Below are 72089 nucleotides of genomic sequence, written 5' to 3'. Positions count from 1 at the left end.
ATGCGCTCCCAACTAAGCAGTATGAGTGATGGTTGCTTCAGATCATTTACAGAATTGTAATGTATAATGCCTTATGGAATCTGTAATGATGTATTTATCCCAAATGGTGAGATCCCTGTTCAAATTAATTCATATATTGGATTTTTAATAATAATTAATATTAATTTTTCACAGATTTAAGCATATTTTATTTGCTTGGATTGTGTGTGAGTGCAATAGATGCAAACTTTACATAGCATAAAGGTTTTGTACACAGAAATAATGCCTAAAGAAAGAGCATTTAATTTGGGAGATTGCCATTGAAATAAACACAATCTCCAATTTCTTTATAAATTATAATTTATAGATACTATCAATCTTTTGTAATTGAATTCACCAGGTTCATATCACTTAGTAAAACCATATAGTTTTCAAGAGTACAACTCAATTAAACATCATCTGCATACTATATCACATGTTCACCACCCAAAGTCAAGTCTCTTTCTCTTCTCATTTATCCCCCTTTGCCCACTTCCACCTCCCCTTCTCCCCTTTCCCTCTGGCTATCACCATATTGTTGTCTAATATATATATTACTTTTGCTTAATCCCTTCACCCAGCCCTCAACCTCTCCCCTCTGACAGCTATCAGTTTGTTCTGTGTATCTATGCTTCTGTTTCTATTTTTTTTTGTTAAATTATTTTATTGATTAGATTCCACATATAAGTGAGACCATATGTAATTTGTCGTTCAATCTTAATTCCAAACACCATGCACTAGATAGCAATATGCATATATAGAACAAGTTGTTTTGCAAGAATTATTTTTTCTTGGCTAATTTAGTGTACAGTCAAACCTCGGTTCATGAGTGTCTCCCATCTCTAACAATTCACTTTTCAACCCAACAGCCCTTTCATGCTGATACTTGTGTGATGAGTCACATGTCTCTCGGGTGACAAAGGAGAGAATGAGCGAGTATGAATCAGATTATCACTAAACCTCACATTGTTAACATTTCAGGAATTGTGTTGAGAATATTTTCATGGTTGTTGTTTTTTTTTTTTTTTTACTTTTGTTGCTGCTTATTATTATTAAATTTTCATCTAATTGTACATCTCATTTCCTTTTTGTTAAATTTTTATTTACATTTTATGTCCTTTTTGTTTTTAAAGTGTTTACTTATAGATTAAACAGTACACTAGACATGTACTGTAAATAAGAAAGGTTAAAACAGGGAAGCATCTGGGGTCTAGAATGGATTGATTTAATTCACATGATTTCTATGGGAAAAAATGCTTTGTTTTTTGAGCCTTCCAGAATGAATTAAATTTGAGAACTGAGGTTCCACTGTATAGATTTGATAGGTCTGCAATTTTATTTGGGGCTCTATTTCATGTTCTCAGATACAATTACAACCCTATGCCTTTTTTTATTTATGACTTCACATAGGTTTCCTAATTTATTTAAACATTGAAACACAACTTATGCATATTGATCTCCCTCTATATACTCGATAAAGTGGTCATTAAAAATGCATAAGGATGAGGAACATGCCATGAAGGAATTTAAATGGTCGGAAGAAGTAATACTACACTATTATAAAAGTGTGTGCTTTATGAAGGAGTAAATATGAAAAGGGCAGAGAGGTGTCTGAACTCCATTTGTGAGAAAATGGAAGGTCTGAAATTGGCGAGTACCCTCTCTTGGCTTTGGACAATGGTCAATGAGGAAATAAAATTCAAACCTTTGGCAGTTATAAAAATGAATATATGGGAAAGCTAAAGCAAAAGTTCCAAGCAAGTAAATACAGCCTAAATAGTCTCTGAAGCAAAGAAACAGAGAATAGGGTAAAAAGTTCAATTATTTTGTAATATACATTCAGAAGGAATGAGATGCAAAGATAATCATGATAATAGTATTGAGACCGTACACAGTGGGTCTGAGGCAGCCTGTCACTCCTTGAGCCAAATTAAGCAGAGACAGGGTTGAATCATTTATGAGTGTTTATTCCAACAATGCCAGAAATATTTCAATAATTTCAGGGAGAGCAGTCGGTCACCCGGAATTCTGTCTCTCTCTTCTCACCAGGTGGCTGATTATATATGGGTGAAGGAGATGACCCCGTGCAGCTGGGAGCTACAGTGTAACAGGGGCAGGGGTGGGGAGGGTCTGCAGTCCAGCCTTTGGTAGCACAAAGTCCGATAAAAGGTGGCTAATCTATATATAGAAAAGGCCAAGTGACCAATCATGTGTCCATCTGACCAGTACATATGATGCGCACTGGTAATTTATAAAGAAACATTGACTCTTGCATGCGTGACACATATAAAGCTCTCGCTAGTGCCAATCACATGTGTCTGTCATTGTCGATTGTGAATTTGGTTGTTCTTGTTGACATTTCTATCATAGAGAAAGGGCGAATAGCATTATTAAAATATTTCTTCTAATTAATTTCCTTTCAATGTGCACTAATCCATGCACCGGACCACTTGTCTTCTATGATGTTACAAACAACTCAGCACATTCCTGGGACCAGAGACTGGTCAGTGTTAACTGAGGCAAAGATCTGGAGGGGGTCAGGGTCTGGGCACAGCAACCAAATCAAAGTATGTCCTGTCCTTGGTCTGTCCTCAAAATGTATTTCTTTTCTGAGTAATGGACCCATCGAGGCATCTTATCTTTTCCCAGCCTTGTTTCATCTTCCAGTTACCCAGGGTCTGTAAGAAAACCTCTTATCCTAGTTAGTAAGTTGAGTAATTATTAAACAACTACGGCCCCATTCTTATTCTGTGCCCTTCCCCCTATCAGTATGAAACAAAATAGACCTTTTGTTTTCAGTGGAAATGGGATCCTTCTTGAAGTTGCAAGATAAACATGTCGAGGACCCACCTATGGGAGGGTGAGATGTAGTGGTGAGATTTATTGGATTAGAAACAAAAGACTGCCCCAGGTCCCCAGTGTCTCCTCTCTGTCTGTCCTTCTGTGGGAGAAGACAAGTCCACTCTTGTTTTTATCAAGCCCAGAAGAAAGCCAAGGTGCAGAAATTCTGGACCGCAGTTCAGTCTCTGCCCCCATTCAGGTGGGTTAGCCGTTGCTCCTGACTGGGCCCTGCTGCCCTGCATTGCCCCATCCAGGGTCCAGTGTCCAGGCTCACACTTAGAGCCCGTCTGGAGTCTGCGCAGCTGCCCGGCCACACGTGGGGGCCCTGCTTGGGGCCTGCAGGGCTGCTAGGCTGACATGGCTGTAAAGAGAGAGAGAACATGTGAAGGAACGAATGAATGAACGTGAGTTACTGAGCCAGAGGCCTTTGCTAGACTCTGATTGCATTATCTTGGGCTTGGAAAGGGCCAGGCGTTCTTTCAAACTAACCAGTTTCCCAATCCTTTGCTTGCTTGTGTCTCTGGAGTTCTATGTCCCTTATCCAGTCTGATCCTTTTCCCACACTAGGCACATATCCTTTATGCTCATCTTGGCTCCTACTGTGCTGGCCTCATAGTGGAGGGACCTCCACCTGTGCTACCTGGGCTTCCCCTGGGCATGTGCCCAGCAGAGGAATGCCCCTCCTTCTCCCCCTGATCTGACCCTCCATAATCCCGGGACCAGAGGATGGGCTGTTCCCTGGGAAAATCCTAGCTCCCTACACAAAGGAACAAGCATGGGTGAGCAATGATGCTTTCCCCTGGAGTGTGCCTGAAGCTGTAGCTTCTGACCTAATTAAGCTTAGCCAGTGTTGCTCCCTTCTCTTTTATTAGGCCCAATGTCTCATTCCCTTTGCTCCCTTCCTTTATTAATAATTAACTAACTACCAATGCTAGCATTTTGGCTGGAATTCTGATATTTTATATTAAAACTAGAGGCCCAGTGCACGAAATCTGTGCACTGGTAGGGTCCCTAGCAGCTGCCGGCTGCCGGCCGGGTACTCCCTCCCTTCCCCTGGCCACCTGTCACCGCCAGGGCCTCCCTCCCTTCCCCCAGCCAGCCTGGCCCCCTTGTCAAACTCCTGGACAACTCCTGGTGGAGGGGAAAATTTGCATACTATGCTTTTATTATATAGGATTATTTCTAAACATTTCTCAGTAGTTTGCTTAATGAGACCTGTTAAGAACAGTAACAGGTTTAATAATTGAAAAAGTTATTTATATCTGAAAATGCAGTTCTTAATAGATTTCATAAATATAATAGAATGTAAGAGTCATTAATAACATAAAAGTAATTAAGAAATATAAATGTGTTTTAAATCAACATAACTTGTGCATGCAATTTTTCTTAACTCACCATTTTATTCAAAATAGCATCATGTATGGTATGTCAATTTTAGTTTTAAAAAATATTTTTCATTGCACTGTCTATGAAAGCTAATTCTTGTTAACCTTAAAGATACATCTCAAAAATGATATCTATTAAATGGAATTATGGATTCTTCTATTCACTTTCTTTTCAATTTAGTTTAATGATATTTATATATATTCATACAAATATCTTAATAACCAAGATTTTTAAAGCCAAGATTTTCAGATCATTGTTTTGGTATTCTCCAAGAGTTTAATCACATGCCTTAGATATGGTAAATCTATGCCACAGTGTATCATTGAGGGCATCAATAATCTGGATATTTGCCCTAACCAGTTTGGCTCAGTGGATAGAGCATTGGCCTGCGGACTGAAGGGTCCCAGGTTCGATTCTGGTCAAGGGCATATACCTTGGTTGCAGGCACATCCCCAGTAGGGAGTGTGCAGGAGGCAGGTGATCGATGTTTCTCTCTCATCGATGTTTCTAATTCTCTCCCCCTCTCCCCTCCTCTCTGTAAAAAATCAATAAAATATATTAAAAAAATAATAATAATCTGGATATTTAAACACAAAGACAATATCCTATGAAGTTGGTCTAAATCAATGACAGTGATGAGGGCAGTATGTTTTTTGAAGAATAAGAGTCAAATTCAACATTATCTTGCTGTTGGATGACAAGTATTACTGGATAATTTCATTTTACTTCAGAGCAAAGAGTATGCTTGAATATCAAAAATGCACTGAACACTGGAAATAGGCCCAGAGAGACTTGAATGTGTAAATCCCTGTCCATCCTTCTTTCTGGAGATGTTTGATTACTTTCTAGACGAATAAACCAAGAGATCCTTTCTCTCCCTTGGAAGATACAATGAAAAATCAACCTCTCTTTTTTTCCTCTCTCTCCTCCTATATCTCTCTCCCCTCCATCCCTCCCTCCCTCCCTCCCTTTCTCTCTTTCATAGGAAGAGCAGATGTTAAAAAATTTGTCTCCTACATTTTATGGTTTCTTTCTTATGATATAACACCACTGTCTGTGCAGCAAATGTCCAGTCTATATTATGTTATTCTGTGGGGATTTGGATACTAAGATGCTATTCTAGCAGTTGTTTTTCCTCTGCGTCTGTCAGTATATGCAAATAAAATGATATCAGGCTAACCTATTACCTTGTATGCAAGGTAATCTCAGATTCTTCAGAGTTCCTGTCTTTTTAGTCTGGTAGCAAGGATCAGGAACTGTCAGAGAGATATTCATCTTTTATAGGTACACAGTAGGTCTGTGTATCCAGTGAGTTAGGGAAGTCCATGGGAATCAGTGATATGCTGACTAATCTGCATGATGCATTGGACAATATGTAGTTTTTTTTAAATGTGTATTTTTATTGATTTCAGAGAGGAAGGAAGAGAGAGTTAGAAACATCAATGATGAGATAGAATAATCAATCATGCCTGCTACTGGGGACTAAGCCCGCAACCCAGGCATGTGCCTTTGACCAGAATCGAACCCAGGACCCTTCAGTCTACAGGCCAATGCTTTATCCACTGAACCATACCAGCTAGGGTCAATATGTAGTCTTTTACATTGCCTGCAAAGGAGAATGATTTGGACACTACTTACAAACTGGAAACTGGGACGTAGTATTGAAACAAGTATCTAATGAAATTGGACTGCAGAGAGTTAACAGGCAAGGAAAGACGTTATTGGACTTCTGCAAATGGGAGATCAAAATTGGACTTAAGTCTACAGAAACAAAATACAGGAGGGTATTTAAGCTCTAAGGTGAGTCAGTGGAAAAATACTGGAGGCTGTTAGGAAGGAGGTTGTTCCATATGATTAGGTCTTTTGTATTTGCTAATTGGTGTCTACTGAAGTTAGGCTCCTATCCCTGACCCCAATAAAGACTGAGAGATAGGAGCAATATCTTCCTTAATAATTATATCTCAGAGTTGGTTCCTAGGTCTTTGGGTTATAAAACTGGTAAGAGGGTAGGAGAAGGTTTAACTACCTTGAAAAGATAGAGTTTGCAATTTTAAGTTTTCTAAATAAAATCTATATATATAAAAGCCAAGTGACCAGAATGACCAGAACGACTGGAACAACTGGTCACTATGATGTGCACTGAGGCAGCCAACTGGCCTGATCATGGCCCCGAACTGCCCCCTCAGCCTCCCTCGGCCACTCCCCCTGGCTGGTCTGGCCCCTGATAGGCCCCCCACCCAGATCAGGGGCGGGGCCCCCTCCACCCTAAATTGGGGGTGGGGCTGGCTGGCCAACTGCTCGTGGCCCCTCCCCCTGGCCGGCCCAGCCCAATCAGCCCCATCAGCCCCTATCAGGGCGGGCCGGCTAGACCCCATGAATTCATGCACTGGGCCTCTAGTGCTCTAATAAAAGGCAGATCTGGTGCCTAGAGTTAGGAAGCAACCTGTCTAAAGTTTAGTCAGGCTGAGGGAAATAATAAGGCTGCCTTAATCACAAGCAGTCCAAAGGATGTGCTTGTTGTTGTTGTTTGTGCTGTTGTTGCTTGTTTTATCTCTCTTTCCTCAAGGCAAGAGGAGAAAATATCCAGAGGTTCCTAAAGTTAGTATGAGGCTTTGGACTCCTGAAGGTTTGTAAAGGTTCTTAAAATTAGTATGAAGCTTTGAATTATATTAAAGATTTTGGGGGATTCCTAAAGGTAGAGGCCTCAGCGGATGATTTCGTTCTTGAAATTACTAAGTGTAGCATTTTGAGATGCTTCTGCTTATTGATACCATGAAAATGAAGAGTGCAACCTCATTGATATTGTAGACAAACAAGACCAATTAGACTGGGCTTCCTCAGGCAGTTCCTCACAAACCAAGGATTGGACTCCATTTCTTAGACTGAACTCGGAACCCGAAGGATTACTAACAAGCTAGCATACCTCATGGGAGACCCTGTAAGATGCCACTTTGGAGGCACCACTGAACTATATCTCTTATTGATATACACCCCAAACAGGGGCCCCAAAATTAGGAACAATAACGGTTTCCAGAGACAACATGTTTGCCCACTGGTGTATAGCTCTTGTTTAGAGGCCTGATATTATCTTGCCTTTTCTCCAAAACATCATGATTTGCACCTTAGGGTGGTTAAAGAGTGTCTAAAGAATCGCCATTGGTAATTCATATGCCACTCGGATGACTGCAGAACTGCCTCCCAAATAAGGTTTCTTTCGGTTACTCACATGACCTTCCCAGAGAGATAATCAACTCATTATTTAGGCATACTCTTTGGACAGTTTTAACTACCATGTTAGTAATTCAATTAGATAAGGTGGTATAACCTGTCTGTAACTTTACCTCAAGTGATTAATGACACTATCTCAACAGTGAAAGACATTCAGGTCAGCCTCAGCTCCCTGGCTGTAGTTCCCACTGGTGGCAGAATTTCCAGACCTCCACCTTGCAGGCTAAGGCAGAAACTGTGTGCAGACATGACGTTATATCTGGAATAATGCATTAAGACAGGTGAAAGCGTCGACACAGAAAATTAAGGAAAAGACATCTGAATTTTTAAAGGATTGTGAGATTTCATCAGCTGACTACATCCAGGACCCTGGAGGTCATGACTGAGGTCATCACTGGAAGTTGCCCTCATTCAGATGCCCAGATTCCTGCTGACAGTTGCTTTAAAAGCTACCCAAACCCTGAATGGATTTTGTTCTAGTGTTAGATGGATCAGATACTGATGGAGTGGGATATGCATGAGAAAATTCACCAAGGAAACTGAACCATGTGGAAACCAGGAGTGAATCTGTTGAGAGACAATTCACCTTGAATATTTTCACTTTTCTGCTACTTCCAGGTCTTTGAAGCAAAAGCACCTGTTTGAACAACAAGCACAAAAGATAGCATTTCTGCAAAGTTAGAAATATTTGAAAAGATTTGGACACAAAAAAATCTCTCTTTCCGTTTCCTGGAGGCTTGAGGGTACATGTCCAGGTAGTAACCCGAGAGATGCATTTCTCCTCTCCCCAGAGGAAATCTGCTAGTAAGTAATTCCTCTTACTCTCTAGTAGGGAGAATGAGCACATGTGTCAGCTGTCTACAGAACTCAGAGTTTCCTAAAGTGTCTTTATTTGAGTTGTCCTGTGGAGAATCTGTACTAAGTTACTACCCTGGCTGCTTTTTGTGCTGTAAGAAATTACCTGTGTTGCTGACTGAGGGATAGGGTACGGTGTCTTCTGTCAGTATCCTATATAAATAAAAGCCTAATATGCTAAGTGTCTGGTCATCTGGTTGGCCGTTCAACCAATCAAAGCATAATATTCTAATGATATGCTAAGGTTGCTCAACTGCTCACTATGATGTGCACTCACCACTAGGGGGCAGACAGTCGACTGGTCGACCAGTTGCTATGACGTGCACTTGACCACCAGGGGGCAGATGCTCCGACCAGTAGGTTAGCTTACTGTTGGGGTTTGGCTGATTTGGGACTGAGCGAGATGGGCCGGACAAGCCCTGAAGTCCTCCCGCTGTCCCTCCCCAGCTGGCCAACCTCCCACATCTCTCCCTGGCCCTGATTGAGCACCAGTGAGGTACCTCAGCCTGGCCTGCATCCTCTCACAATCCAGGACCCCTTGGGGGATGTGAAAGAGCCAATTTTGGCCCGATCCCCACAGGCCAGGCTGAGGGACCCTACTGGTGCATGAATTTCGTGCACTGGGCCTCTAGTTATAATATAAAAAAGTTTCAGACTAACTCATTAGCCCACAAATAGAGTAAACTCAATTATTTCACAGTTTTTGATATACTTTTTAAAAATTTAGATTCAGGACCATTTTGAGACTTTATCTAGGTTCAGCAATTTTGTGGAAAGGAATACTAAATGAAGAGCTTCACAGTGCTATTATCCAAGGATATAAACACATTTTATGGAAATAATTGTATATGTTCTCCTAAATCATCAGTGAAAGTGGCATAGAAACAGAATAAACAATTAATAGAGGTTAATACAGATACTCATGTGTATATTTTCATTCATATGTCATATCTGCTTATAGATAAAATTCTGTTTCAAGCTATGTCCATTCACTAGTGTTTGTTGTAGGTTAATTCAAGGGCAGGTAGTCCATTAATTTTATTATATACAGGGTATCCCCCAAAATTTATCCACACTTTAACAGCTGATTGCTCAATTTTGAAAATAAAATGTATTTCTAATGAACATTGCCTTTATAATTATTCAAAGTGTGTGTATACCTTTTTGGGGATACTATATATTTTTTCTTTCTCTTTATGTATATATACATATATCCTCTCTCTATATATATATATTTTTTCAATATGTTTTCAATAACTCTGGTTGTATTTCTGTGAAGCTAATTTTCATCATATTTAAAAATTTCCAAAAACGTGTTCACAAGTATGCCACCATTCTCATTCTCACTCTCACTTTTTGTCAGGTCTGGCAGGGAGTAATGAAAGAAGTATATAAGAGAGGTTTTTTATTTTTGTTTTTGTTTTTTTACTAAAGCTGCTTAGAAAGGCTACCAACTGACTAATCTTTTTTAATTCTGACATATTTCACAAAATAAATTAGAAAATTACAATTCATATATTAATTGGAAGTATATGTTATTTTAAAAACAAATCAATTCATACAATTGTCAAAATGCACTTAATTAGTGGCTTGATTCAAAATGACCACTTGTATTAAAAGCAACTATTGGTTTTACAAAATCCATTCTATTATAAAAACTTCTCTAATCGTATACCACTATCCCTTCCCAAATAAATTATCACACATTTGGGTATGTGTAAAACCTAGCTTCAACTCTTTTTCTCCATGTTCTTAAGTTCCCTTTTGCTCTCCCTTTTACATGATCATGAATTACATGTTCCTCTCATTACCTAGAGCTATTCTATTTAACTTCCTCCATTGACATTATCTTTATTTTGTTCAAAGTATCACAATGTACATTTTCCTGGCCAAGTTCTAGAGACCTGTATTCTAGTCTAGACATTAGCCACTAACTGTAAGTTTAATTGACTAGACAGGCTGATTTCAAATTTAAACAATAATTCAGAATGTCTTTACTTGACTGACACTAGAAATATTATTAGTGTGATTTAAATTTTTGTGGCTTGAAATAAGGCATATTATAATATAATGTGTATAGTAAGGATCAAAGTTCATTATTTCATCATCAATGCTCACATACTATTTATTGGAAGCACACTTTATTAACTCTAGTGGAAATCAAACTTAGAGAAATTTGTTAGAAATTTCAAACTTGTTGGAAATTTCTCTTAGAGACTATGTTTGTGTAAATAAAATATAGTAGAGACATAAATCCTCCATAGAGTGGAGTAATGACAAGATTGACAACACCAGTTTCATTTCTTATGCTCTTTATACTTGGCAAAAGCAAATTCTCTGATTACCCAGATGGCTCTCTACATTTCACATGAGATGAATATTGAATGAAAAGGCAGAAATCATGCCTGACAGACTGTAATCCTGGATTTTTGGACTCACGAGACTATTCTGAAGCATGTCAACTGAGTAAGCAAAATTAACATTGCTTGATATCTAGAGTGAGATTTCTCATTACGCTTTTGCTTTATCCTTCATGTCAATAATTGTGCTTTTCATTTTATCCCAGACTGTCATTACTAACATAATGTTAGATGATTACAGGAGATAAGTAGGGGAAGAAACACATACATGTTATTTACATTTAAACTACCCAAGGCTATAAAAAACTATGTTACTGCAAACTGAGAATCTTATATACCAACTTTTAATTATTTATACAGATATAGGCACAGTAGTAAAGAAGAGTTGACAAATTGTATTCCATTCTATCAAGCAGAAGCAACTCCACATTCTAAACAAAGCTGCTCTATTAAAATGTTAGTTAACATAATGCTTTTCAATTCCTAATTTAAATATTATCTAATTATAATTAAACTATAATTCTCTTTCTTGGAAAAAGAATATGTGTATTTGTATATTCAAATTTCTATTGTTTCATTTTCCAAGCTGATATGAAATCTTTAAAATATTCCTGAAACTTAGGCTCAGCTAAGACTGAATAGAAATGATAGCTTGTTGTGTTCATTAGAGTATTTAATGCTCTTGTAGTATTTCCTGAGGCATATACTCTCATTGCATATGCATAAGAACAGCATAGGGGGAGACATATTGACAGTATGGTTAGTTTAAGTTTTAGGATTTTTTGTCATGTTTACTGTGCCCCTACATGCATTGGATTTTGGAAATGATTTATGAATCATGTGCACAATTGCTTAGTGTTGAAATTGCCTCTGCAAGGATTCAGTCTGGATTGTTTGCTGTTACTGACAGAAATGGTGGGTTCAGGTTTGTTATACAAAGGAAATTGAATATCAGTCACTAATGTTTTTGTAATGCTTTCAATATTTAAAATATATTATATTTTTGTTTTATTTATCTTTAGAGTAATTCTTTGTAGATACTAAAAATATCCCTATATTAAAACAATGTGTTATAGTTGGAGGTTGATGATCTTTTTAACATATTATTAAATTATGAAATATTTTTGAGGTTTCTGGTTAACTGAAGAATCATAAGGAGAGTCCCAATATTTCTTGGTAGGAGGAATATTTTCTGAGTTTATATCTGGGAAAGAAAGACATCATGCATTGACTTCCATTTATATTCTTAATGGTTTATTTTTACTACTAGGGGCCCAGTGCACGAACTCGTGCACCTTGAAAGGAACTGTGGGCCATGAGGCTGCAGTGGGCACAGGGGCAGGTCTCCACCATCCTCTGCTCCCCTTCCAAGCCTCTCCCTGGTCCCCTGTTTGCCTGCAGCCCCGCTCCCACTGCCACCTTCCCACATGCTGACAGCGCAGAGCAATGGGGCCAGTGCCAGCAGTGGTTGCAAGCAGTGGCTGCTGCCCCAATCACCCTTCAGTAGCTGGGGGTGGTGGAGAAGCGATTGGGGTTGGTGCCGGGCACCAGCAGCAGGTGCAAGTAGGGCCTGCACCAGCAGCAGGTGCTCGCACCAGAGGGACCATGGCGCATGGGAGCAAAGAATTTTCAGTAAGCACCAGAGGCTCGCCCCAATGACAGCGACCTTCACCCCACCTTGGTCTGGCGCCCCCGCTTACCTGCTCCACCTTCCCGCCGCAGCCAACACCTGCCATGTTTCACACACGCCCCCTGGTGGTCAGCGCGCATCGTAGTGACCAGTTGTTTGGTTGTTCCAGTTGTTCTACCGTTCGGTCTATTTGCATATTAGGGTTTTATATATATAGATATGTATGCTATTCAACTACATAGATGTTATAATTTTATACTGTATTTAATTTTACTATGGCATCTGTAAGAAGTAAGCAAACATAGAAATATAAAATATTAATATTTTTACTTGCATTTCACCTGAGGAGTAGTAGTGTTCTTGAGACCAGAAACTATATCTGGTAGGGAAGGTCTAGATGTGATGCTCACAAAATCATTCTCCTTTGTTCTTGACCAAAAGGGTCAAACTGTTTAGAAACTATATAATATAGAATAGATGTTAGAATGGCAATTTACATGGGGAGAAAGGTCAAAATACACAAGAAATATATTTGTATGGTTGTGATAGCACACTTGGAAACTGGATAACATATGGGAAAGACAGACATTATAATCCCAGGACATAATTACATATGGAAAAATAATATATCTGTATTTTAAGACTATTTTAAGGTTCCATTTTATATTTTTTATTCAATTATTGAACAAATGTTTATTCAGTTCTCGTGCATGCAAGATTCTTCTAGAAACTATTAATGCATTGATAAATAAAATGGACAAAACTTCTTGCTTTTATGGTTTTTTATTGATTCTGACTATATTCTAAACTTTTGCAAACTGTTTCAGTTGTGTTAGTTGAGTTAGAGAGTTTTTGTTTTCTTCTTCTCCACATGTGGAAAGGAGAGTGGAGCAATAATTACACATAGTAACAAAATAATAAAAGGAATATATGGGGAGGAATTGGTCAGCTACATTTTTCTTGCTTAGCTGGAAGATTTTCCCATTAAGAACATTAGAATTTCTTGATATTGCTTAATAATACAGATTTATTTTGTCACCCTGGTGATTATGTTTGGTTTCTAATTCATGCATTGTCCCTATAGGAATCATCTGCTTTTCCTCAAACCATTAACTGATTAGGCTTTTCAGACATATCAACATACACAAAAAAAACGTGTAAATAAAATAGCTTGTGATTTTCAAGAATATATATAGATTTTTTGTTATTGAGTTTAAATCATCTCCAGATTGGTCTGATTTGATGATATAATGGTTGTGTGTTTTTTTGTGTGGAAATTTTATTATTTGTTTGTCTGGCATAGCTTTTATTCCACATAGAGTCCATCATAGAGCTCCAAGTTATCCCTAAATATTTATATGGTCTTATTACTCCTGATTCACCACTTATGCTTTCAATGATTATTCCATGATTATTCTACATGACATGACTCATTTGACTTCTATTTCTGTGTAACTAATTACCACAAACTTAGTTGTTTAAACAACATCAGGTATTAGCTTGCAGTTCTGCCAGTCAGAAGTCCAGTCACAGCATCACTGGATTCTCGCTTCTCAGGTCTCACAAGGCTCAAATGAAGGTGAGAGCCAGGCTGCACACCTGTTTAAAGCCGAGGGTTTTCCAAGATTATTAATTTTCACCAAACTTATTTTCTCATGGCTGTTGGACTTGGGCGGACTTTATTTTCTTGCGTGTTGTCAATGGGAAGCTGCTCTTGGCAATGAAAAGCCACACACAATTCCTTGCCACATGATTTAAAAAAAAATTACCTTTATTGTTGAAAGTATTACAAATTTCCCCTCCCCCCTCCCCCATTGACTCTCTACTCCCTATTCCTGCCCTCTCCCCAGGCCTTCACCTCACTATTGTCTGTGTCCATGGGTTATGCATATATGCATATAAGTTCTTTGGTTAATCTCTTCCCACCACCACCACCACCACCCCTTTCCTCTGAGAATCTTCAGTTGTATATTTCAGTGTCTGTGGATCTGTTTTGTTATTCAGTTCCTTTCCAGTGGTTCTCAATCTTCTGGCCCTTTAAATACAGTTCCTCATGTTGTGACCCAACCATAAAATTATTTTAGTTGCTACTTCATAACTGTAATGTTGCTACTGTTATGAACCGTAATGTAAATATCTGATATGCAGGATGGTCTTCGGCGACCCCTGTGGAAGGGTCGTTCGACCCCCAAATGGGTCGCGACCCACAGGTTGAGAACCGCTGCTTTATACTAAGTAAAATAAGCCAGTCAGAGAAAGACAAATATCACGTGATCTCACTTACTTGTGGAATCTAATGAACAAAAGAAACTGCCCCATGCTTTTAATCCTTGAAGGAAATTGGGGATAATCTTTATGACAAATTCCTTTATAATGTGGAATGTCTTTCATCAAGAATATCTATAAAATTTTTAAGGGTTCACTTGGTCAGGTCCACCCCACCTAGGACAGGGGTGGGGAACCTTTTTTCTGCCAAGGGCCATTTGGATATTTATAACATCATTCGTGGGCCACACAAAACTATCAACTTAAAAATTAGCCTGATTTGGTTAAACATTTAATTAACTCACCCCTAATGCCTTGGTAGGACCAGATCAAATGATTTCACGGTCTTATACAGCCTTCAGGCCCGGCGTTCCCCACCCCTGACCTAGGATAATCTCAGTTTTTAAAAAATCAACTATGCCCTATTATATAACCTATAATGTAGCTATCCAATCATATTCACTATTATTAAGACCTATACACAGTATGTATGTCAAGGTCAGAAATCCTGTGACCATCTTAGAATTCTGCCCACTGTCAACATTTGTATTTATGCATTAATGCAAAATTTATCTGTGTTCTCATAGATATGTAATGCATTTATTTTTTTTGTTTTTTAAATTGATGTTTCAGAGATAGGAAGAGAGAGAGAGAGAGAGAGAGAGAGAGAGAGAGAGAGAGAGAAGAAATATTAATGTGAGAGACAAACATTGATTGGTTGCCTCCTGCATGCACCCTGACCAGGGATCAAACCAGCACCCTGGGTATGTGCCCTGACCAGGAATCAAACCCACCAACTTTTTTTTTTTTGGTGTACAGATGACACTCCAACCAACTCAGCCACACCAGCCAGGGCTATTTTTCTGTGTTTTAAACATAATCTTTTAATGACCCTATATACACAAGAAGGGATATATTCTTATTTTTGAGAAGCTATCATTTTAATGTAACTTTATTTCTCTTGCATCCAATTTGTAAAGTTTAAGCCACAATCAGATATCATCATGTGTTTCATTCATGGAAAATTCCAAGGAAACACCTAATAAATGGAGATAAAGAGTTATTAAAAAAAATAACTTTCCTGATGTCACCAATTTGATTAGTGAACATAAAAGGAATTGCACCAAAGGGTTCTGGATCACAGTTTTATGCTTTCTTTCTCTATTAACAAATTCTAAAACACCAATAATTTGAAATGTTTGCTTGGCCAATGTGACTCAGTGGTTGAGTGTCAACCCATGCACCAAGAGATCATCAGTTTGGTTCCTGGTCAGGGCACATGCCTGGGTTGCAAGCACGATCCCCAGTGAGGGGTGTGCAGGAGGCAGCAGATCGATGTTTCTCTCTCATCAATGTTTCTATCTCTCTCTCCCTTCCTCTCGAAAATCAACAAAAACATTAAAAAAAGAAATGCTTGGTGTTACATCTAATCTTATTAAAAATCAATATAATAATGTTCAAGTTCTACTTAAAGATGAAAAATATAAGCAGGTTCATAAATCTAAGTGCAATTTAGAATTGTATGCTTTCTAAGATATGGATATCATTTTAAAAGTAATTTATGAGTACAAACTTGGATAATCTGATCAATAACCCACTATAAAACTCGTATGTAAAAAATTATAAATCTTGCATATGTATATCTGATTCAAAACCCATATTATTGAGGTTTATATTTAATTTGGAGGTTTGGGTTTAATTTAGAATCCTAAATTCAGTCATTTTTTTCAATAAATATATCTTTAGAGCTTGGTGTCTCATATATATATATACAGTTCTAGGTTATGTGGAGGCATATGGAAGGAGGGAATAAAGATAGAAAAGTAAAGAATATTGGTTAGGCTCCAGCTGGTTTGGCTTAGTGGATAGAGCGTTGGCTGGCAGACCAAACGGTCCCAGGTTCAATTCCGGTCAAGGGCACATACCTCAGTTGAAGGCTTCTCCCTGGCCTGGGCCCTGGTAGGGGCTCCTGCAGGAGGCAACCAATCGATGTGTTTCTCTCACATCAATGTTACTCTCTTCACTCTCTACCTAAAAATCAATGCAAAAATATTCTCTGGTGAAGATTAACAAAAAAAAAAAAGAATACTGGTTAGGCTCTGGTCCTTGCGGCTCGGTTGGTTGAGTATCCTCCCTTAGGACACATACCCAGGTTGTGGATTCGATCTCAGCTGGGAGCATGCAGGAGGCAATGATCAATGTTTTTCCCGTCAAGGGCACATCCCATGCTTGCGGCTCCTCCCTGACCCAGGCCCTGGTCCCGGCTTGTGCAGGAGGCAACCAATCAATGTGTTTCTCTCACATCGATGTTTCTCTCTGTCTTTCCTTCTCTCTTCCATTCTTCCTAAAAATCAATGGAAAAATATCCTTGGGTGAGGATTAACAACAACAAAAACAAACACAACAGAAACAAACAAACAAACTAAACAAGATCCAATGCTGAGATTCAGAGGAGAGCTTGAAGATTGAAGTTGAGGACATTGAAGACTTGTTAATGAGGAGTGAAGAAGGTTTATCCAACTGTTACAAGGAACTACATACATGTGGTGATCATGAAACTTTAATGACACTAACAGAAATTGGTAAGTGTTTTTCTAATGTTTAGCAACCTAGGTGTTGACAAAGAAAGGCATCCATTTGGACTAACTAGGGTTGGTATGATGGAGATAAAGTTATTAAGGAAATAATTATTAAATGATGTACCATGAAAAGTAAGCAGGGTAACAAAGGGGGAGAAACACCCGAAAAGACTATAAGAAGAGAAGAACTATAAACCAGAGCCAAAATCATCAATAAACAAAAGAGAATAGATAGAAGTGACCTAAATATTAAAAGTCATTAGCATATAGATTAGGAATTCTCTTTAGACATTGATGTCAATGAAAAATGAAAGAATTACAAGCTTCTATTTGAGATAGAAAGCAATATTCTACCTAAGATTAACTTGGTGAATTTATTGGGAAATATGAAAATGTCTTTTAGTCTCAGAATAGTCTTCTAAGGAAGACATTTTTAAAAAGGGACAGAGGAAGATATAAACAAGTGGAAGAATATGCTATGTTCATGGATTGGTAGAATCAACACCATTAACATTTCCATACTACCCAAAGCAATCTATAAATTCAATACAATCTCTATTAAAATACCAATGGCCTAGAACAGGGGTCCTCAAAATTTTTAAACAGGGGGTCAGTTCACTATCCCTCAGACCGTTGGAGGGCCGGACTATAGTTTAAAAAAAAATTATGAAAAAATTCCTATGCACACTACACATACCTTATTTTGAAGTAAAAAGACAAAACGGGAACAAATACAATATTTGTATTTGCATGTGGCCCACGGGCTGTAGTTTGAGGACCCCTGGGCCTAGAACAAACACTCCAAATATTTATATGGAACCAAAGAAAACCCTGAATAACTGCAGCAATCTTGAGAAAGAAGAACAAAGTAGGAGAGATCACAATATCAGATATCAAGTTGTACTACAAAGCCACTGTAGTTAAACCAGCATGACACTGGCACAAGAACAGGCATATAGATCAATGGAACAGACAGAGAACCCAAAAATTGGCCCAAGCTATTATGCTCAATTAATATTTGACAAAGGAGGCAAGAGCATACAATGGAGTCAAAACAGTCTCTTCAATAAATAGTGTTGAGAAAATAGGAAAGGTACATGCAAAAAAATGAAAGTAGACCACCAACTTAAACCATACACAATAATAAACTCAAAATGAATAAAAGACTTAAATGTAAGATGTGAAACCATAAAAATCTTAGAAGAAAGCATGGGCAGCAAAGTCTCAGACATCTCTTGTAGCAATATGTTTACCAATACATCTCCTAGGACAATAGAAACTAAGGAGAAGGTAAACAAATGGGACTATATCAAAATAAAAAGCTTCTACACAGCAAAAGAAACCATCAATAAATTAACAAGAGAGCCCATTGCATGGGAGAACATATTTGCCAGTGATACATCCGAGAAGGTGTTAATCTCCAAAATATATAAGAAACTCATACAATTTAACAAAAGAAAGACGAACAATCCAAATAAAAAAATCAGCATGAGACCTAAACAGACACTTTTCCAAAGTGGACATACAGAAGGCTTAGACTCTAGGCCCTAGAGACGTATGAAAAAGTGCTCAAAGTCACTAATCATCTGAGAGATGCAAATAAAAACAACAATAAAGTATTACTTCACATCTGTCAGAATGGTTAGCATCAACAAATCAACAAATGACAAATGTTGGCAAGGAAATGGAGAAAAGGGAATCCTCGTACATTGCTTTTGGGAATGCAGACTGGTGCAGCCTCAGTGGGAAAAAGTATGGCATTTCCTCAAAAAACTAAAAATGGAACTCCCGTTTGACCCAATGATCCCACTTCTAGGAATATATCCTAAGAAATCAGAAACACCAATCAGAAAGGATATATGCACCCCTATGTTCATAGCAGCACAATTTACAATAGTTAATATTTGGAAACAGCCTAAGTTTCCATCAGCAGATGAGTGGATTAAAAAACTGCGGTACATCTACACAATGGAATACTATGCAGCTGTAAAAAAGAAAGAACTCATCATTTGCAACAGCATGGATAGACCTGGAAAGTATTATGCTAAGCGAAATAAGGTTGTCAGAGAAAGATAAGTATCACATGATCTCACTCATATGTGGAATCTAATGAACAAAATAAACTGATGAACAAAAATAGATCCAGAGACATAGAAGCATGGAACAGACTGTGGAACCTCAGAGGGAAGGCAGGGGAGAGTGGGTGGGTGGGAAAAGATTAACCAATGAATTTTTATGCGTATATGCATAACCCATGGACACAGACAATAGGGTGGCAAAGGCCTAAGGTGGGGGGTGCGGGCCAGAAAAGGTCAATGGGGGGAAAAGGGGGACATATGTGATACTTTCAACAATAAAGATTAACCCTAGCCAGCTTGGCTCAGTGGATAGAGTGTTGGCCTGCAGACTGAAGGGTCCCAGGTTCAATTCCGGTCAAGGGCACATGTCTGACTTGCAGGCTGGATCCCCAGTAGGGGGCGTGCAGGAGGCAGCCAATCAATGATTCTCTCTCATCATTGATGTTTCCTATCTTTCTCTCCCTTTCCCTTCCTTTCTAAAATCAATAAAAATATATTAAGAATTTTTTTAAATGAATAAAAAAGGAGTCGGATCATATTCTAAAAGAAGATGTTTATAATAATGTTCATAGCAACTTTATTCACAACATTCTAGAGCAGAAGATCAAATGCCCATTATTGGGATAATAGATAAATAAATTGTGATATACTCATATGATAGAATGTGGCAGCAATAAAATAGAATAAACTTTTGATACATGACATGAATAAATCTCACATATATTTTCCCATAAAACACACACATGCACACACACACAAAACACAACATAATACATACTTTTGATTCATATCATGTGAAGTTTTGGAATAGTAGAAGTGATGCAACATTAAAAAGAAATGCAGAAGAGCGGATTTTTAGTATATGTTGGGTTAAGTCAGAAATGATGTATGCCCGGCTGGTGTGACAATGGTCGAGTGTCAACCTATGAAACAGGAGCTCCCGGATAAATTCCCAGTCAGGGCACATACCTGGATTGCAGGCTCAATCCCCAGTAGGGAATGTGCAGTAGGCAACTGATTGATGTTTCTATTGCTCTCTCTTCCTCTCCTTTCGTCTCTATGAAATAAATAAAAGCATATTTTTTAAAAAAGAAATAATAGGTGAGAAATTTGGAGGAGATATAAATATTTGATATCATGATAGGGGTATGTTCACTATAATTATATGTATTTGTCAAATATGTGTAGATAAGAGTCATATATTTCAGGTAAGTATATTAATAAAGTAATCATATTAATAATAGTAATAATTTAGTAGAGATGTACAGGCATAAATTGCAAAAAAAATGGAAGACCGTTGTATTTATAATTATGGGTAAAGAGATAATTATATTACCCTCTTAACTGTGAATGTTTAAATTTTTCATAAAACAGTAAAACAATATACATTGACATTAGTAAGTAGATTTGTATTGCATTTCATGTTTTTAGAAAAAGAGAGCCAAAAATATAGAACTGTACATTGAATTTGATTGCATTAAAAATTTTTTAAAGTTATGTATGATTTGGGGGACATCCTTATCCTAATTAGGGGTGCCAATGGATCAGTAACTATAAATATTCAGGGTTTTATTTTAAGTGACAGCTTGGATTTGAGAAACTAAGTCAGTGTCATAGGTTTGAAATATAAAGGTTCAAATAAGTAATAAGACTTCCAGAGATGAGATGACACAAATTGCATAGGGATAGAAGGCTAGAGAGCTGCACATGTAATTTTGAAGAAAGTTTTATTTTGAGATCTGGAATAACTGAAATCAGAGAGAATTCTCAGATAAACAAATAAATTGAGAAGAAGAGCATAGGAACTAAAGTTAGGGAAGAAAAAATCTTCAAATGAGAAATGAACAATGGGTTAAAAATCTGCAGAGATTAAAAAAAAAAAAAAAAAAACCTCATAAGAGACAATTGTATTTTCCTACTGTGAGGTGGTTATCATTTTGAATCCAACTTCAACACAAGTTAGTGGCAGAATCAAGATTCCGGAAGGTTTAATGAAATAGAATGTTTAACCCTCAAAGAGTTTTGGTGGCAACATAAGAATGAAATACAGTGTATGCAATATGATATATAAAATATTGTGAATTTTAATTTGTGAAAATGAGTAGTAATAAGTTAAAATGTTATTTACTGATTTTGTTTTCACTCCTGACAAAACAACATTGAAACAATTGCTAGCGTTTTAAGTCACCATCAATCATTTCAAAGACTCAGTTTAACAAATACGATTTGATTTGTTGGTTTGTTTAGTTAGTTAGTTAGTTAGTTAGTTAGTTATCAGCTTTGAAAGAATTCTCAGTATCTCAAAAAAGCAGCAGGATTGATATTTCCAGTGACTGGCTTTTCAGTAAGTGATACCAGCTCTCTCAGGAGAGAATTTAAGAACAATAAACAGCCTTTAAAAAGCAGTTCTAAAAATGTGTCTTTACTGCACTTTAGTATGGAAAATTGGCCATTATTAAAAAAAACATGAAAAATATTATATTAAAAATTGGCCATTATTTAAAAACAAACAACAAACATCCATCACACAAACTAACAGATGATGTATTTACCTGGGCCATTTTTTAAAAAGTATTTAAATTATATTCATTTGTTTTTAAATACATGTGAAAATGATCCTCATTATTCATATACTAGTAAGGACAACACACTTATATGATCAATGGATTTTTACTGAGACACTGACACATTTTAGTTAGGAAAGGATAATATATTCTATAAATTGTTCTGGAAGTGCTGAGTACAATATGATAAAAAAGAATGTCGATACACCATCACACTTTACACAAAACTAACTTAAATTGGATCATAGACCTAAGTATAAAATGTATCTGTAATAATTCTAGAAGAAGATATAGGAGAAAATTGTCCCAGTGTAGCATAGGCAAAATTTTCTTAGGCTAAAAAAACAATAACCATAAAACATACAAAAATGTTTAATAAAATTAGAAACATTTGTTCAGTACAAGACATGCTAGGAAAATGAACATGCAAGCCACATGCTTGAGGAAATTACTTACAACATATATATGCAAAGAAAGGGTATACAAATTATGTAAAAACAAAACTAAATTAGAAAGATAAAAACTATTCAAATATGCACAATAATTAAACAGACAGTTAAAAGTGGACATACGAATGGTCAATGGCCCATGAAAATATGTCCAACATGGAATTCCAGGCTCAGTTTTGAAACATAAAGTTTGAAGACTGTCACTCCCATCCTTATAACATATCTGCAGAGGCAGGAGTCTATGGAAAGGCACAGCTGAGATCTGCTTATGCAGAGCAGGAGCCAATAAAGTACACGGAACCTTTGATGAATTATGGGAGGCAGGGTGTTGGCAGCTTCGGAGTTAGAAACTCTTAGCGGTCCTATTTGTAGGGAAGCACAACTTCATGAACCACAACAGGATCTCATGTTGAAAAACAAAAGTACATGCGTACATACATACATACATAAATGCATATATACATAGATAAACCAAAACCAAAGCACCTCTTGTCTTTGGCATGGGGTGGAAATTTAACCATGTTTAAATATTTCCAAAGTATACCCCAGAGTAGACTTCCTCTGCAGTGGAAAAGACTTTGCCAGACATTTACCCAACACAGTAGAATGAAAATTACTCAAGTCCAGCCCCTCAAGCCTCCCTGTCTTACCTAAAGATAGTGGGGTCAGTTGAGAAACACATTCTATGCTACAGGCCAGGAACATAGGCTCACTCAAAGATTGAGACTCAGTTATAGAATTGTAGAACACTTTCCCTCCACATACGTGTTACCACATAAATAGAGCTCCAGTAAAGTAACATGGATCACTATGGAAATAAGCAAGGGGTTATATTTGTTTAAGGGGTTATTCATATTCTTAAGAAGAGGTTTTTCTAATATCATTAATGCAAAGCTTGAGATTAAAAGCTTATATACCTCAGTTCCTATTTATTGATCTGTAATGTTTGACTTAAAGAATTGTATGCTAAAAGGCAATAATAAACACCATCTGAAATGGGAAAAGAAAGGCATACCATACTAATATATTAATCAAAAGAAAGCTGGAGTAAATATAGTAATTTCAGAAAAAGCAGCCTTCAGAACAAGGATTATCAGTGATAAAGGATATTACATTTTGATAAAGGGGTCATTTCTCAAAGAAGACATAAATCCACAACGTGTTTACAACAAATGGCAATACATCAAAATGTGAGTCAAAAAGTTAAAAAGTTGCAAAGAGAAATAGGTAAATCCATTAATATAGTCCATCAGCAGATGAATGGATAAAAAGATGTAATATATACATACAATGAGATATTTAGCCTCAAAAAAGGAAAATCATTTAATTGGAAATCAAAATAATGAGATATTCCTACATATTTCTATTAGAATAGCTAAAATAAAATTAAATTAAATTCATGAGAATTCAAATGCTTGCAAGGATGCTGAGCAGGAGGACTCTCATCCATTGCTGATGAAAATGTAAATGGTTATAGCAGCCAAACTTGAATGATTTTGCAGTTGCTTATAAAGCTAATCACAATCATACTCCTAGGTATTTTCCAATTTATTTGAAAACTTATATTTACCCAAAAACCTGCACATACTTATGGAAGATTTATTCAAAATTGCCAAAAAGTAGAAATAATGAATGTGGTTATCATCAGGTGAATTGTAAACCAATAGTGATATACCCCATGCAAAGAAATATCACTCAGTGAGAAAAAGATAGAAGCTCTCAAGCCATGAAAAGACATGTAGAAACATGAAATGCATATTCCTACATGAAAGAAGCCAATTTAAAAATGTATGATTTTAATCTGATACAATTCTGGACAAATAAAAACTTACAGACAGTAAAATAGTGATTTCCATGATTTAGGAATAGGGGTAAGCAGATGAAGCACAGAATTTTTTAGAGTAGCAAATTATTCTCTATCCTATCTAATAATAGACAAACATGGTAATTAACCATACCTCCAACATGCTTCCCATTGGCTAATCAGGGCAATATGCAAATTAACTTGCCAACCAAGATGGCGGCCAGCAGCCAGGCAGCTGAAGCTAACAGGAGGCTTGCTTGATCCAGGGATTGAGGAAGCCAACATTCCCTGCATGCTGCTGCTGGGCTCTGAGCTTGCACTCTAAGCAACTATGTTGCAAATAAAGAAGCAAAACAATCCCTATGCTTTCAGCCAGCCTGCAGAGCTGGAGTTGCAACAGTGTTTCAATTATAGAACCCAAACAAACCAGATACCTGTTTTCAGCAGCCAAGGTCTCAGAGCTGGAGCCGAGCCTCAGAGCTAAAGCCGGCTCTCAGTTCCAGTGACAGCCATAGAAGGTAAATAAATCCCAGAATTAAAAAAAAGAGAACAAAAGGAGAGGTTGGGAGCTTCAGTCACCCGCCAGCCTGAAAATGGACCTCAGCCCCTCACCCAGACTGGCTAGACACCCCAGTGGGGACCCCCACCCTGAAGGGGGTGTGATCAGCTGCAAACAGCCATCATCCCCTCATCCAGGCTGGCCAGGCACCGAAGTAGGACCCCCACCCTGATCCAGGACACCCTTCAGGGCAAACCAGCCAGCCCCCACCCATGCACCAGGTCTCTATCCTATATAGTAAAAGGGTAATATGCCTCCCGGCACCGGGATTAACGGAGCCGTGAGGCCTCCCAAACCCGGGATCAGTGGAGCTGTGAGGCCTCCCAGCACCGGGATCAGCGGAGCAGTGAGGCCACCCAGCACTGGGATCAGTGGAGCAGCGAGGCCTCACTGCCCCTGTGTCAAGCGGAACCGCAAGGCATCCCAGCACTGGGATCAGCGGAGCTGCGAGGCCTCCTGGCCCCTGGAGCAACATGATGGGGGGCAGCGCCCAAACCCCCTGATCCCTGCGGCTCTGTGTGTGACAGGGGGTGGGGCCACAACCTCCCTATCCACCCTGCTCTGTTCTTGACAGGGTGCAGTGCCCCAACCCCACTCTGGGCCCAGCTCTGTGTGTGACGGGGTGGAGCCACAACCTCCCCATTGGCCCTGCTCTGTGCGTGACAGGGGGGAGCTCCCCAACCCCCTGATCGGCCCTGCTCTGTGTGTGACAGGGGGTGGCACTGCAACCTCCCCAATCGGCCCTACCCTGAGTGTGACTGGGGTGGCATTGCAACCTCCCAATCCACCCTGCTCTGTGCATGACAGGGGCCAGTGCCTCAACTCCCCAATCAGCCCTGCTCTGAGCCTGACCAGGGGCTGCACCTAGGGATTGGGCCTGCCCTCTGCCACCCGGGAGTGGGCCTAAGCCAGCAGGTCGTTATCTCCCAAGGGGTCCCAGACTGTGAGAGGGCACAAGTGGGGCTGAGGAGCACTCCCCCCCCCCCCCCCAGTGCACAAATTTTTGTGCACCGGGCCTCTAGTCTGTAATAATAAAAGCATAATATGCTAATTATACTGGATGACCTTCTGGACGAAGCTGAGGCTGCAAGGAAAGCCTGGGTCCCAGGTGCCAGAGGGAAGTCAGTGCTGGCAGCCTGGGGAAGAATGGCCTACTTTTGCACAAATTTCGTGCACTGGCCTCTAGTGTTACTATAAAGGTGGGCACATAGTGTTACACATAAGTGCAAACCCATAAAACTTTACAACACAGAAAATGAACTTTAATGTATGAAAAATTAAGGATAGAGTGATTTAGGAGTTTGGGAGATTCCAAGACTGAATTCAGACTATGATAAGAGAATTGGACTATGACAAGAAGGTTTGGATCCTGGAACAGTAAAAGGATACTAGGTAAACACTTAGAAATTATGTATAATGCATGAGGTTTAACAATGATTTACCAATATTCATTTGTTAATTGTAGAACAATACCACATCAATGTAAGATACCAGGGGAAACTGGGTACAGAGTATAGGAAAACTCCATATGTCTTCACAATTTTCTATAAATATAAAATAGTTCTAAAATAAAATGTTTATTAAAAATACCTTCAACATCATTAGTCACCTAGAAAATTAAAACTAAAACCAATAGAAGGCTAAAATTTAAAAGGCTTGCAATATGAAGTGATAGCAAGTATGCAGAGCAATCTGAGCTCACACATATGGTTGGTTGCAGTGTCAAACTTGGAACTACTTTGAAAACCAGTTTGATAATCTTGTAAAGTTAAAAAATTCACTTGGATGTGACCTAGCAAATTTATCCCAAAGAGATGGTATTGTCATGAAAACACAAGTATTTTAAACGTCTTATGAGCAAGTACAAATCCTCTCTCTGTTAAAAAAAAAAAAATGAATACTTTTTAAAAGACAGAGGCTATGTAAAATATTTACATATTTTCTACTTCTTATCACAAACAAGTAAAGTTTAAAAACTAAAAAAAATTCATCAGTACCCTAAACTTGGAACCATGATTGATATGTCTATTAAGCAGAAGAATAAACAAATCTAATTGTGTAATACTCATAAAAAGAAACACTACTCAGGAATAAAAAGGTACAAACTATTGGTAACAACACAAATAAATGTTACAAACTTTTGCAGAGAGAAACAACAAAATAGAGCTATCATAATATTTTCTGCATGCTTTTACATACTTGAAATTCTACAAAAGGCAAAATTGTTCTATGAGGATAGAAATAAGATTATTTATTGCTTGGGGGAGATTGTGGGCAGATAGAGGTATCAACATACTAAGGACCCAAGGGAAATTTCTGAAGAGACAAATATTCTTATATTGATTGGGGTGGCAATTATATGGGTGTGTGCATTTGTCAAAACCATGGCCTTACCAACTTAAAATTTGTGCATTAAAACAGACATTTTACAATAAAGATTACTTTAAATAACAGAAGTAGGTATAAAAAGTACTGTCACCTGTGTGTTTTGTATTTTGACATCTTTATTACTTTCATCCTACAACTTTTATGGAATATTTTTCTTTCAGACTGCATTTGTATATAGATATTTCAAATTTATTCAAGTGATCATTTGCATACCAAATATTTTATAGCTAATATATATATTCAGGTACTTGAAAAATCATGCAGAAGAATGGGAAAAGATACTAAATCTCTGCTTAATGTATTAGTCACATGATGGTACACATAGGATGAGAGATTGTACAATCATTAAACAACATTTTTGAAAAGGCAATGTATTTGGTTCTATAAACAGCTGCAGAATGAACTGAGGTTAAACCTTCTCTAATCTTCCCTCTGCAAACATGACTTGAGTTCATATGTTTGCCATCTCTGGCTACTGTAGGAAATGTGTTTAGAGACAAAGTTAATGCCCATCTCTTAAAAAAAAATAACAGTATACCTGTTGAAAGTCTAATTGACCACTCTGCCCTGTTTTCCCTGGAATCCAAACCCTAAGTGTTTTCAGAGTCTAAAAAGTTAGAGTTTTGAGTTGAGATCAACTTGAAGGTTTATTTTATTTGTTTGTTTGGTTTTTTTTAAAAAAAGGTGATTTAAAATGGCATCAAACTGACATAGTTTAATACCAAATCTCCTTGTATACACTAGAGGCCCGTTGCATGAAGAGATTTGTGCAATAGGCCTTCCCTTTCCCTGGCTGCCAGCACTGGTTTTCCTCCGGCACCCGGGACCCAGGCCTTCACTCTGGCCGGAGCCTTCAGTCTTCATGGCTCCAGCTGGAGCCTTCAGTCTTTGCTCTGCTGCTTCGCGCCTACAAATGCAAATTAACTGCCATCTTTGTTGGGTTAATGTGCATACTCTCCTGATTGGCTGGTGAGCGTAGCAGAGGGACAGTCAATTTACACGTTTGTCTATTATTAGGTAAGATTATATTTATCATATAACAAAAATATGTGATACAAAAATGTGGGAGAAGGAAGGACTAAAGATGACATCTAATTTTCCCCCCCTTAAATTGCTTAGAAATGATACAATTCAATAAGAATAGTTTTACAGGTGATGGGAAGGTTTTGGGAGAAGGTTGAAGAAATTTATGTATTTCAAATTGCTATCCTTATTTTATAGTTTTTTGGAATTGTGATTTTTTTAAGAGATTAAGAATATTCCTGAGGCTATGCAATTCTTCACTGAAAATTTTAAGATTTCATTTTGTTTTTCTTTTTCTCTTTCAGTTCTATCCTCAATGGACACATGCAACCACAATCATTACTGCATACAATCCCCAGAGATTCTGATTCAGTACTTTGGGGTGGAAGTTCAAATATATGTTTTTCAATAGACTAAGAAATGAATATTGGCAGTTTGGTTTGCTCACGAGGTATAGAATGACTACATTGTACTATGTAAAATTATCCAACATATGGGTCTCTAAGTATCTCTTTTTTAAAATATACTTCAGGAAGAAGGGAGAGGAGAGAGATAGAAACATCAATGATGAGAGATAATCATTGATCAGTTGCCTCCTGCATGCCCCCTACTAGGGATCAATCCCACAACCCAGGCATGTGCCCTGACCTGGAATCGAACATTGACCACCTGGTTCATAGGTAGATGCTCAACCACTGAGCCATGCCAGCTGGGGTCTAAGTATCTCTTAAGATTAATGTATTCAAGATTAAACTGTCTTTTGATTCTGTATGAAAACTTAGATCTTTCACCATATTTGACTCACTTTTTCATTTAAATAACATCCTCAAGTAATTTAAAGATTACTGTAAAGTCAGAAACATAACTCTGCTATGTTATCAAAACATATCCAATTTTCTAAATTCTACTACTTTCATTTAAACATAGGAAAATGTGCCTTTGTTAGAGGAGAATGAAATACAAAACCTGATCTATGATACTCCCTTTGTAGTTCCCTGAAAATGAATGTGAAAGAATATTATCAAAAAGCAGAATTCATCCTGCAGCATAAAGGAGGATTTGAAAATATACCATCTGACTTTAAAATGAAAACTTCTAATGTAAACCAAATCCATTCGAGATTCTGAGGCTTTTGTTTTGGTTTTAAGTCAGAGATCTTTTGGTTGCAGAAAAGAACTTCAACTAGGCTGGCTCATATAAAAAGAGGAAGCTGGGGTAAATAGGTTTCAGTAAAACACACACACGTACACAAATAAAGGTTATAAAGTGAGTGCAGCTGAGTTCTATGTTATGCAAACAACACCTGTCTCAGTAGGCAAATGTAATCAATCTCAATCTCGCTCCTGCTTCTTTCTATACCAATTTGCCATCCACTCCTTTCTTGCCTGTCAGCACCAGTTTATTCTTTTCCTCATCTTGTGAATGGTGTCACTGTGAACTCCCAGCCCCAATTCAACACTACAAACGCTGGTCCACAGGTGTTACCTGAAGCCTACCTAGGCTTTTTGGATGATACACAATTACTGCGGCACTGTGTGTAAAAGAAGGGAAGAGTTGTGGTTAATATTTCCTCACAAGGTAGGATGTGCCCTCCTGTATTAGTCAGCTTGGGCTGCCGTTACAAAAATGCCTCAGAACTGATGAGCTTAGAGAATGAAATGAATCTTCTCACAATTTTGGATACGAGATGACTGCTAAAATCAAGATCCCACCAAATTCGTTTCTGGTGGCGGCTTTCTTCTAGGCTTGCAGACAGCTGTCCTCTCACTATGTCCTCACGTGTCCTTTTCTCCATGCATGTGTGTGGGAGTGAAAGAGAGAGCAAGTGAGCTCTGGAGTCTTTCTTATAAGGACACGAATCCTCAGGACTCCATTTACTCTCTTTTTTCTTTTTTAAATATATATTTTTTATTGATTAAGATATTGCATATGTGTCCTTATCCCCACGTTACCCCTTACCCCACCCCCACCCCCGCTCATGCCCTCACCCCCCTGCTGTCCGTGTCCATTGGTTAGGCCTATATGCTTGCATATAAGTCCTTTGGTTTATCTCTCCTCCTTACCCCCACCCTCCCCTACCTTCCCTCCAAGGCCCGACAGTCCAATCAATGCCTCTCCGTCTCTGGATCTACTTCTTTAGATGCCCTATCTCTAACTATAGCTACTTGGTTTTAATTTGCATTTCTCTCATAATTAGTCATGTTAAGCACCACTGGCCATCTGTATGTTTTCTTTTGAGAAGTGTCTACTCAGCTCTTTTACCCATTTCTTAATAGGATTGTTTGAGTTTTACAAATTCTTTATAAATTTTGGATGTTAACCCATTAACAGATGTATCATTGATGAATATGTTCTCCCATTAAGTGGGTTGTCTTTTCATTTTGTTGATGGTTTTCTTTGCCATCCCAAAATTTTTAGTTTGATGTAGTCCTATTTGTTTATTTTTTAATTTGTTTCCTTTGTCAAAGGCAATATATCAGATAAAATATTTCTACAAAAAATGTCAGAGATTTTGCTGCCTATGTTTTCTTCTAGGATTTTTATGGTTTTGTGGCTTACACTTAAGTCTTTAATCCATTCTGAGTTTATTTTTGTGTGCAGTGTAAGAAGATGATCTAGCTTTATTTGTACTTACCTGTCTAATTTTTCCAACACCTTTTATTGAATAGACCAAATCTAGTCCATTGAAAGTTTTTACCTCCTTTGTCAAATACTAATTGAGCGTAGTGCCTTGGGTTAATTTCTTGTCTCTCTATTCTGTGCCATTGATCTATATACCCGTTTTTATGCCAGTACAATGCTGTTTTGATTACTATGGCCTTGTAGTAGTTTGATAATAGGTAGCCTGATTCCTCCAATTTAGTTCCTTCTCAAGATTCCTGTGGTTATCTGGGGTCTTTTGTGGTTCCATACAAATGTTTGAAATATTTGTTCTAATTCTGTGAAATACATCATTGGTGTCTTGATAGGAATTGTGTTGAATCTATAGATTGCTTTGGGAACTATGGAAATTTTAATGATGCTAAATCTTCCTATTCTTGAACATGGTATATGTTTCCACTTATTTATATGTTCTTAAATTTTTTTTCTTCAATGTTTTATAATTTTCTGAGTACAGGACTTTCACATCTTTGGTTAATTTTTTTGCTAGGTATTTTATTCTTTTTAAACAATTGTAAGTAGGGCTGTTTTCTTAGTTTCCATCTCCAACAGTTCATTATTTGTATATAAAATAAAACTGATTTGTTGATATTTATTTTGTATCTGTTACTTTACTAAATTCATTTATCAATTTTAATAATTTTTGGTGGAAACTTTAGGGTTCTGTAGATTCAGTATCATGACATCTGCAAATAATGATAATTTTAATTCTCCCTTTCCAATTTGAATGCCTCTTATTTTTTCATATTGTCTGATTGCTGTGGCTAGGTCTTCCAGTACTAAGTTGAATAAGTGGTGAAAGCAGACCCCCCCTGCATTGTCCCTCACCTTAGGAGAAATGCTTTTAGTTTTTGTCTGTTGGCTATGAGACTGGCTGTGGGTTTGTCATAATGGCCATTATTATGTTGAGGCATGTTCCCTGTATTCCCACTTTGCTTAGAATTTTTATCAGAAATGGGTGCTGGATTTTGTCAATTATTTTTTCATCTATTGATATGATCATGTGTGTTTTATCCTATATTAGTGATGGCGAACCTATGACACGCGTGTCAGAGGTGACACGTGAACTCATTTCTTTGATTTTTCTTTGTTAAATGGCATTTAAATAAAATAAAAATCGAAAATATGTCTTTGTTTTACTATGGTTACAAATATCAAAAAATTTCTACATGTGACACGGCACCAGAGTTAAGTTAGGGTTTTTCAAAATGCTGACACGCCGAGCTCAAAAGGTTCGCCATCACTGTCCTGTATTTTGTTTATATGGTGTATCACATTTATTAATTTCCAGATAGGAACCAACATTGCTTTCCTGAAATAAATCCCACTTGATTATGGTGTATGACCTTTTTAAAATTATATTTTATTGAATTTTTTTATAGAGAAGAAGGGAGAGGGATAGAGAGTTAGAAACATCGATCAGCTGCCTCCTACTGGGGATGTGCCCACAACCAAGGTACATGCCCTTGACTGGAATCGAACCTGGGACCTTTCAGTCTGAAGGCCGACGCTCTATCCACTGAGCCAAACCGGTTAGGGTGGTGTATGACCTTTTAATGTATTGCCGGCTCCAGTTTGCTAATACTTTGTTGAATATTTTAGCCTCTATATTCATCAGAGATACTGTCCTAAAGCTTTCTTTCTTTGTAAGGACTTTATCTGGCTTTGGAATTAGAATAATGCTGTTGAGTTAAGAGAATAAAATGTTAATAAATACATATCTATCAATAATCACTTTATATGTAAATGGCTTAAATGTTCCAATCAAAACACATAGGTAAAGGGAACCCTAATGTACTGATGGTGAGAATGCAGACTGGTGTACCCACTATGGAAAACAGTATGGAGTTTCCTCAAAAAATTAAAAATGGAACTGCCTTGTGATTCACAAATCCCACTTAGAAATGTATCCTAAGAATCCTGAACAAATTGCTACAAGAGATGTCTGAGATGCCTATGTGTTTCATGTCTTACACTTAAGTCTTTTATTCATTTTGAGTTTATTCTTGTGTATGGTATATGTTGGTAATCTAGTTTCTTTCTTTCTTTCTTTCTTTCTTTCTTTCTTTCTTTCTTTCTTTCTTTTTCTTTCTTCCTTTCTTCCTTCCTTTCTTTCTTTTTTGCATGTACCTGTCCAATTTTCCCAACACTATTTATTGAAGAGTTTGTCTCTTTTCCAATGTATGCTCTTGCCTCCTTTGCCAAATATTAATTGAGCATAGTGCCTTGGGCCAATTTCTGGGTTCTCTGATCTGTTCCATTGATCTATATGCCTGTTCTTGTACCACTACCAGGCTGTTTTGTAGTGGCTTTGTAGTATAACTTGATATCTGGTATTGTGATCCCTCCAACTTAGTTCTTCTTTCTCAAGATTGCTGCAGCTATTCAGGGTCTTATTTGGTTCCATTTAATATTTGGAGTGTTTGTTCTAGGTCTGTGAAATATGCCATTGGTATTTTAGTAGGGACTGCATTGAATCTATAGATTGTTTTGGGTAGTAAGGACATTTTAATGGTATTGATTCTACCAATCCATGAACATGGTGTATTCTTCCACTTGTTTAGGGCTTCTTCTATTCCTTTTTACAGCATCCTGTAGTTTTCAGAGTACAGGTCTTTTACCTCCTTAATGAAGTTTATCCCTAAGTATCTTAATTTTTTTGTTACAATGGTAAATAGGATTTTTTTTTTTTAGTTTCTCTTTCTGAGAATCCACTATTGTTGTATAAAAGTGCTATGGATTTTTGGGTGTTAATTTTGTATCCTGCTACATTTCTGAATTCATTTATTAAATCTAGTAGCTTTTTTGATGGAGTCTTTAGGTTTTCTATGCACGGTAATATGAATTTATTTAATATGAAATTGTGAAGAATTATAAACAGACATTTGAGTACTTCACACCATTAAAAGTGTGCAAAAATATTTGTTGTTTGGAATGTTTTGAGCGCATTTAATCCACAGTCTCTGTATATATGGTCAAATGTAAAGTTTTAGGAAAACTCACACTAGAGTTTAATGTTTGACATGAAATCCTATCCCACTCAATTTGATGTCAGGTGCTGCTTCCTTGGCCATTATATGCAATACCCCCAACAGTCAATGAGGAATTAACAAAGTTGGAGGTGTAGAAGTGTGTTTTAGGCAGAAAAGACAATATTCAAAGGCTGTACTATACTCAAAGTGATGCTAGCGGCTGTATTTTGTGAACGCAGGCAGAGCAAGCAGAGAAATAATCACGTTAAGAAGCTGACATGTTGAAGGAGAAGTCAGATCTCAAAGGGTCTTTTAAACCATGCTACATGAAAATAATGAAGTATTGCTGAAAGGATTTAAGAAAGAGGCAGATATGGGAAGACATGAGATTTAGTAGCCTTTCACTAATTTCAAATATTCTTCTTGGGAAGAATATTTAATGTTTTTCTAATGGTGTTACAAACTTAATACAAATGCAACTTCATACCATGTTTTCTTGTTATCAAACATCTTGAAAATATACGCCAATCTTATATAGCCATTCTCTTAGAGACACCACTGCTCCTTAGAATAACTTACTGCTGTTTTGGAAATGCAATAGACAGGGACAAAATTGAAGACTGAGAGCTTAACAAAGAAGTTTTCACAGCAGGAGGAACTGGCCCCAGGTGATAGCAGTAGGGAAGTAGAGAAGAGGCTGCTTTAGAAATATAATCAGGAAATATAAAATAGTTTTAGCTGATTTGAAGTGAGATCTGAGAAAGAGGGGGGAATCAAGGATGAGAATCATATTTCTGGCTTCAACTACAGCATTGCAAATAGTATCACTCATTGAAATAAAAATACATTAGGAAGAGTAAATGTTGTGGGGGAGCTGTGATAGACTACACTTCAAACATGCTGAGATGAGTTAGACATAACACATATAGATCAAAATGTTCAGCAACTTTGTGCTTTTGTAGTTGCTGTTATTCTTGCTTTTCATGTCTAGTTAGATCTCTAATTTTAGAATTAAATTTTTTATCAATAGACTTTCTGTATCAAATTCCATTTCTTTTTTCATTTAAATTTTTTATTGTTTAAAGTATTATGTATGTCTCCTTTTTCCCTAATTGACCTCTCCCCAGCCACTCCCACCCCCCAGATTCCATTTCTAGATTCTGTCTTACAATAAACAAAAAAAAAATACTGCAATGACAGAGTTCAAAATTGAAGAACATGCATCTATCTTTACTATCTTATTAAATAGAAGCTCATGTGTCCTTAAAAATGTTTTAATAACTATATAATGTAAAAATAATCAGATGTACTTCTATACTAAGTACAAGGTAACATATGAATGACTCAAGTAATGCCATTCTCAACATAGTAACAATGTGATTGTGGACTTGTTCATTAAACTGTCCAGATATCATACAAATCAAGTTTTAGCCACAGTAGTTTTACAATAATATTGCTTTATATTTGCATATAAATTTCTGAATTTTTAGTTTTTCTAAATAGTTGGTATAATTTTTTCTATAGTCAAAATAGAAAAACAAAAAATAATCCTGCCCAAATATAAAAAGTAATGGGAGAATTATAAAGTTAGGTTTACTTGCAGTCAATCCAAGATGGTGGCAGAGGCGGTGGAAGCTACATTCACCTCCTCCCAAAACCAAACTGGAATTATAAATAAATACAGAACAATCAACCTGAATAACCAACTGAAGACTAGCTGACAGAAGCCTAGTAACCAAGGACTTATAGAAGAAGCAACATTGAGACTGGGAGGAAGGAAGAACCAGGTAAAGGTTGGCCATGCTCCCACAGGCAGTGGCTGAGACTCTGAAGAAATATCTGAACTGCAAAGGCTCCCCCCGAGAAGTGTGAGGCCTCAACCCCAAGCCTGACTTGCCAGCCCGGAGCATGAGTGCTGGGAAGAGGTGCTGCCATAACATCTAGCTGCAGAGATTCTGTCTGCCAGGGAGAGATGGTAGAGACTCAATCTTGGCTCCAGCAAAGGGAGGATAGAGTGAACTAGAGTCATGTGAGGAGAGACTGACGTTTGTGGCTCTGGGGAGAGAGCTGATGGGACAGCTGCAAGGGAGGTAAAGGCAAAAATATATGAATGGCACTATATCAAAATGAAGAGCTTCTGCACATCAAAAGAAATGGACAACAGAACAAACAGGCAGCCAACCAGATGGGAGATGATATTTGCAAACAGAAGCTCCCACAAAGGTTTAATTTCCAAAATATATAAAGAATTCATAAAACTCAACACCAAACAAATAAACAATCTAATCAAAAAGTGGACAGAGGACCTGAAAATACACCTCTCTCAAGAAGACATACAAACAGCCAAAAGATATGTGAAAAGATGTTCAACTTCACTGGCAATTAGAGAAATGCAAATTAAAACTACAAATTAGGAAGGAAAATTGTCATTATTAGCAGATGACATTATATTCTATATAGAGAACCATAAGGAATCCAATACTAGACCTGATAAGTTAGTACAGTAAAAGCAGGATACAAATTGAATATTCAGAAATCAGTTGCTTTTTTAAACTATCATAATTAACTGGCAATAAAAAAGTGAAGAAGATGCAAATAAGTAGAAATATATGTTTATGGATGGGAAGAATTAACATCATTGAAATTTTTATCCTACCCAAAGCAATCTATAGAGTCAACACAATTCCTATTAAGATGCCAATCATGTACTTCACAGAACTAGAACAAATATTCCAAAAATTATATTGAACTGTAAAAGACCACGAATAGTTATAGCTATCTTGAGAACAGAGAACACAGTTGTAGGAATCATACTACCTGATATCAAACTATAATACAAGGCTATACTAATAAAAGCAGCATGGTACTTGCATAAAAGCAGATATTTATTTATTTATTTATTTATTTATTTATTTATTTATTTATTATTGGAGCAGAATGGAGAGCCCAAAGATACATCCTTATGCTCACTTAATGTTTGAAAGAAGAGGAAAAGCCATACAATGGAGTAAAGCTAATCTATTCAATAAATGGTGCTGGGGCCCTGACCCATTTGGCTCAGTGGATAGAGCATTGACCTGTGGACTGAAGGGTCCCAGGTTCGATTCCAGTCAAGGGCATGTACCTTGGTTGCGGGCACATCCCCAGTGGGGGGTGTGCAGGAGGCAGCTCATCGATGTTTCTCTCTCATCGATATTTTTAACTCTATATCCCTCTCCCTTCCTCTCTGTAAAATATCAATAAAATGTATTTAAAAAAATAAATGGTGCTGGGAAAATTACAAAGACATGTAAAAAAATAAAATAAAACTAGACCACCTTTCTTCACCATAAAAGGATAAAGTTAAACTGGATTAAAGACTTAAATGTTAGATCTGAAACCATAAATTCCTGTAACAAAACATAGGCAGTAGGTCTTAGACATTTATTGTAGCAATATTTTCTTGAATATCTCTCCTCGGGCAAGAAAGAAATAAACAAATGGGACTACATCAAACTACAAAATGTTTGCGCAGCAAAGAAAATCATCAACAAAATGAAAGGATGACCCACTGAGTTAGAGAACTTGTTCACCAATTATGAATCTGATGAGAAGTAAATATCCAAAATTTATTAAGAATTTATAATACTGAACACTAGAAATCACAAACAATCCAATTAAAGGATCAGCAGAGGACCTGAAAAGTCAATTTTCAAGGAAAGACCCATATGAAAAAATGCTCAATATTACTAATCATCAGATAGAGGCAAATGCTCGCAGGTGTGACCTCACACCTGCTAGAAGGCTACCATCAATTAATCAACAAACAAGTGCTGGTGAGAACGAGGAGAAAAGGGAACACTCATGCTCTGTTGGTGGGAATGCAGACTGGTGCAGCCATTGTGGGAAGGAATATGGAGTTACCTCAAAAAATTAAAAATGGAACTTCCTATGACCAAGCGATTCCAGTTCTTGGAATATATCTAAAGAAATCCAAAAGACTAATTCAAAAGAATATATGCAACCCTATGTTCACTGCAACATTATTTAAAAGCCAAAATTTAGAAGCAGCCCATCAGTAGATGAGTGAACAAAAAAGCTGTAGTACATTTACACAGTGGAATATCACTCGTCTGTAAAAAGGAAATCTTTACCCTTTGTGATAGCATGGGTGGACCTGGAGAGCATTATGCTAAATGAAATAAGCCAGTCATAAGTGCCATACGATTTCACTTATATGTTGAAATAGAAATAGACTCATAGGTACAGAAAACAGACTGACAGCTGTCAGAGGGGAGGAGGATTTGGGGACTGAGTGAAAAAAGGTGAAGGAATTAAGCAAAACACAAACAAACAAACAAAACTCATAGAAACAGACAACAGTATGATGTTTATCACAGGGAAAAGGGTGGGGGGGGGGGGGCAGGTAGAAGGGGATAAAGGGGGAATAAATGGTGATGCAAGGAGATGATTTGGGGTGGTGACCACACAATGCAATATACAGATGATGTCTATAGAATTTGTACACCTAAAACCTACATAATTTTATTAACCAATATCATCCCAATAAATTCAATTAAAATTTACTTGAAGAATATGGATATGAAATGAGACTCAAAATCTAAACTTTTATATTGTAGAATAATCAGGGAACAGTCCTAGATAGCTGGTTATTTGGGATATTGTCAAGTTATATGAAATTGAAACAAAGAAGAACGCACATTTTATTTAAAGACAGTGAGGATAAAAGGAAAGCGAGGAAGCATTTAGAAACTCGAAAAGAACAAAGCTCTGCATAACAAAACTTGCTGGAGAATCTATTTCACTGCAGTGGTATCTGAATCATTAAAGAAAGCAATTCGGGTGAAGCATTTTCTACAAGAGATTGTAACACCGATGACTTTGTTTTATTTGGAAACATGTGCCTCTTAGAATGAAATGTAGGTATGTGTGCATATGTGTATGTTGTGTATATGCGTGTGTTTGAGCATGGTATGCATGGAATGACAGTATGGATTTCCACAGAGTTCTTTTCCCTTCCCCATGCTTACTAGCACCTTGTACCTTTGTTCTATGTGAAGCAAAAAGACAAAGTATCAAGAACATATTCGAGTTGTTAAGATTTGCATGAAGATTTAGGCTGTGTGTGTGTGTGTGTGTGTGTGTGTGTGTGTTTAGGCAATGTTACAGAGAGTGAGTATTCCAGGTACCTAGATTTCACTGAATAATGGAGACCACACAAGAAGGCGAGGTAGAAGAGAAGGACTGAAGACCAGGGGGTGGGGTGAATGCCAAATCTCATCAATTAGAGAAAGACTGTGCCTGGAATAAAAGTGCAAACTTTCCCCCAGGTTCCACAGGCTTCAGAATAGAAAATACAAAGATGCTTTAAACAGAATTTCTACCTGCAGACTGATGTGCTTTCATATTGAAGAAGGAGTGCAAACATTAGATTTTTATTTGTTCTCTAACATTGTAAAAGCTACGTGATGCAGGTCTAAAACGTAGAAGGTTCTGACTTCATAAACGGTATACCTTTCTATTTTCTAATTTCCCAACTCAAAGCTTCCTGTGTGCCCTTGGTCTTGACAGCTTTAACAACACTTCATCTTAAAAAAAAAAATACTTAAAGAGATCTTTGTGGCTAGAGTCCTTGGTATTTGAGCCTCAAAATTGGATTTGCTCCATAAAGCAAGTATAGGTCAGATGAGATTGTGCACGTTCAGGGTTGGTATGGCTATAGATGAAGTACTGCCATTTGCAACATGGATGGACCTGGAGACTATCATGCTAAGTGAAACAAGGCAGTCAGAAAAAATTAAGAACCATATTATTTCACTCATATATGGGATATCGAATTAAAAGTAACAAATGAGAAAACAAGAAAAACAAAAAAAATCTCATAGACATAGAGAACAGTATGGAGGTTAACAGAGGAAAGGGGGTAGGGGGAAGTAAAGGTTAAAGGGTCCAAATATATGGTGATGAGAGATCTTTTGACTTTGGGTAGTAGATGCATAATGTACTGCAGAGATCTTGTATCATAGAAATGTGCACTTGAAATCTATAAATCTTATTAGCCAATGTCACCCAATAAATTTGATGAAAAAAAAAATAAACAAGTTTCTCCAAATAATAAAACTTGAGTAAACTAATGTTATTTTCTGACTAGAGGCCCCGTGCATGAAATTTGTGCATGGGTATGGTCCCTAGGCCTGGCCTGCAATCAGGGTCATCTTCCCTGGCTGCCGGCAGCCAGGTTCCCCATTTGCCATCGGGTGATCGGAGCCTGCCAGCTGGGGGGAGGGACCAAGAGGTTGGCCGTTCCTGCCTGCTTGCCAGCACCGTCCCCTGCTGCCAGTCACCCTCTGTGTGTGGGGCTACCAGGAGGGCAGGGGCCTTGGCCTTGTGCCAACCAAGTCTGGCGCCACCCACCCCCAGTTCCCCGCTCCCCATCAGATGATCGGAGCCTGCCTGCCGGGGGAAGGGACTGAAAGGTTGGACGAAGGCCCCAATCGAGCAATCTGGACCTGTGGGCTGGGGGCAACTCTTGCATTGAGCATCTGGCCCCTGGTGGTCAGTGCGAATCATAGAGACTGGTTTATCTGCCATTTGGTCGATTTGCATATTACCCTTTTAGTATATACAACTAGAGGTCTGTTGCACGAAGAGATTTGTGCAATAGGCCTTCCTTTCCCCTGGCTGCTGGCACCAGTTTGCCTCTGGCACCCAGGGCCCAGGCCTTCGCTCTGGCTGAGTTCTGGCCAGAGCTGGCCCCGGAAATGTCAGGCCTCGCTGCTCCACTGGCCCCGGAACTGTGAGGCCTCACTGCTCCGCTGGCCCCGAGCCGTCAGGCTTCGCTCCATTGCTTGGAGCCTACATATGCAAATTAACCGCCATCTTTGTTGGCGGTTAATTTGCATATCACACTGATTAGCCAATGGGAGGCGTAGCAAAGGTACGGTCAATTACCATGTTTGTCTATTATTAGATAGGATAGGACTAGAGGCCCATTGCATGAATTTGTGCATAGTGGGGTCCAGCTGACCCAGCCCCAATCAAAGTGGATTGGGGCAGGGTCTGTCAGGAGGAGGAGATGGAGAGAGATTGGCTGGCTGGCCACCCCAATTGGGGCCTGATCAGGGCCGGGCCAGTGAGGGGAGGGGCTTCGGGAAATTGGCCGGTGGGCCTTGCCCCTGATTGGGGGCGGGGCTATGCACCAGCCATGGGAAGGGGCTGTGGGCAGTGGGCTGGTCAGCCCCACCCCCAAATGGGCTGGTATGCTGGCCACAGTTGGCAGCATAGCGACTGGTCATTCCAGTTGTTACAGCATTCTGGTCGCTGGCTTTAATACATATATATATATATATATATATATATATATATACTTTTTTATTCACCTGGATATAAGAGATTATAATGCTTGGTTTGTAGGATTATGGTTAGATAAAATAAAGTTTATTTATAAATTAAAGCATTGAAGAAAAGCATTTTGTATATTATGAATATAATCAATATATTTTCAGAGAATTTTAAAATATTTTATTATTTTTGATTTTGTGTTTTAAAAATCCACTAAGTACTATTAGAATTAATTTTTAAATTTTTAAATTAATACAGTTTTTTTTAATTAAAAAATATAAACTAAAATTGATTTGCAAGAATTCAGCTTCTATTAGTAACAAAAATTAATCACATCTAAGTAATCATTCTCCTAATATTAGTAATAAACTGTGTAAATAATGGAGAGATATATTATATATACATTAGTAGCCCAGTGCATGAAATTTGTGCACATTAAAAGGAAATTAATTGCCCTAACCGGTTTGGCTCTGTGGATAGAGCATTGGCCTGCGGACTCAAGGGTCCCAGGTTCGATTCTGGTCAAGGGCATGTATGTTGGTTGCAGGCACATCCCCAGTGGGGACTGTGCAGGAGGCAGCTGATCGATGTTTCTCTCTCATCGATGTTTCTAACTCTCTATCCCTCTCCCTTTCTCTCTGTAAAAAATCAATAAAATATATTTTTTTAAAAAGGGAATTAATTAGCAGAGATATTTTAACATTGCTATTTTCCCTTTCTCTATAATAGAAATGTGAGAGATGAAAGGAAATTAGTAAAATGTATATGAAAATAATATATAAATTTATTAATAAATAAACAGTGACAAAAAGATATAACAACAACAGAAGCATGATATAAAAATGACAAAAACATGATATGAAAACAACAAAAACATGATATAAAAACAACAGTGATACAAACAATGACTGATAAAGTGATTAAACTTATTCTAATATCTCCCTGTACACCACATTAAGAGTGAAAACACTTTCAGAGTGCTTGACTAATTTCCCTTGTGATGAAGTACTTAGAACTTTAACTGTAACATCACATGCTCTTCAAACTCGAGAGAAAGCAACATGTAACTGACCATGTGCAAAAACGGGTTCAGGTAGGAACATGCCAACTCTGTCTAGAGTTTGTCCTTGTGATTTATTAATAGTCATCACAAATGCTGGCATCATGGGAAACCGTCGTTGAATCAATTTAAATGGGAGGGCAGTGTCAGATGGGGACAAATTTATTCTTGGGATCAGAACAGCCTCTCCCTCTGCAGATCCTGTTAATACTTCAGCTTCAATAATGTCGTAATCTTAGGTAATTAGATTAGGTCATAAGATTAGGTCATAATCTTTTGATAGTAAATCTGGTACCATTACAAAGACCCCATTTACTATTGAGATTTCTCAATAGCATGATGATTGCACCCACTTTCAATTTTAATTTATGACACGGCATTCCCGAAGGAGTAATACTATTTAGAAATTCGATGGGGAAATTTTCCTTTGTTTCTTTGTTATGGGGCGGGGCCACAACATTAGTAACAAAGACACAGAATTAAAACTTTATTGTGGGGAGCCGCCACAGTGTTTTGGACAGGTTCAAGCCTTGGACTGATGAGAGGGCACAGTCCTCTCATTGCCACGTGCAAGTCCCAGCTGGGAGGGCAGGGCCTTCCCAGCACAATTATAGCCAACAGCTGTAGTTGTAAGCTTGAACCTATGGTACGAACATGTGGCCCTATGTGCCTGAGTGATGTGGGCTTGATAGAGTTCAGGTGCATGCAGTTGAGTAGGATTGAAACCCAGGAGAATGTTTGTAAACATCTTGGTCATGCCCTTACTTTGCCTCCTAGCATCTGCTATAAACTAAAGGCATGGCTGTGGGCATGGTTGCTGTCTCTCAGAGAAGCAGCATCCGACCAAGACCCGGCTTTCATTCTCTTGTCTGTCTTTTCTAAGCCTTTCAGCCGCCCCACTCAGGTTCAAACTTTAGAAAGATCTGCCTCCATGCTCCCAGGGTGGGTTCCTGCCTCAAACTCTGCCCTTACAGGAAACAGCTCCGGGAAACAGCTTGGGGGTGGGTGCAGCCGTTGCCAAGACAACCCCTGTAGGACTGACTTCCTCTGCTGCTCGCTGTTTGTCTGTATGTGAGGAACACCACCCATCGTTTTTATATACGTAGATAATTGTTTGAAGACATGGACAAGAAATTGAAAGCAAGATGGTAAACAGAAGGAAACAATGCTTAAAAGAAAAATTCATTTATCAGACAACATAACAGATTAAACTTTCCAATTTACACAAGCCATTTTACTGGATACTGAAATTGGAATTGGAATTTGTGTTCGCAGAGTTCCTGCACACTGAGGAGAAGCAGCTTAAGTAAGGAGAGAGAAGCAGAAGGGGAACCACCACTTGTAACAATTCATCTCTCACCTATGACTGATCCTGAGGTGCCAAAGCAGGCTGAGACGACATACTGCAGGCACAAGCAGAAGCCTCCTTAGGAAGCTAAAATGCTGACTCGACAGGATTAGGAGTATAAAACCTGTGGAGATAAAGGATTTGGGCAAAAACCTCATATTGTCAGCAAAAATTCAGAAACCACACCTTAAGGATAACGAATATATATCAAGATTAAGGGGTACACTTTAAGACTAAAAACAAACTAAGATAAACTTGCCAGAATAAACCTAAACCAACCCTACTCCAAATCCAGGAAGTTCACCTTTAATTGCCTGCCTGAAGAACCTCCAGTGGGTGGAAGTGGACGTTAGTGCTATTAATGATTTGGATCCTGTATAGGCCTACTCTAGAGTAATGTCTGTGTTGTTGTTTTTTACAAAAAAGTTTAAAAAGTAAAAAATATTTAAATAGAAAAAAATGAAATCTATATCTATAAAACCCTAGTATGCAAATAGACCAAATGGCGGAACAACCGAACAACTGAACAACCGGTCGCTATGATGTGTGCTGACCACCAGGGGGCACGCGTGGAAAAAGGCGGGTGTCGGCAGCAGGCGGCAGAGCGCAGAACATGACAGGCATCGACCTTGGCGGGATGGTGGAGCAGGTGAGCAGGGGCGGCAGACCAAGGTGGGGTGCCAGTCGCTGTCATCAGGGTGAGCCTCTAGTAGTTACTGAAAATTCTTTGCTCCTGCACACCACAGCCCCACCCGGTGCTCCCACCTACTGCTGGCATCTGCCCCGCTCGCACCTGCTATTGGTGCTGGAGCCACTTCCCGCACCCATTGCTGGTGCCCAGCTCCAGTCCTGATCACTCGGCACCATCAGCAGGTGTGAGCAGCAGCTGCCAACCCCAATCGCCCCTGAGGGCTTCTCCACTTCTCCCCCTGCTCCTGAGGGGCAATCGGAGTAGCAGCCACTGCTCTTACATGCTGCTGGTGCCGGCCCTAATCACTCCATGCCGTCAGCGGGTGCTAGCGGGGGCCGGCGCCATCAGCGCGTGGAAGTGGCGGTGGTGGGAGCAGGGCTGCCAGCCCACAAGGGACTGGGGGCCGCAGCAGGAAGTGCTGGGCAGGGGCACAGAGGATGGGCCAAGACCCACCCCTATGCTCACCACATCCACGCAGCCCACAGTTCCTTTCAAGGTGCACAGATTTGTGCACTGGGCCCCTAGTAAGGATATAAAGAGAGGAAATATGTCTGTACAACTGTACATGTTTTGTGTTTTAAGCTCAATGTGATTACAGAAGATTCAAAAATTTTAAAATATAAAAAACCTTACAGTAAGCTAAGGTTAATTTATTACTTAAGAAAGAAAAATATTTTTATAAATTTAATGCAGACTAAGTATACAGTGTTTATAAAATCTACAGTAGTGTACAGTAAGGCTCTAGGCCTTCACATTCACTCACCACTCACTCGCAGACTCACCAAGAGCAACTTCTAGTCCTGCCAGCTATAGTCATCATAAGTGTCCTATACAGGTGTACTATTTTTAACCTTTCATTCCATATGATTTTACTGTGTCTTTTTAATGTTTAGATATGTTTAGGTACACAAGTACTTACTATTGTGTTAGACGTGCCTGCAGTATTCAGTAGAGTAACATGCTATACAGCAGTGGTTCCCAAACTTATTTGGCCCACCGCCCCCTTTCCAGAAAAAATATTACTCAGTGCCCCCTGGAAATTAATTTTTTTTTAAATTTTAATAGCAATTAAACAGAAAGATATATGTATTAATGTTTCTACCTTTTTCGTAAAATATAGTAAAGAAAGGTGTAAATTAGAAACATTGAAGTTTGAAATTATGAAACTATTTATTGAACTCAGAATAGAAAGGTAATACAAAAAAAGTTAAAACAAATACACCTGTGGCCATCACCGCCCCCCTGGATCGCTGCAGCGCCCACCAGGGGGCGGTAGCGCCCACTTTGGGAATCACTGCTATACAGGTTTGTAGCCTAGGACAGTAGGCTATACTACATGGCCTCGGTGTGTAGTAGGCTATTTCACCCATGTTTTTGTAGTGTACTCTGATGTTTGTTACATAATGGAATCGCCTAATGATGCACTTCTCAGAACATGTCTCCATCATCAAGTGACACATGACTGTATAGTTTGAATTCAAGGATCATGATATTCAGCTCATTTCTTGAGCTCAGCAAAACTCAATTATCACACATAATAAAATGTCACAAGAAAAAAATCACAAACTAATATTCCTCACAAGTATAAAAATACCTTTGAAAATAACTGGAAGTCAAATTCATCAATATGAAAAGGAAGGAAGATACATTATGACCAAGATTATTTTAGACATTCAAAAATGAATCAAGGTCATTTACCACATTAAGAAACTGAAGGAAGAGAAAAACATGCTCATCTTTACATATGTAGAAATAACATTTGACCCAATTTAGGTAATTATAAACAAGAATTCTTAACCAACCAGAAGTAAAAGAGAACTCCCCCAGAATTTCAAAGGTAAATTACTAAAATCCTAGAATTAGTGTAAGGCTGAATGGTAACATTTTGAATACCCTCACATGAAGTTCAGAAAAAAGATCAAAGAAAAAAGTAAGTTTTCCTTCAGCCCTTTTACTCAACATTGAACCCAAGGTACTATCTGGGAGATTTTTTAGAAATAAGAAGAAAAAGGCAGAACAATTGGTAAGGAAAAATATTAATATCATATTTGCATACACCATGTTCAAACAGACAAATTTAAGGAATTTACCCAAAAAAGTGTTATTAAATGATTCTACTTAACCAAAGTTAAGACTATTGCCATGCCACTTTGGGGTTCCCATAATTCGGAATTAACAGGTGAAAAAGGCAATTACTGTACTGGCTGGGTGATGGGTGCTCATTACTAAGGGAAATTTGTGCTACAACTGCACAGCAAACATGTCTAGTATACAGAAGATTGCCTGGGATGTTTCTTAGTACACCGTGTTGTGATCAAAGTCAATGGAAAAGTATAACCATCCAAAGTAGGCAAGACTGCAAATGGTCCAGTGGTCGGCAAACTAATTAGTCAACAGAGCCAAATATCAACAGTACAACGATTGAAATTTTTGAGAGCCAAATTTTTTAAACTTAAACTACATAGGTAGGTACATTGCTATTAACTTAATTAGGGTACTCCTAAGGCTTAGAAAGAGCCACACTCAAGGGGCCAAAGAGCCGCATGTGGCTCGAGAGCCGAAGTTTGCCGACCACGGGACTCTAGACTCTTGAGAAATGAGTGTTTGGGTCACCCCACCAGGCAAAGAACCACAAACAGCTAAGGTACTTATGAGGTCAAAGGGAACACAAAATACGTAGTAAATTTTTACCCCAGTTAAAATTTGATTTTCAAGTTTTATTAATCAAGAACAATCATATGTATGTGTTTTCAAGACATTTTGACCTGGTATTTTATATAAAACTAGAATTTAATATTTAATAAAATCCCTGTCCCTGACCTTAACTTTCTGACCTCCTCTCTGAATACTCCCTAACTATCCATTCACTTCACTCTTGGAACTTGCTGTTGCTAGAACATGCCAGTACACTTCAGTTAGGCTCATTAATCCTGCTATTTCATTTGTCTGAAAAGATCTACCTTAACTCCCTCAGCTTTATCAAGCTTTGCTACAATTGTAATCAGATTATATGTTGTAATTGGCCCTCATCCTCATGTTCCAGCCAATTCGCCTTATCCTACACTATATTTGGTTTCTTTTATAGCTCTAAGCAGCCTCTAACATTATCTATCTACTTATCTATTTACCATCCATCATATACTCTTATCTTCATCACTGTTTAATAAGTTTGTATCTTTACTTTATTAATTGATATACGCCAACTATGGAAAATAGTTTCTTATATATACTAGAGGTTCAATAAATAGTTGACCAAATAAATGCATTGATTACCATTACAACCTTTCTGAATAATTTGTGTTGCATATCACCAATATTTGTAAAGTATTTAATTTTATATTTTCTACATTTCAAATGTTTTGCCCATAAAAAGGTTAAAGCACTAACATGTGACATTTCTGTATAACTTTATTATTAAACAATCAAAAAGACTGTTTCTTTTCGTAACAATTCTGTAACTGAAGTCCTTTTTAATCTATTTAAAGTATAATGATGTTTGAGATAAAGTCAAATACACAATATGGTAATTGTATACAAAGTGATAGTAATGTACTAGTAAATGTAAAATGCGAAGGAATAAAATCTGTCATCTATTTAGTCCACTATTGCTGTAGTTGAATGCATATTTAGTCATTGCATTGTGGCATCTAAAGAAATTGAGAGAAGCATGATAGGTTTTACAAATTTCATTATTAAATTAAAAGAAATATTTATTTGTGAAAAAAAGAAAAACATTTTTCATAGAAATAAAATCTGAAAGTAATTGATTAAATGGATTGTTGAGAAAGAATCTCCCACATAGTGATTTTGCTTTTTATTTTGATCTTGAAGACGTCATATTAAATATATTTCAGTGAAAACATTTCAGAGAAACTGAAAGAGGCTTAACTTCAATTCTCTGGTAATATAATGGGATATTTTATTTTTAGAAATATCACTTATTACATTCTTTGAAGTACCATTTGCACACAATAAAATTAATACATTTTAAGCATTTAGTTAATGAGTTCTGACTAATATAAATCTTGCATCTGCCTTCTTTCACTCAGCATAATGTTTTGAGATTAATTCAAGTTGTTCTGGGAATATTAATAAATTTTCAAATCTGTGTTATATTCTAATGTATATCACAAGCATCATCTATTAATAGAGATCCGTATTTAACTACATAAGAATGTGTGTTGCATGATCTTTGTCTCATTTAACATTCCAACCAACAAAGTAACAATTTAATATCTAGGCTGTGGCATAATGATTAATTTTCCCTATAGATATCCACTTGTTCTAGCACCACCTGTTGAAAATACTTTTCTGCTCTAAGCACCCATTTAAAAATTAATGGACCATGTAGGTATGGGTCTATTTCTTTTTTGTTCCAGCTTTATTGTGATATAAGTGACAAATAATGGGTCTATTTCTTGATTATCTGCTTTGTATAATTGACATACACATTTACCAATGCATCAATATCACAGTACCTTGATTATGATAGTTTTATATTAAGTCTTAGAATCAAATATGAATGTTTTACTATATTTTCCTTTTGGGTATATCTAGATCCTTCAATTATATGGATGTATCTAACACATGTATCTATATATATTTCCACCTTTACCTCTACCTGTAGTAATTATCCAATTCATGAACATGAATATTTTATACTTCTTTAGGTGTTTCTAATCTCTTTTAACAATGTTTTCATTGTTCATATTTATCATTGTTCCACTATTACACATATTTTGTACAGTTTGAATGATTATGTTTTAAAATATCATTTTCAAATGTTAACTACTAGCATATGTAAATACAATTGATTTTTATATTAATCTTTTATCCTGCAACCTTGTTAAATTCACTTATTCTGGTAGTAGTTTTGGGGGCACTTAAAAATTCATTCTTTGCCTAGACTTATTCACTCTTCTGATATAAGGCTTATTTTTCAACTGTAGAGTCAAATAGTATCCTTATATACACTTCTGCCATTCATTCCCTCCTCTCCACTTCTCAGTTCCTCAGATTCTAGACACTTTAATTTCTCCCACTCTGAGAAGACTTAATGTCTTCTCAACTCAGAGAAACCAAAACCATTGTGTTCTGCTAAGGATATCATTCCTTAAACTTCTGTTCACAAAATGCTTCCAGGCAGAAATCTGGTGTGATCATAGAGCACACCTCATTTATTTCCTTCTTGTAGGAATAACAGCCATGTACTTACTGCCTTTAATACAATATCTATAAACAGTTGTGTTATATATAATTCAGTGTTTTAGTTGTTTACAGTGAAAGAGGGAATGCAGTATTAATTTGTTCATGGTCAGAAACAGAGTATAATTAGTTTCTTTAATATGTTATTGCTCTAAAACAGCAATTTTCAACATTTCATCTCATTGCACACCTAAACTAATTACTAAAATTGTGTAGCATACACATGAAAATATATATATTTTTGTCCAGCCAGTGTGGCTCAGTTGGTTGAGCATTGAGATTTGATTCCCAGTCAGGTCACGTGCCCAGGTTGTGGGCTGGATCCCCAGTGGTGGGAGGGTAGAAAAGTGGGGGGTGGGCGGTGAGGGCATGCGCCGGAAACAACCAATCAATGATTCTCTCTCATCATCGATGTTTCTACCCCTCTTTCCCTCTCTCTCCCTTCCTCTGAAATCAATAAAAACCTATTTAAAATATACATATACATATACATATATAAATAAAACACTATATATATATATATATAATCTGACAAAATGTTAGGTATAATTTTTATTCATTGCACACTGGCTATTGTTGTGTTGGCTGTTGTCACTTTTAATTTGACAATCCAAGGGAAAAGAGGTCAGTGCCTCTGACTTAATAGTTAAGTGTTACATGTTTTAAAAATTATTGCAGCACACCAGTGTGCTGCGGCTCAAAGGTTGAAAACCACTGCTCTATAAAATAAAGACCATCTCCTCTAAAATGCTGATTTTCAACTTTTTTGTTAAAATTTTTTACTGAGATTAAAATATTTTACATACTACAATGCAGCAATTGTGGAAATCAAATTTCCAGCCCCTCTGGGGCGGGGGGAGGGATTACTTTTTCTGTGTAATTCTATAAAGTCTATATTCTTTGCCATGTTTAGGCACTGCAGCCTCTACTCAATTAGCTTAGTTGTCAACTAATGATTGTACTGAGATTTCCTTAAATACCTGGAATCAATGTCCCATAATCCCCTAGGAAGGGCTCTGTGTGGGTGTTGGGGCATGTCTTCAACATTCAGCTGGTCAGGTTACAATTCTGCCTTTATCTTTATTTCCTGCTTGAGCAGAGCCTCAAGGTCAGGCCAAGGCTGTGTCAAGTTTCTCTATGGCATAAACACAGACTTATTCATGTGTGTGGCTTTATAGCTTCCCAGGAATATGTTTGAGCTTCGCAAAGACTCTATGAACTTCGCATTTCTCAACTTTTCCTTTTAAGCTTCTGTGGTTTGCCTATTTTTTGCCCTACTCTTCTTTTTCTCCTCAGGGCAACCAAAGTGAATCAATGCCCTGTCATTATTTTCTGACAATTACCCCTGGAGAAAAGGTTATTCGCCCAGAAGAGCTCAGAGTCAGTTCAAACATAGACAGACTTGCAAGTGGATTTTTACAGAGAATGAGGATTGAAGGAACTATAATCCCATGTTGTCTCCTCTCATGGCTGCCAGGCTTGGTTTCAGCCTGATTGTGACCTATTGGTTTTAAGTCTACTGTAGGGATGGACAGCATAACGTAGCAATAGGCAAATTACAACATCAGAAAGCTTTCTGTGTTTATTAAGAACCGGCCTTCCCCCGTCCTGCCCCACTTTAACATACACTCTCTGAACAGCTGCATGCAAACCTTTGGCTAATTTCTAGATTTCTGAAAAAGCTGATTCTGACATTTTATGTTGTCAGTTTTATCATTACTTTTACAAAGGAGAGAATTTTCCAGAGGCCCTTATGCCACCATTTATTCTAAAGTTTCCTGGGGATTATATTTTAAATTGCTTCATTTCAAATCTTTTATTTTTGGAGAGAATGAAGGTTGCTTTATTGCTTTCCTAGTGGTGAGGCTCAAAGTTGATAAATAACTCCAGCCAATGATGTATTACAATGAAAATAAACATAAACGTGGAACATGAGAATCACAATTTTGCAACTCCGTACTGATCACTCTTATAAGGGAGTGTGCCCTGGTCGTTGTTCAGGAAGTCTCCCTAACATTTATTCAAATGGAATGATAGTATGTGTTACCATTTTATTTTTATATATTTTTCTTTAGATTAAAAAACCAGGGTAGATAATTACAGATATAAATATTGTATGAAGGTTTGCGACTATGTGTATGACAGAAGTGGCAGTAAAAACTTTGATAAATATGCCATTTTAACACTTTATGAATAAAAATGTTTGGTTGTTCAGTCTTAAAAGAAATAAAAGCCCAACTTTCTGAAAAAAAATAAAGTTATGAAATTCCCAAGGATTTAATATTCTTTTGATTATAATTCATCAGCTAATATCTCTTTCCTACTCTAATACATATCCTATCCCGCCCAAAAAAACTGTATGAATTTCAGTTGAATTAAGACTATGTGCTTATTAAAATTAATAATCCTGATAGCATTGATAATAGCAATATATGTCACATATTATATTATTAATATAATATTAATAATCACATTTTAAAATAGGAAGGCTTTTTGTGCTAAAAATAAATATTTATTAGGATGCTATCTGTCAACAAAAATTTGTAGGCATGAGATGGTTTGGTCAAGCAGTCCTTTACATTTGATGTCTTAATTGTTAATAATAACCTTCTTGACACTCAAAAACAACCATAATTTTTTATCACGTGAGAAGTTTCTTTACATGGTTTCTCTACAGAAATAGAGATAGATAGAGATAAAGCAAGAGCAAGAGCGATATATATATATATATAGAGAGAGAGAGAGAGAGAGAGAGAGAGAGAAATGCACCAATAGGAATCTTGAATGTGCTCACTTGTGCGGCTTATCTCACATCACTCTCTTCACACCCACTTCACTCTAGATATTGTGAATCTCCTTGGGTTTTGAGTCTGCCCTCTGATACCAGCTCCCCTCTGTCAGAAAGACCCTTCCACCTGTGTACTGGCTATAGGTTAATCATCCGTCAGATTCTATTTGAAACATTACTTCCTGTCACTGCCCATGTATTACCCGGACTAATTCATTAGGTCCCTTTTAAATGTTTTTATAATTCATGTGCTTCCCTTTCTACAACCCATTTTTTTTAATCCTTAAAATCAGTAAGTTTGGAATTTCTAACTTCCCTGCAACAATCAAGCCTTTAGTGTATTTCATTCTTCATCTAGTAGCAATTACTTAAGACATCAATGGTAAATAAAATGTTTTTTCTTAAATGCCTTAAGGCATGTAATTTTTCTACTTCCATGTTAGTATGAAAATCTTAACTCTCTTCTATCCATATTTCTGTCTATCTCTCTCTCTACCTACCTAATCTATATATAGGTAATTATCTTTTTCTGTTGCCCCAAACTATTTAGAAGTTTATCCAGTGAACTAGTGATTAATAGTATTTCATTCTTTTATATATAATACTGGAGGCCCAGTACACCTGTGGGGTCCCTCAGCCTGGCCTGTGCCTTCTCACAGTCCAGGACCCCTTGGGGGATGTCGGAGAGCCGGTTTCAGCTCGATCCTTGTAGGCCAGACCAAGGGACCTCTCTGGGCCCAGGGTGCAGGTGAAGCAAATTTGGGGCTAACAGTGCCCACAGCCAATTCAGCGAGGAATTGGGCTCCCTCCTCTACTGGTCAGAGCGTCGGCCCCCTGGTGGTCATTGCCTGTCATAGTTACCAGATGAACGGTCGAATGGTCAGGTGGTTGCTTAGGCTTTTATATATATATATATATACTAGTGGCCCGGTGCACGAAATTCGTGCACTGTGGTAGGGGGGGAGAAGGGGCCTCTCAGTCTGGCCTTCACCCTCTCCAATCTGAGACCCCTCAGGGAATGTCCAATTACCTGTTTGTGCCCACACTTTTAACAGATAACAGCTCCATTGTTGTTCTTTTCTTATGCTTAAAACCATTGGAATTAGTAGGTATTCAAAGTGTGTATACATTTTGGGGGGACACCCTGTATATCTCTAGTCAGTGGTGAAAGAAACCAACAGCAGATTTGGAACCCACACACAGGGAACCTTGCTCATTCCCCACATGTCTCCCCACTTCACTTTCCACCTTCGTGTGCAGCAGGAGAATCAATGTTTTCTCTCATTACTTCAGAAAAGCACGTCCTGTCACCTTTTGCCCGGCAGGAGTGCGCTAGGCCCCAAGCAAGCAAGGCTCAGTCAGGGCAGCCTTCACTCATGGATGCTGGCACCCAAAGTGCACATTCCTCCTCTACAGTCGCCCCGACTATCCCACTGTTCACTGAGAGGACGGAATTCCTCTCTGCCTCTGGGCTCTTGATCTTGAACGCTGACTGAAGGCACCTCAGAGAGGGCCACCCGCACCCACCAGGTGTGTCTGTCTGCACCTGCTCCTGCCTCAGCACCTGCATTAACTCCCCAGAGGTGATCTCGTAGCTGCACTGGCCTCCATGGGAACAGGGCATCACCACTCCTCCCTCTCACTGTCATCTCACAGGCGCCCACTCTCAGCACCCAGAACACCCAGACACTCTCCAAAGGACGTGAGCGCATCAGAGGGGATGTGTGCACATCCTGTGGGGGTGTTAGGCATGCTGGGTTGATGGAAGTGTGGTGGAGAGGCGGGGGGAACTTGTGCACGCCTTGGTTTGCAACTGTTGCAGGCGTGGGAGGGTGACAGTGTGCTGGGGGATGTTCGCAGGCCAGGGGGGTATGTGCACACTGGAGGCCTCTGGCTTTGCAGATCCGCAAATCCCCGTGGTGCGGCCAGGAGGACATCAGTCTGGCCCGCCACGGTGGCTGTCCCTGCGATCCTGCACCTTCTGGGCCAGGAGGCGGATCTTGCGCAGTCACTCCTGGGCACTGATGGCTGCCTCCCTGCTGTGAAGGGTCACGGATCCAAGTCCCGGGACTGTGCACAGCCTCAAGCGCTGCCCCCCACCCGGCAGGGTCACAGATCTGTGTCTTGGTCCCGTGGACAGCCTCAAGCACTGACCCCCACCTGGCAGGGTCACAGATCCGGGTCCTGGACTGCAGACAGCCTCCCGCGGTGCCCCCCCCAACACCCGCCTGGCAGGGTCACAGAGCCTGGTCCTGGGACCGCGGACAGCCTCAAGCACTGCCGCCCTCCTGGCAGGGTCACGGATCTGGGTCCCGGGACAGCAGACAGCCTCAAGCGCTGCCCCCACCTGGCAGGGTCACAGATCCGGGTCCCAGACCGCAGACAGCCTTGCCTGCTGCCGCCTGCCTTCAGTATGCAAATTAGCCGCCATCTTGTTGCTTCAGGGTGGGGGTCCCCACTGGGGTGCCTGGCCAGTCTGGGTGAGGGGCTGAGGGCTGTTTTCAGGCTGGCGGGCGACTGAAGCTCCAAACCTCTCCTTTTTTTCTTTTTTTTTTTATTCTGGCATTTATTTACCTTCTATGGCTGTCACTGGAGCTGAGAGCCGGCTTTCTCTCTGAGGCTCGGCTGCTGAAAGCAGGTTTCTGGCCTTTGTTTACCTTCTGTATTTGAAACTTTGTTGCAACTCCACCTCTGAGATCCCGGCTGACTGAAAACAGGTTCCTGGGGTTTTGTTTAGCTTCTATATTTGTTACAATGTTTCAAACTGCAAGATCAGAGGCCGGCAGCGGCAGGTGGGAACATTGGAGTCCTCCTTCACTGAAGCAAGCAAGCCTCCTGTTAGCTTTAAGCTGCCTGGCTGCCGGCCACCATCTTGGCTGGAAGTTAATTTGTGTATCTCCCTGATTAGCCAATGGGAAGGGTAGCGGCCGTATGGCTAATTACCATGTTTCTCTTTTATTAGATAGGATACTAGAGGCCCGGTGCACAAAAATTTGTGCACTGGAGGGGGGGTCCCTCAGCCCAGCTTTCTCCCTATCACATACTGGGAGCCCTCAGGGGATGTCCTACTCCCTGCTCTCTGCTTCCCTTGGGGAGTGGGCCTAAGCCACAGTCTGGCCTCCCTTTGTGGAAGGCGACTGGGCTGATCAGGGGAAGGCACCAGCCCCATCACCCCTCTGTTGCAGCCACTGCCAGTCACCGCAGCCACCAAGGTGTTTTCATCAACACAGACAACAGTCCCTTCATCATGAAAAATGGCAACTTTCTTTAGACATTTTCAAGATGTGTCTTCAATAGGATATGACATTTATTTATTTATTTATATTTTTATCCTCACCTGAGGATATGTTTCCATTAATTTTTAGAGAATGTGGAAGAGAAAGGAAAAGACAGAGAGAAACATCAATGTGAGAGGAACACTTTGATTGGTTGCCTCCTACATGAGCCCTGACCTGGGCCCAGGCCAGGGAGGAGCCTGCAACCTAGGTACATGCCCTTGGTCAGAATTGAACCCAGACCCTGCAGTGGGCAGGCCGAGGCTTTATCCACTGAGCCAAACCAGCTAGGGCAGGATATGACATTTCTTAACCTCCCAGCAGCAGACCTACCTTTTTTTCTCCAGAAGTGTGGTGAAAAACCCTAGATCACCTATTTGGACTCTTATTACCCAAGTTACTAAGAATATTACCAGTGGCATACAGGGAGCTAAGCCAATCCACAGTCAGAAAAGGTGTTTCCTCTGTAGTTCACACCAATTGCCGGCTTGGCCCCTGCCCAGGCCTAACACCTCTGGCTGAGTCATTAGCCCTGGGCAGAGGACCTCCAGCTCCCTAAATTGTAGGCTCAGCCCCTGCTCCCCACCATCGCCAGCTCCCTCTCTGCTCCCTGCAAACACTGGCTCTGCCCCTGCCCAGGCCTAACGCCTCTGGCCAAGGTGTTAGGCTTGGGCAGGGGACCCCCAGCTCCTGCAATTGCCAGCTCCTCCACTGCTACCTATGATCGCTAGCACCGCCCCTACCCAAACCTAAAGGCTCTGGCTGAGGCATTAGGCCTGGGCAGGGCACCCCAGCTCCCCGCCGCCTCCGCCGCTATCAGCAATATAATGCCTCAGTCCGTGGCTTGGCGCCTATGTATGCAAATTAACCACCATCTTTGTTGGCAGTTAATTTGCATATCGCCCTGATTAGCCAATGGGAAGCATAGCAGAGGTACGGTTAATTAACCTTTTTGTCTTTTATTAGATAGGATATATATATATATATATATATATATATATATATAATCACATTTTAAAATATGAAGGCTTATTTTGCTAAAAAGAAATATTTATGTGGATGCTATCTATTAAGAAATACTTATAAGCAAGAACTGGAACTATATAGAAAAACCAATAATAATTGTAGCATTTCAAATCACTGTTTAGCAATTGAGCTTGAGGTAAAAAATGTCTTGGGAGTATCAAATCATACCTTTTATCCTTAAGAGCCACTCCTCACCTTCTTGAGCACCTGTTTTCCATAATCTTGATTCAATTACATTCATTCATCAAAGAGCAATTCAAAAGCAATGAATCATACTCCTAGAGCTATTATAAAAGGAGAAATGTTACCTGAAAATGCATAAGATATATTGCAGCCTATCACAACAGGTAGAAATGTATTATTCATATTCAAAGGTAAATTAGGGTCTAATGAAATGCTTGTTTACACTAATGCCAAGCAGAGATTTTCAAGTTGTGATGTAGTGACTGCCAGAGCATTTCAGTCTTATGAATTTCATATTCTCATGAATGAATGGTAGAGTTTTCCAGAAGTTACATTATGATAATACACATTTTTAGGTCACTTGTCTGATAACTATTGATATGGATATGTATGCATATTATTTTACTTTAAAAATACTCAATTTTAATTTCTAATGGTAAATATTTACTGATATAAGATCCATAAAGCAAAGTTCTTAGTGATCTATATTTTTAGAATGTAAAGGAATTTGAAAGCCAAAACGTTTGAGAACCACAGATTTATGATAGTACATATATATATTTAGAAATTCACATTTATAAGTGAAAGAGATATTTAATGCTCTTTCTGTAAAATTAAATTGATATTTAAATGACTTCACCTTTTTTGGGAAAGTATAATATTTCAGTTATATTTAATGATGACAAAGGTTATTAAGAGGTATTTTTAGTCTTTCTCATAAAGAGAAAAAGTTGTTAAAATTCAGAAATATACTTGGAGAGTATTATGCTGATTGAAATAACCCATCAAAGAAAGACAAGTATCACATGATCTCACTCATATGTGGAATCTAATGAACCAAAGAAAACTAATGTTCAAAAATAGACCCAGCGTCATAGATGCATGAACAGACTGTTGAACCTCAGAGGGAAGGCAGGGGAGGGTGGATGGGAAGAGATCAACCAGTAAACTTGTATACATATATGCATAACCCATGGACACAGACAATGTGGTGGTGAGGGCCTGGAGGTGGGGGGGGATGTGAGAGGGTGGAAGAGGTTAATGGGGGGAGAAAGGAGGACCTATGTAATACATTCAACAATAAAGATTAAAAGAAAGAAAAAAGAAATACAAAATATACACATTTTTAATTTTGAGAAACACATTTTTTAATATCCAACAGGCAGGTTATATATTCAATCCAGAAAGCATCTGTTTAGGTATATACATTTAGAAAATTAACCAGGCCGTAGGAAAATAACAATTTGTAGCATTTTTAATAATTACATATTAAATGACTCAAATATAATCCAGTACATCATCCATTAAGGCTCCAGTATTTTTGCAAAAGCTATTTGAAATTAAAATGGAATACCCAATGGATATAATTACAAAACAACTCAAGTTTTATTCTACATTATAGTAATTGATCCTACAGTGAGATTTATTCTGTAATCATGGTACTCAATGACATTTACAACTAGAGTAAATTAAAGTAAATGAAGAGGAAAATTGCCTTCTTTGTAATATTTAGTTCATGATAGGCTTAAACTACTATGTCAATCCATGTTCATCAATAGAAGTTATGGTGCTTGCAGACATAATTGAATCAAAATATTATCTCCAAGAAACAGACTATGTTACACAAGCATAGAAATGGTGTGTTTTTTTTAAAACTGACTTCCTTTTCAAGTCCTTATTAAAATGTATTCCAAAAAGTGGATAATTTGCAGCACTATTGCATATGATCTCTTTTTTATTTTAATATAAAGAAATTGTACTCTGTATCTCCAGGGTAACTTGTTCCTTTAGGATTCTTTTTAGAATTTATATTGTGCTTATCTCTACTAGTTAGTTTAATTAGAATCCCAATGATGAATTCGAAACATTAAATATAGATTCTTGGGGAAACTATCCCAGTGAAATTTATAGATTCTAATTCTGAATATAAGATTATTGCTTGCTAATAGGTTAACTTTATGTTTATAGGAACTAATAATGGTAATTCTAGTGAGAAGGTAAATTGAGAGCAGATCACCCCCCCAGACCCCCGCCTTTGTCTACACCGCCATAACCATGCCCCTGGCTTCTGTAATCTCACTCACTTCTTGGCGGGTTGACAGTGAGAAGCAGGGGAGGTCTGCGTGCTCGTGCACGTGGCACTCTACCCGGGTCCAGGACTTTCCCCAGGGCGCAGATGGGGAACCCAGTCCTCCATCTGTAGCCTAGGCAACAGGCCTTCAGCGTGAACTTCAATGGGTGTGGAAAACCTGCAAAATAACCGGAAGCTTAGCATGTAACTAGAAAGAATGTCTAGAATGTGTATATATGTCATATATGGGAGACAAAGAACCTAGGGATGTATATAAGGCAAAAACCCCTGCCGCCTTCGGCTCAGCCTCTGGAGGGTTCTCCCCTGAGCCAACACCAGGGCAAATAAACACTCTTTTTCTGAACCCCCAAGTGTGTTTGGTTTGTCAGTTCCCACCGGCCTGATTTCTACCATAAGTGGGGGTAGTAGTAAGAGTAACATTGTCAACACTGAAAAATATTTCATGAAGAAGATGAGTTTCTTTAAGAAAAGGCAGGATAGGTCTGGGAAGTGTTAAAGTATAATATTTTCATTAATAGAATATTATTTAATATTTAATATATATTCTTTATTTATTAGGTGACCGTAGTACAACTGTAAATGGCAAGTTATACAGCCTTCTGAAAAATATTGCTCTGACATCATTTCCTAATAATTGTTCATTCTGCTGAGCTATCCAGATCTCCATGCTGTTCCTTAAACAGATCAGCCACACTTCTCCAAAAGGCCTTAGCACTTGCCACTTGCTGTTTCTTCTGCCTGGAAAGTTCTTTCCTCAGATAGTCATTTGGCTCAGTCACTCATGTCCTTTTTTTATTAAATATCACTTTCTCAGGAAGGAACTCAAAATGTCCTTCAGAGTACTTGGCAATATACAATTGATAATAGATGATAGATCAATTATCATAGATAGTAGATAGATAGATGATAGATGATAGATAGATAGATGATAGATGATAGATAGATAGATGATAGATGATAGATAGAAAATGTTATAATTTTATTTCTCTTGGAGGAATATAAATTCTATGAGGACAGGGTAATTTGCCTTTTGCCAGTTTTTTTGTTTGTTTGTTTGTTTGTTTGTTTGTTTCTTATCTCAAGCACACAAAGCCGAGAACCTGGAAGGAACTCAAGAATTATTGGATGAGTGAGTGATTGATAGAATTTGAGACTGCACAACTAAATGACTAAGGAAAAAATGTTCCATGGGGTGGAGGGTTCAAGCTATCATCTCTAGTGATTTCATAGGAGATAGAAACATTTTCACTCTCCAACAAAATCCATTGAATTTTAATTTTAGGAGATATCTAAGTGAAAGCAGGAGTGCCTATTAGGTATCTTTTCCTCTCACAATTTAGTGGTAAATTACATTTATTTTAAAAACAATCAATTTGATCACGTTGAAATGATTGAAGTCAAAATTAAAAATGTAAAGGAAGGTAAGATTAAAATGCGAACATGTGCTCCATCACATCTCTGTTCTCAGCCAGCTGTTTCCCACTCCCCAGAGGTGATCGTATTAAAAATGTGAAAAACAGAGTTGTGGCCACTTTCAGGCAGATGGCATATATTGCAGGAGTGTTACAATTGGCAGTTTAGAACTTGATTTTTATTTTTACTTTATTAGCCTCCAAATTTTCCATCTTTGATCTTCTGTTCTATAAAATCTGCATAGTACTCCACAAATTTGCCTATAGTGCATCATAATGTATTTTAAAAGCCCTTGAAAACATTAAAGCACTATTATTTTTGAATCTTATTCCTAATGCTGGAATTGATATTTCAGATATTATACATCTCAAATGAATGAATGCTAAAATTACATCCCAGTTTGAGTTTAAGGCTAAATTCTAGTACTATAATTGTTGAGTAAAAAGATATGCCTTTTCATAGATACTGAAGATTTATGATATACTTATATATAAATATTTTCCTTTTTGTTGTGTCTTGGATTTATTTTTTGTTATGTCTTGACTGTTTCCATCAAACATATGTTGAAGTTCCAGCCTCTACTACCTCGAATGTGACTTTAATTAGTTTAGATTAGAAAGTAGAAAATAGAAAATCAATTAGAGAGCTAATGAAGTTAAAATGAAATTAACAGAGTAGACCTTAAAATCATTGTCTGATATCCTTATAAAAAAGATAAATGTAACCCACTGAACTACCACACCAGGGCCCCAACAGATTTTCATATATATATATATATATATATATATATATATATACCTAAGCAACCATCCAACCATCTGACTGCCTGACCATCCGACTGGTAGCTATGACAGGCACTGACCATCAGGGGGCAGATGCTCAACACAGGAGCTGCCGAGTTGAGGTGACTTGGCAGCTGTAGTTCTCAAGTGATGCACTTGGAACCCGAGAGGAGGGAGCCCGATTCTGGGGTGTGTCACCCGAGAACCGCCCTCTCGCAATTCTGGACCCCTCGAGGGATGTTGGAGAGCCAGTTTCCACCCGATCCCCACAGGCCAGGCCAAGGGACCCCACCTGTGCACAAATCTGTGCACTGGGCCTCTAAGATTATATACACACACACACACTAGAGGATATGTTTTTATTGATATGAGAGATAAGAAAGGGGAGGGAGAGAGAAATATCAATGTGAGAGACAAACATTAATTGGTTGCCTCTCGTAAGTGCCCCAACAGGAGATTGAACCTGCAACCTAGGTATGTGCCCTGAATGCGAATCAAACCTGCAACCTTTAGTGTACAGGATGATGCTGCAACCAACTGAGCCACCTGGCCAGGGCTGATTTTTTAACGTGTATAGTTTCCTAGTGCTGCTGTAACAAATGACCACAAACAGTGATTTCAAACATCAGAAATTCATTTTCACATACTTCTGGAGGTCAGCATTCAAAATCAAGGTATGGGCAGGGCTCCCCTCCTTACAGACGCTCTATAGAAAATCTGCTCCGTGCCTCTATCACTTCCGGTGTTTGCCGGCTTCTTTGGTTTATGCCAAATGGTCCAACTTCTGCCTCTGTTCTCACATAACCTATTTTGTTTGTCTTCTCTGAGTGTCTCTGAAAAAGTCACTTATTATTGGAAAAGTCACTTGTTATTGTCCACCTGGATAATCCAAGATAATCTCCTTTAACTTAATTACATCTGCAAAGATACTTTAACTAGGGAAAGATTCTCAGATTCCAGGGATTGAGATGTGGACATAACTTTTGGTGAAACTACCATGAAGTTACTATAGAATGTTACAAAAAATTTGGACTAAAAGGAATTGATTTCACTTATATGTGGAATACAATAAACAAAATAAAATTGAACCAGAAGTATGGATATATGAAACAGATGGACAGAAGTCAGAGAGGAGGAGGATGAGGGGGACTGGATGAACAAAGGTGAAGAAATTAGCCAAAGAACATATATGCATCACTCATAGACACAGACAATAGTGTGGTGATGGCCAGAAGGAGGGGGGCAGTGGCTGAGTGGAGGTGAGTAAAGGGGGTGAAGGGAAACATCTGTAATAGTGTCAACAATAAATAAAAATAAAATAAAAAATAAGAGTAATTTAAAAATATTAATTTGAATGATACACCCATATTTGATACTGCAGGCTCTATAGATTACATCTTGGATCTATTTACTCCCCTCCACTCGATTTTATCCTATCTAATAAAGAGGGAATATGCTAATTTACCCACACGCCATTGCAAAGATTGCAATGCCCACAGCCAATAAGAAGGGAATATGCTAATTGACTGCCATGTCCTCAAAGATGGTGGCACCCACAGCCAATAAGGAGGGAATATCCTAATTGCTGCCAAGCCCTCAAAGATGGCAGTACCCAGTCCCCTCAGCCCCACCTGGGGCAGGCCTGGCCTTGCCATGCACCTGCCTCTGGAGTCCCCCAGTCCCCTCAGCCCCTCAGCCCCCCAAGGCTGGCCCGAGGCACAAGCAAACCTCAGATGGTGGCTGCCCAGCCGCCCAGGGACGCCTGAGGCTCAGGTAACCAGGGCCGGCCGAGGCTTGCGCTGCCAGTAGTGGCAGCAGCAAACGTGTGATGGGGCGTCGCCTTCCCCTAATTTCCAGGTCGCCTCTCACCCCTGAGGGCTCCTGGACTGTGAGAGGGGGCAGGCCGGGCTGAGGGACACCCCCCCCCCCCCCAGCCAGTTCATAAATTTTCATGCACCAGGCCTCTAGTTGAGATATAATTGACATAGAACATTGTGTAACTGTTTGCGTTGAAATAATTTCAAACACTTCTCATAAAGCATTACTTTCTTAGATAAAGCAAGGAATACTAAATTACACAGAAATAATAAAAGTAAGTATAATAATCAACCTCTGATGGTTTGCAAGTCAGCATGTATTTCTCTTCTACTAAGTCTCTGGATTTGGTTTGGATTCTATGCTTTCCCGTTACATCAAATCTTAAAGTACTGGCCAGCAAAAAGCAATTGGCCTTGCTAGGCAAAGCAGTATTTCTGTGTCCCAGGACAGGCTAATCAAATGCTCAACCCCTCAAGTTTCAAACTTCAGTTACATTAAGACAAATATAATTATTTGAGCTGATTTTTCCATCTTATCTTCTCTGTCTGATCAAACTATGTGTTAATTTTTACACCAGAGCTAACATACCTTCCATCCTTACTAAATTTGATTTCCCCCTTTTTTTTTGTTTTTGTTTTGTTGTTGTTTTGTAAGCTCTCCTGCAGTAAAAATCAATTTTAACAAACCCCTCCCCGATATCAGATGGCTACCATACAGAGATGGGTTGATATTAACTTCATCCCCATCTCCAGGGGTGACAACTATAGAAGTCACCTCCCATTGTCCCAGTGACTTGTTAATTTATCCAGACCTAAGTCCATCAGTGCACAGAAATTCCCAGCTATAGACATTGTTCCAATTCTATATGAGTAATTCCAATTGATAAAATCTAGTCTTTTGTTTAAAAAAAAAATTATAGGAGTGTACGCTTTGTCTCCTGGATGGCATTGTATAAGAATATGAAGCTTGAAAATTTTGTGAGACAACAAATTCATTTTTTTTTCATCTCCAATCCCAGCAAAAATCTAATAACGTGTAGTGAATCTCCTAGAGGTTGATACAATACCAGACCAAATGTCAAGTAAATCCTGCCTTATCTGCTCATTATAGAGTAAGCTGGCCTTACACATTCCTTATTACTTTTGCCAGCTTGGGTTTTCTGTTAATATTTGTTATTAAAAACACCCTAAATTATGAATATTTATCATATTTTCAAATATACTATTTTTTATTTAATTTAGAAAGCATCCAAATCATCCTGATTATTATTCAGGATTATATATTTTCAAAGGTTAATAAGCCATCCATTGCATTCATTTTCTTTCACTTTCATTTATCTTGTACTTAATTAATTATAAAAGTACTGATATATTGGGATTTCTTTGTTATATGACTTTCTACTGTCTTTTTAATTTTTTTCACATTTTTGTTATAAATTTTGATGGCTAGAGATCCCTAATTTTTAACATAGTCAATTCATCAATATTTTCCTGTATGTTTTTTTATTTATGGAGTTTCTACAAATCTCTTCCATTTCATCTTTATAAAACTTAAAATACTTTATAGGTTGTTGCTTAAAATTTTCACAGGAACCTCCCACTTCAAGCTATATAATCTGTTACATTAAAGGGAATGAATCTAGGTATAGTTACATTTTGCAAAAAGATAATTGAACATATTTACAAGCTGATAGAAAGTACAGAATTAAATGTAAAATAAAAATCTAAAAGCTATCTGAAAGTTAAATAAATATTTGTGAGAACTGTGATGTGAAAAAAATTATTCAAATTTGAAGCAATGGACAATCACAGAAAGATTGTAAGGCTCTGGTGCATGGATTACAAAACTAGTGAATCAAGGAATATACCATAACTGAGATAAAACTAAGTGAAAATATTAAAAGTACACAAAATATACCCAAGTACTATACATTCTATATAAGTAGTTCATTTAGTTTATAAGAAAACATTAGAATCCCAAATGGTAATTGAGAAAATTAAATGAAAATTCTATTTCATATAAAAAATGGTGGACAAACATATGGAAAAATGTTATTCTTTTATGGTAATCAAAAAGTATAAAGTTAAAGTTAAACAATATTATTTGACTTACTATATAAACTGATTAATAATAAGTCTTAAAGAAAGTGTAGGGAAAAATCTTTAATTGATGTGTAGTAATCCATTTGGAACAACATGGCAAATCAAGAGCCATAAAAATGCATGGAAATGGGGTGTAGGGCTAAGCCATCAGTCAGACATCCATAGCGAGCTGCCACAGAGGCAGAAGAGGCTCCACCACCACCGCTGTGTTTGCCAGTTGTGAGCCCCGCTTCTGGCTGAGCTGCGCTCCCCCTCTGTGTTGAGCATCTGCCCCCTGCTGGTCAGTTTGCATTATAGCCACCTGTTGTTCCCCCATTCAGTTGATTTGCATATTAGCCTTTTATTATATAGGATAGTCTCATTTGTTTGTTTTCTCTTTTGTTTCCCTTGCCCTAGAATATGTATCAGTAAATATTTTACTACTAGAGATGTCTGAGATTTTGTTGCCAATGGTTTCTTCTAGGATTTTTATGGTTTCACAATTTATATTTAAGTATTTTATCCATTTTGAGCTTATTCTTTTGTATGTGTAATTGGTGGTCTAGTTTCATTTCTTTGCATGTATCTTCCCCCCACAATCCCCTCCCCCCACACACCTCCCCCCCCACACACACACACTTACCCCACAAGGCCTTCACCACCCTATTGTCTGTGTCTATGGGTTATGCATATACGCATATGAGTTCATTGGTTGATCTCCCCGTCCTCTCCCTGCCTTCCTTTTAAATATCCTCTTACTTTCAAGAAACATACCTTTAACAAAGTACAAGACATTATATTAACAGTTTCAAATCCACTTTACAGACTTTCTACAATAAGAAGCTAAAAGTAGGCAAACTTAAGACCTGTCTAGCAATTAATGCTTTAGTATTTTCTTATTTTAAAAGATCTAGATGTTTAACAACCTTTATTATTTAACCCAGCAAAACTTCACAGTTTTAAGTCACCAAAGACCTTGGAAAACTAGGTATAGACACATACAATCATCTCTGAAAAGCTCCATCAAAAGCCCTTCATTTTAGTTACATCTATTTACTGAGCCTTAACAACTCTGTAAGATCTCCAAGCCAATCACCATCCAGGCCACTTTCCTGGCAAATTCTGCAACAGGGATCACATGACCCTGACAAGTTTTCGGAGACTGGAGGAAAGGTTGGGGAGCAGTGAGATATCAGGCCCGCAGCTGGCTCCCAGGACTGCCGCAATTCCCGGGGCCTTCAGCCTCTTGGATTTAAACCTGCCACGTTCTCCCTTTCACAAGGGGTCAGTGCCCTGCTCCTGGCAGATTCTACAGCTTGCACAAAGACACTGCTGCAGCTCCCACCCTCCAGGAGAATTTGGAGCATTTAAAAGGACTTATGTTTACATTCTGTTCTTTAATTATCTTAGCCGTGTTTGTATGCTTAATTACCCAGAGGCTTTGAAAGGCCTGACTGAAAGTGAGACGCCCAAGGTTGCAGCGGAGAGGGTAGCAGGAAATGGTAACCTTGCAGATGCCCATTCGCCCCTGTGACCAATCAGGTTTTTGAAGAAAGGCCTTGGCAAATGGGTCAGAGCAGAGCCAGAAGTCAAGAAAAATGTGGTTGGCTTACCTGCCAAGTCAAGGGCCACCCTTGGTTCCATCTCTTCATAGATGATGCTCTTAGTGGGGGCCAACAGGGGCACAGGACCCACATGAGCTCCACTCCTCATAGTGGCAGGACTGTTAAGTAAGTGTTTGCAGTTCTTCAAACAACTGCCTGCAGTTTTGTAGCAAAGAAGGGGTTAAAAGCAGCAGCTGCTCTTGGAGGGGTTGGGGGGCACCGGTAAGTACAGGGAAGTGAGCTAAGAAAGCAGGCTGCTCCACTTTTGGGAGAAGCAGGACTGTAAGGAAAGTGTTCCTTAATTCATTTGAAATTATGGCAATATAGACTTTATAAGTTGTCCTAAATCCCTAAAAGGGCTATAAACATTTGCAAAACAAATTTAACCGGAGAACAGAGCTACAATTTAGAGACCTATTTACAGGCCAGACTTTTGTGTCCCCAAGTTGGTACTGGGGCTAAGCTGTACTACAACAGAAAATCAATCTCTCTTTTTAAAGTTTGAGGGACAGTTTTTTCTCAATTATCCCAGAGGTGAATCCTGTGGTTTTCTATTTGAATGAGAACAGAAGAGATTACAGGGGAGAACAGAGCCACTGTCTGGGCTGACCTTCGGGTCATTTGATTTATACTGTATTGGCCAAGCTGTACTGCAATAGAAAACTAAATGCTTGAGCTTGAGGTCTCTAAGTCCTAGAGAACTTCCAGTTAAAAAGGAAGCAACCCAAGGGGGAGTCCTTTGCCCATGAAGAAAACTAGAAAAGAAAAAAGAAGGGGAAGGACTTCCCAGGGATGATAGCATGGTGAGGGATAAGGGCTGAAAAAGCAGTGGAAGTGTGGGAAGGGCATTCCTGACCCAGAGGACCTACTGCCTCTGAATCCAGTTCCAGGAGTCCCCAGAGTCTGGAGTCAGACCAAACCAAGATCCGCCTCACATTAAGCATCCTTGAACCTGAGAATGGACCGAACCAGATCAGATTCAGACATAAGCATCCTTACACCAGAGATAGGACAGAAATGGGAACAGCCGAAAGCAATCTTTTTTAAAAAATATATTTTATTGATTTTTTACAGAGAGGAAGGGAGAGAGATAGAGAGTTAGAAACATCGATGAGAGAGAAACATCGATCAGCTGCCTCCTGCACATCTCCCACTGGGGATGTGCCCACAACCAAGGTACATGCCCTTGACCGGAATCGAACCTGGGACCCTTCAGTCCACTGGCCAACGCGCTATCCACTGAGCAAAACCGGTTTTGGCCAAAAGCATTCTTCACAGCCAGATCCCAAAGGGACAGGCCAGGCACTGGGTTTTCCATCTCACCAAAGACCAGGATTTGCAGGGAGAAACTAGAACCTAGAAGCTGCTAAAGTCCTCAGAATCAGTGAGATTTCGAATTTACTGACTGAGGAGGAGGGGCACCTAGGAGAGCGTCCATGAAGTTCGAGGAGAAAGAGATGTTAATTCGCCCCTTGTGGGCCACCAAAATCTTAGGGTTTGGCCTGTGGTGTGGGCTGTGAAAGAATTCACAACCTAAAGAAGAGATGCAGAGAGGTAGTTTATTTTACTTCCAAGGGAGGAAAGGGCCAAGAATTGCTGGTCAAAAGAGGGCAGGGAGCAGAGAGTGACTTCCACTTTTAAAGAGTGACAGGTTGCTGTTGCTAAGTGATAAGGAAGGGAGGAGGGTTCTCTTGAAATTGAGCAGATACCAGGGGCTGTCTTGAAAAGTTACATATAGTGCCTTAGTTTTAAATCAAAAGATCATTATAGCCCTGGCCAGGTGGCTCAGGGCACATACCTAAGTTCCTGGTTCTAACCCTGGTCCGGGCACATATGTGAGGCAACCAATCCATGTTCTCTCTCTCTCTCTCTCTCTCTCTCTCTCTCTCTCTCTCTCTGTCTCTCTCTCTTCCTCTCTAAAATCAATAAAAGTATATCCAAAGGTGAGGATTAAATTTTTTAAAAATGATTATTATATCAGTGGATTTGTTTCTGGGATCTATTATGCTTCATTGGTTCATTTGTCTGTTGTGCCAAATCATGCTACCTCAATTATAGTTTCAAGTTGGGATACTTGGTAGTGTAATTCCTCTGTTTTTGTTTCTTCAAGTTGGACTTAACCTGGATATTCTAGGTTGTTTGTATTAAATACACATTTTAGTATCAGCTTATTTTCACAAAACATCCTCTGAATGTTTGGGGTTTCATTGACTAGATCAATTTGTGTTGAGAATTACTTTCTGCAGGACTCTAAATTGGTTTTTTAAATGTCTTCCTGGCTTATTAGTTTCAGATTAAGAAACTCTCCAATGTGCAATTCACTTTTCCTAATATTTATTCTGTCTGGAAAGAATAGATCCTTTTGAAATTGTGAGTTAAACTTTTAAATCAATTTGGTAATATTTACAATCATTATCTCTTTGAGTATTGCTTCTCTGACTCAACTCCTTCTGGAAGCCCAGCTAGCCCCATATTAGATCATTTTACTATAATGATTCTTCTTTTTTTGATGTTTCAGCTTATATGGTTTCTATCGATCTGATAATCTGATATTCTACTGACTTTTTACTACTCAGTCTTCAGTTGCTAAATTTATTTATTGAGTGCTTAATTTCAGCTTCTGAATTTATAATTCTACATTAGCCATTTGATTCCTTTAAAGAACTGCATTTTCTGGTTCAATTTTGTTTGTTCTTTAGAACAATGGATTTGCTGAATACTTTGATCTACTCAATGGAATATTTTTGCTCTTTTTTTTTTGTTTGTTTTTTTGTTTTGTGGTTATTTTTTTGTATAGCTTTCTAAACTACATGGCTTCCCTTAAAGGGAAAAAAAGCAGTGTGTCAGGCTCAGGGGTTTTTTTGTTTTTTTTTGTTTTTTACTTTTAGCTCCTAAGTAGTTAGCATGTTGACTTTTAAGTCTCCAAATTTTTCTCTTCAATCCCATGAAACCACCAGGAGCTCTCTGTTCTTCTGTGAACTAACAAAGCCTGGATTAAGTATTTTTTTTCTCTAGTCTATATATTTTGCCTAGTTTTCAGGTTGCCGGCCCCGCCTCGCAGGAACACTGGTGGTAACACTATTTGCAAAGTGTTCAAAATATTCTATTATATTCATAAACAAGAGTGACACCAAGATGTTTTTAATTGTTTCTTTTTATTTCTTTTGAAATTCAAATTACTTATTTTCTCAGTAGTAGCAAAGAGCTGCCTCCACAGGGTCCCTCGGCTGGAGGAGGGCAGGGGGTCAGTACTAGCCACCCATTCTGGGATGCAGAGGGCCCTCAGTGAACTGCAGTGGGCCTGCTTGTGTGGGTCACCTGTGGTCAGCACCTTCCAGGAGCCCCTCCTAATGTGTCAGGTGCGGGTTATCTCTGCCTTGTGACATGGGGTCGACCCTGGAGAGCCATTGTAGCCGTGTCACCTTCCCCACACGGTTTGTAAGCTGCTGTGGATGTCCTGTGTCAAAGCTTATGCTACCCATGTGTGGTGTTCCCAGGCCCCTGTAGTGTGACATCCTTGTGAGGCCTGGGGTTCTATGTGCGCTGTACAGGCCGGGTGAGTTTTGGGTTCTGGGGAGGTTGTAAGCTAGAGGGATGCTGTAGAAATTTAATTTCAGGGAGGCTGAAGACACCAATGTGCAGGAAAGGGCCTGGCCTTAAAAGGTGGACCCCTGCCTCTCCTCCATGGGGTGAAGGGAGGGGAGGGGCCATGACCTTTTCTGGGTGGAGGGGTGAGTGGCCCACAGCCTTATAGGTGCTCACTGGTGACCTGGGCCAGGACTCCCTGATGTGGATAATGAGCTTCTGGTGCTGGGCAGGGTCACGCTCTGTGGCACCCTGCAGCCTGGTCACGTGGAAGCCCAGGCTGTGGAGCAGGGTCAGTGAGGCCACGTGGGCAGTGGGCGCCTGGTACAGCCAGCATCAGCCCCTCCTCCAGCACCAGCCCCTGCTCTGTCCAGGGGAGCGCTGCTCCTGCTCCGCCTGCTCCTTCTGCTCCTCCTGCTCCTTCTGCTCCTCCGAGGCCTCCATCTTCCAGAGGTGCAGCGGCTCTGCCTTCCCAGGCTTTGCTTTGGTCCAGCAACTCTTCAGTGAAAATGGAGAAGTCAAAGGTGAAGCCACTGAAGTCTCCAACCATGTATCCATGCTGGAGGGTATTCATGAACATAAGAGCGGAGCCCGAGTCCTCTCCCTTGATCTTCTTTTCCTGGTTCTCCTCCATGCACATCTTTTATTTTTATTTTTTAATTTATCTTTATTGTTGAAAGTATTACAGATGTCTCCTTTCTTTATGTGTGGATGTGTGTTTCCCATTGACCCCTTCACCTGTACTCGCCCCTTCCAGGCCTTCACCACCCTATTGTCTGTGTCCATGGGTTGTGCATATATGCATACAAGTTCCCTGGTTAATCACTCCCCACCCACCACCCACCCTGCCTTCCCTCTGAAATCCATCAGTCAGTTCCTTGCTTCTATATCTCTAGATCTATTTTGTTCATCAGTGTACTTTGTGCATTAAATTCCACATGTAAGTGAGATCATGTTTGCTGTTGCTAATGGTAAGAGTTTTGTTTTGTTTTTTCTTTTTTACTGCTGCCTAGTATTCCATGGTGTAAATGTACCACAGCTTTTTATCCACTCATCTGCTGATAGGTACTTGGGCTGTTTCCAGATCCTCCCAGCACATCTCGAAGGCTTCTGACCGCTGGTCTGTCTGCAGCTCCTGCAAGTACTGCCGCTTCTGCTGGGTCTCGTCCGGGTACCGCTGCTTCTCTGCGGCCTGCAGTTTGCCCAGCACCTGATGATCTCAGGAAAGGGCAGGTCGGGGTGGCGCCGCAGATCTGGCGAGGCTCATTCAGGAAGCGCACATGGCGGTGACCTGTGCTTTGGGACCCTTTGGCAGGATCTGTGCTTCTCGGCCTTGGGCCAGCTGTGCTTCTTCACAGGTTCCTCCTCCCGAGACCTCCTTCTGACACACAGGCCCTGGGTCCTCCCTGTGATCTTGATTGACAGCCCCCAGGAAGCCCCAATGCTGCCCAAGAGCCTTGCTACCTGCCGGGAGGTGGCATCACGCTCCTTGGGGCCATGACAGGTGCCTGGGGCCTGTTCTTAGCCTTCCGGGCTGCATCTCCAAAGACACTTTTCTGGACTTCTGGCAGCTGCAACCTTCTAACCCTTGATTATTTCTTTTCTTTTAAGTGTGAGAAAACTAAGCCCGCATTATATTCCAAATATGCTCTATAATCATTCTTTAATTTTCTGTGTAAAAATAAATTGAAAGTAGGTGGGGGAGAAGGAGTAAATTATGTGAAGAATTATTTGTTCTTGATTTTCTTCTAACCCCCCGAGTGTGGAGGAGAATTGTTTTAGAGCTGAAATGCACGAGTCAGTACTCACTCATTCAATAAATATCAATTGAACATTTCCAAAGACCAGGCAAATAGTCTTGGCCCTTGGAATTTATGGAGTTTACATCTAGTGCAAAATAACATTATAGCACAATCATGTCACATGCTAAGTATACCATGTTATACAAATATCTGGTATAGGTAGAATAAATATCTAAAAAATATATATATCTGTGGTAGTGAGGTCTGATTTCATGTACCTTTATATGAATATGTATTTGATTTACATTTTAATTATGTATTTGTCCTTCAAATGATGGTTCGGGTTGCTCTTATCATGCCCCATATGTACGACTGTGATAAAATACACTGTGACC

General features: G+C 38.8%; 1 pseudogene; it reads right to left on the bottom strand.

Moving 5' to 3' along the window:
• Window positions 1-70187: 70187 nt before the first annotated feature.
• Window positions 70188-71417, bottom strand: LOC139016799 (SWI/SNF-related matrix-associated actin-dependent regulator of chromatin subfamily E member 1-related pseudogene; annotated as a pseudogene).
• Between the last annotated feature and the right edge of the window lie 672 nt (window positions 71418-72089).

The sequence above is a fragment of the Myotis yumanensis genome, unplaced genomic scaffold (genome assembly GCF_028538775.1).
Source record: "Myotis yumanensis isolate MYYU_CA2020_CCGP unplaced genomic scaffold, mMyoYum1.0.hap1 SCAF_9, whole genome shotgun sequence".
NCBI classification, from domain to species: domain Eukaryota; kingdom Metazoa; phylum Chordata; class Mammalia; order Chiroptera; family Vespertilionidae; genus Myotis; species Myotis yumanensis.
The sequence above is the reverse complement of the archived record's forward strand: the minus strand, read 5'-3'. Positions and strand labels throughout refer to the sequence as shown.